Source organism: Oreochromis niloticus, linkage group LG16, assembly GCF_001858045.2.
Source record: "Oreochromis niloticus isolate F11D_XX linkage group LG16, O_niloticus_UMD_NMBU, whole genome shotgun sequence".
Lineage (NCBI taxonomy): Eukaryota > Metazoa > Chordata > Actinopteri > Cichliformes > Cichlidae > Oreochromis > Oreochromis niloticus.
Genome location: NC_031987.2, coordinates 17,797,006 through 17,857,961, shown reverse-complemented (window position 1 = coordinate 17,857,961; position 60,956 = coordinate 17,797,006). Strand labels below are relative to the sequence as shown.

Genomic DNA, 60,956 nt, shown 5'->3' with positions numbered 1-60,956 from the left:
CCATCCATTTACTAATTTCTCTCCTGCTTTGCAAATGTGGCTGCTGGTTATCCATTGCAGCAGAAGACAGGGATATATATATATATTTTTCCTTTTTATTTTTATTTTTGAAAACTGCCAAAATACCCGCTTGACACTCTGTGTATGGAGAGATTAAACATAAGCATGAATGTATGTTTACAAAGTTAGATCACTAAACTTCCTGGAATCCTGGAAATGTAAAAGTGTTTTCTATTTTCTCATCTGTAAAACCATCACACAAAAGCCTCTCGCTTCTTTTTACTTAGTTTAGTTTAGTTTCTCCATCTGGAGACACTGACTTTTGTACCCTGGCTCAGTGAGCGGTTTGAGAATGCCTTGTTTTTCATGAGCTCTGGATAACAGAATCCTGTCATCTACTGAGAGCTGACTATAAGTACGACTCAGTTTCTCCTCGGGGAAAACACATTAATTTGGATTTTGATTTGCATTTGTTTTGGTGCTGGTATTGACACAATTCCAGACCTAGATGTCTCATCTCAGCAGGCAGCTCTGATGAGCTCATCTGCATAAGTTGAAATACTCTTTGAGAGGGAGATTGCGTGGGTCACAGCAACTCATCCCATTGAAATACAGACAGAAACATCACATCATTTTATCTGTATCAGTCCCAGGGTTTCAGAACACGGGGGATGAAGACAGGTGAGCAGAATGTCAAGTGGAAAAGGGTTGAACCATTTGCTGCGACTCTTACTCCTCCAACTTTTGAACACTATATCACTTAAGGATGTAATACAGGTTAAACTTCCACTTCTGCAATAATTATGCAAAATTTGCTTTGAAGCAAGCCTTTTCTTAATTAACACTGTGCTACAGTACAGCTGTTTGACAAAAAGTGCTATGTTGTCGAGGGGAGCTGAATACAGATTAAGGACCAGCATGCAGTGTTGGATGAATATGACTTGTCTCTCAGAATGATTACAGTCACAGTGAAAGGGAATTACAGACAATGAAACTGATATGTGTAATACCTCCATTCTTCTACATTTTACATACACAAATGATCTATTCAAATGAAAATAGAATGAGCACTGTACCATTCAGTTGTGAAAAATTGACATGCTCACCCTGAGTACTTAAGCTTTTAATTCAATAATTCAATAACACAGCCGATTAAGAGCTTGTCTTCCACCTCCACTAAATTCTATGGGAGATGGTTCCACTTGGCTGAAAACTGTTGGTGGGGAAACAACAGTAAACAATACTGAGAGTGTAGTTTTCATTTTAACTCAGTCATGTCGTTGAACACAGCGTGCATGCCTTTAGGGGGAATTTTCAAAACGCTGCTTTTTAGGTTTATTTGCATTTTAAACCTAGAAAACAAACGTGCAAATAAACGGCTTAAACAGGGCACTATTAGGTAATGTAAACTACAAGCCAGAGCATTTATCTTAAAGAGATTTTAATTTGATAACATGGTTATATAGCCTAAAACATAGTGAGTGAATTCAAGTCATATTGAAAGAATCTTTTCTCTTTTCCAGTAAAAAAAAAAAAAAGGAAAGTGCTGCAATGGGACACGATCCAAAGATGACTCTAATTGGTTTTCTGAATAAAATTTGCTGTCATTTTTATAGGTTTAAATCTGGAATAAAAGAAAAACTTTAAAAGTCATTTTCATGCCTGGAGTTAGATAGGATGAGAAATGCAAGCCTCTCACATCTTTGTGAGAAATGCAGTACGACCCTACAGCCAGCAATCAGTTACAAGTGGGGAAAATACTCTCTCATCTCTGAAGCTCACTAATTTACACTTATCTAATTTATATCTTGTTTCATTATTTTGTACAAAAAAACAAAGTGTCAAAGACAGTTTGTTGTTTTCCTGGAGGATACGGACAGTTGCAAAGGCAATTCGATTTTAATCAAGAACAAGTTGAGGTGCGGAGCTGTGCAGCATCAGAAAATCAGAAAACACTATCAGATATAAAATCACCATTAAGAACTGCCTCTGAAAATACTGGGCACAGTTGTCAGGCTCATGTACTGTGCCCAGAACGATATGACCATGCCCGTGGTATTAGATGAGAGCGGCACATTTCGAGATTCTGAAATCATTTTGTACTAAATAACAAAATGGTGAGATGAGATTTCTACTTAACTATAGTTGCTTTCAAAAATCCAACTTAAAGAAAAGACCAAAATGATTAGCATCAAAATAAACATTATTTATTCATCATTTTATTTATTTCTAAATACATAAATAGCAAGTAATTATTAATAGTAGCTCCTTAGTGTAGCTGCTTAGAGAACAGGCACATGTCTCTTTGAGTTTTCAGAGTAAAAATCTGACAAATCAAATTTGGGGAGCTACCCACTGTGGCAAACCCGTGTGACAAGCAAGCAGCTGAAAGTAGCTTTATTAGTATTTACACAATATTATTGTTGGAGATGACAGCTGTTAGTGTACTGTATAATCTTTAATAATATCAGATCATTTATCAGTGTATTTATGTTTTATATTAATCAATGTCTACAAAATATTTAGTAACTACACTGCACAAAAGTTCCTTCCAACATATAGTTAGGTGAAAGTAGAAAAAATGATAATACAGAAATACTTATTTAAAGTAAACGTACATTAGAATTGTACTTCAGTGCACTAATAGAGTAAATGTACTTCGAGTCCTCTCAACACAGTAGTTCATTCCTGTTGTCTGGGCTTAGATGCAGTGGTACTGGAGATGTCATATCAACTATATTGATAGCTACTCTCCAAAGAATGAAATTGGTGGTGGCTCTGCCACCCCTTTACACACAGCCCCTGTCAGGTTAGCTGTTCGCTTTGTCTTCATTTTTTATGGCTAGCTAAACTTGCTGCTTACTGTAGTTTCATGTTTAGTGTAGAGGCACGGATCAGGGTATCATTTTTAGGTAAGTAAACATTTTTACCACAATCTGTCAAGTCACGGTTGTTAAAGTTGTTGAGTTACAAGGATGAGAATACAATTTTCTACTTCAGCTTATACATTGCTGTTGTCACTAAATTTAAAACCTCCACTGCATGTTTCTCTGTAATGATAAAATACAGACTATGCACTGTGTCTTTTCATGTACTTGTATTTTTTAAAAGAATATAGAGCTGTTTTAGTGATTAAAAGAAACAAAAACTCATGATGATTGTAAAATACTCGTGAAAACAGACTGAGAAAAAGCCAAACAGTTAACCAAATTGATTAATGGGTTGTTAAATTTCTACCAGGCACAGTGACATGGAAATAAATGTACCTGCCAACTTTCACTATTCAGTAATGATTTCCTTAATTTGGATTCAAGGTAGTGCTGTAATGATATGCATGTGTTGAAGCAACAGCAATTTCACAGTTTATTTTTTCTTTATAACAGTGGACAGACTTGACAGGGCAGCAAAGGAGGCATTTGCACAATACTGTCCTTTAAACATCGTTCTGCTCCCATGCTTAAAAGATCTATGCCACCACAGAATGCATTGAGTCCTCATTCAGACTCATGGGAATTAACACTCCTTTTGTTGACCCCGTCTGACAGAAAATTCCCGACTACACAACCGTTTCATTTTAAGTGGTTGTTAAGAAGGTGTTACTAACACATTCTCCTATGGGAGGAGTTCAAATACACGCCAATCTGTCAATCATGATTAATGTTTAACGCCAAGAAAGGATATAGCGAAGGGAAGCGATCCGGCAGGACTTCACACAGGTTTCACTATGTGCTACTGGGTCATGACATACTTTCCTCACTTTGAATTGGGCAAAAATAGTCCTCTACATGCCTTTTTAGTGACAAAGTGGGCCAATATCTGCATAAAGTGGAAAAGCTAATGCGTTCTGTCATATGCTCAAAAGTTCTCAGTCTAAAAAGCTTCACCCTTTAAGTGCTTTGTCTGCCATCATAAATAAGATGGAAAAGAGAGAAAGGAGGCACTAGACAGAACCAGGCAGAGTACAGAAACTTGCCCAGCCTTTTAGAATCAATAGACAGTTTATTAAATCAATACACAGTTTGGTGTAGCAAAACCTGGCTGTCTGACAAAAGTGGTAGATGTTCAAGAAGATTTAAGTGTCATGCAGACATAAGTGCACGATCCAGAGACTTTTCAGACCCAGCAAGCCTCACAATTTTCAGCTGTTTGACATTGGTGAAGCAACAGCGAGGGTGCGGATGTCACCTTTGCTGTTTTTATAAAACGCACTGTATGTTAAGCTTCTCAGTTGGTTAAAAAGGAGAAATCTCATTAGCATTTACTGGAAGTGGGCTCGAAAGTTAATGATGCAGCCAACTTGTCTGGAGGAGGTTTTAGCTGGAGTTAGTTGGGAGATTTCAAGTTTGCATGAGGATGCATACATTAGCACATTAACTACAAAAGAATTTTGATCCTTTCTTTGTATAGAAAACCACAATTTTTCTTTGCATTTCAATTTATTACTCAAAACAACTTTCAGATATCTTAATATGTGTCCTGCAATGCATATATATTTACTTGTTTTTGCATCTGTTGCACTGTATAAGCCATGCACCATTGAGATTTCTCAAAGGTGACACGAATAATATTGATCGTTACAGTTCTGCTATCTTTTGGCATTCATATGGATATTACTTTAACACACATCAACGACCTGATCACTGTTGCGGCAGCTGGACAATGTGCTCTACCTCTTCACTCAAACTCCACAGGAATGACTCACAGAACATGACAAAGACCGCTTCACATATGCCCCACCCACACAAGCCTGCAGGATGCAGAAAAATCAGTTGCCAACCTCCCAGTGCCAGACACCACAGGATAGCCCCAGAAGTCCTGTGACCGTGCCCCAATGGGGCCATGAGTTTGGTCTGTTTTGATGACACAAGGGGAACCGGCACAATCTTAGCCGATTTTTAATGTTGGGCTAATCTGTATATATAACTTCCCTTTAGAGCATTTTTATGACAAGTATTGTCAGAAAAATTCAACTCACAAGCCAAAGAAATGCTGTTACAGATGGTGTGAAAAGGATAAGCCAAAGCTACATTTTAAAGTTTACCATTTTGCAGCAATTTCACTAGTATTAAAGCCCTTATACACCCATTGTCCACCCACATAGGTGTTTTTTCACTTGTTTTAGCTGATTAAACCTCCCCAGAGGACTGTGTGGGTGTGTTCAGGCAAGTGCTCAACTGACATCTCCCTCACTCTCCTGTTGGTTTTATTTCACCTGTGGGGTCAGTCAGTTTAGACCTTTATGATTATTAGTACACAGACTGTGGGAACATCATGTAATTCCTAGCCAAGTTTTGCACAAAAAGAGATTGATTGGAATAACGTACTCATCGGAGCCTTACTAAACTTGCCATTTCGGACACGCAAACAAATTGCATATAAATGCAAATCAGTGATGAAAGCTCACTTAAATTGGCTTCCAGTCCAGGTAGTTTTATATCTCATGTAAAATATAACAAAATTACAGAATTGCTGGGACTTTTAGGGGGAAAAATATCAAAACTGAAAAAAAGAAATGATTTTAATTACAGTTTTGTTATTATCTTTTGGGGGGTTGCTTGTTTTAATAAGCACTTGAACTCGGATTATTCCTCATTCACCTTTTCTTTCACTGTCTTTAATATTCTGCAGTGTTGAAAGCAATTGGCCATTTTGACGTGTTTGTTGTTAGTCTGTTTCATTTTTTTTTTTAAATCTGCCGATTTGCTACAGCCTTAGGTATACTCTAATGCTTGAGGAAGAACGCTTGTATTAGTAGCCAGGGATGAAAAAACCCTATCATTACATTATACAGCACAGCCAATAAAACATTAAACATGTCTCGCTGTGACTAAATTGAAGTTTTCTGGGTCATCTGTTGGTTGGTAATGAGCAAAGTGACATATTAGCGATAGACTTTAGAGGTTCACTCATTGAAACAACTGGTACACTTGGAGTAGTACGGCCATGGAAATTGTCCTTCATACTCAAGCACCTTTTTATACTCTGATTAGCTGTACTTTGGTATATAGGTTAAGCAAATTTTATGCAGCTTTGACACCTCCTGTTGAGAAGCACTGTTATCATAAATAAGGCATTTAAGAGAATATCCTCATCCACCTATCATCGTGTTTCACCCAGAGAGAGATCAGTCCGCTGGCATAAAACTATGAAAGGCAGCTGCCAGCAACCCCCTCCCTCTCTGAATGAGCAAAAGTAGGTTAACCATAACACTGTGCAAGTCTGGTAAATATCACAGCAAGCCAAACCTCTCAACCTCATAATGACAGCGTTTGTCTACATGAACTCTTATAGGCCACTTATCGTAGTGCCATACGTTGACCTGTCAATCGGGTTGCTTAATTTTTTTCCTTAAGGAAAGAGATTTTCTATGCAAATCTGTGCAACCGCTAATACAGCTCAAACAGTGGTGTATCAGCAGAGGTAAACACATGTTAAGCATCGGTGTTATTACAGGGGATCGGATTATTGTGGTGTCTGTGATTATGTGTAATCTGTTTAGTCATGACACACGCACACTTTCATTTACATGTAAACGTATTGATGGATGTTGTAATGCTTTTCATTTCCACTGGCAGCTGTTTGATGATAGCGTCTTGCGAAAGGCATTCATCAACTACAGTACAACTGTGAGACCCGCAAACTGGACATGAATGTCCTGTGGGGCTGTCGTTCCACAAGGAGAGTGTATTTATAGATGTGAAACGGATTCATCATGAATGCCCAGCTAAGGTAAACTGCGGCCCAGAACAGTCTATAGTGTTTTAAGAAGTAATGCCAAATCTAATAATTTTGGCAGCTGCAGGAATGCATGACCTTACGCCGGGATAAAAATATGATTTGTTTAAAGGAGAGCATGACAAGGTGCCATGGCACTTGAGTGGATTAGTACAACCCCCTGGGAAATCATCCATTTTCAGCTCTTGCATGGGTTTGAATCTAATTGCATGCAATGCTATTATATATCTCTTCTCAATCCTGTTCAGGATCACTATACATTCTTAACAGCAAAATGATGAAGACAGATGAGATTTATGTAAAAGCTTGCAAGCCCTGAGACTCAATGGATAATAAAGCCTTTTTTCAGGAAAGGTTTCTCCTTATTTCATCTGATCTTTTTCTTATTAGTTTAACTATCAAATGAATGCATTGATTTCAAAGCACTGTAACATACAGAAAAGGCCACATGTTATCACTGTATATTAAATCATATTTCTTGTAACCTCTTTAGAGCATATCAAGGACAAAAAAATTACAAAAGTAAGCGTCAGAAGTTATGAAATGATTATTTATACATTTTAGACAAATGTGCATTTTAAAATGAATTTGTTCATTAGGCCTTCCCTTGCTGTAACTTCCTGTGTAGTGATGGCTAACAAATCCGAATTATCAGCACAGTAATTACAATCATGTGATTGTGGCTGTTGCAAAATTGTCACTGGGCAAAACAAACACCACTCGGGCTTTTATAGAAGCAGGGTCAGAGCAGTTTAGGTCAGTGATTTCCAACCGGAGATACAAGTACCCCGATGGGCAATTTTGCAGTTGCCAGGGAAATGAAAATATTAGCTTCACTAATTAAAAAAGAAAAGAAGAAAAAAACAGTGAAATTACATTTAAATTCAATAACTGCAGTTACTTATCCATGACTTAACAATTACGAGTTAAGTCATGAATCAGCAGTAGAAAAAGAAATCCAAAAGGAATGCTTATTTGAGTAAAAGAGATAAGTAATGGTCAAAAAGTGAATAATTTAAATCGCCAGCTTAAGGTATACTGACCCAGTAAAAGGTTCAGTATCTGAAGGTAATTTAGATATTTCATAGAGGTAAAATAGATTAAAGCAAACCACAAGGGAACTATCTGAAAACAGAAGGGCATAATCAGAGATCACTTGGAATTTGTACTAGGGAGCTGGCAGGTTAAAGACTGTTTAATGTCCAGCCTTACTGTGTTGGACATTTATGTTCACACACGGACTTCGATTGCTTAAGGGCATTAAGTGCAGCGCTACTGTGACAATGAGCCAAACAGACACACTTCTGTATTATTTTGTCTGGCTTTAGGCATTGTAACGGTGAGACAAAAAAAAGGGAAAAAAAACATCATGAGGTTAAACTGGAAATTACAGCACTGAGATGTGTAATTATGGTCCAGCACACTGTGACAGAAACAAGTTATTAGACTTGTCAATTTGTTGTTTTATACACTTTTTAGATTTGAAAGAAAGAAAGAAAGAAAGAAAGAAAGAAAGAAAGAACGAAAGAAAGAAAGAAAGAATGGTTCTTGTTCTTTTTTGATAGTAAAACACTGTAATAAGACAAAGTTTGAGGAGTACCTGAGAGTAAGTTGCTTTAGCAAAAACAAATAATACATTGCAAATAAAAAGTCTTGGGTCACTAACATCCCCAGGCATGAATTTGAGAAACCGCGGAGAAACTATGCATGCAGACTTTGTACTGAAAGACATGCTGCATAATATAGAAAAGCTGAGGACAAAAACAGAAAAAAGAAGAATGTGAGGGTCAATTTGGAAAGAATCGGTGACCTCTGTGTTCATTCTACAATGATGATAATGGGCCATAATTAAAGTCAAAAACCCCAGGGCATGCATTGTGTCATATCTGCACTGATTAGAGGTTAAGAAGGTCTCAAAGTTGACCTGAATCTTAAATTTGTCTCATTGGAGCACTTTATGGAAGCAATAAAACAGAACCAAAGCACAGGTTGTCAGACAGCCAGGATCAATCTTTGGAACATCTTTAAACAGCAACGATACTCGCTCACTTTGTCATTTCAGGCAATAACTGGCAGCCCATTTGAATAAGTAAATGTTTGGATCAGTGGGAGCGCTAGGATCAAAACTGTTTGTGTTGGAGTCAAAACACTGTTTGCAATATTGACCACAGAGCTGTGACTACAGTAAGATCCAGCTCTGAGGGTTCTGTGTTTCGTCCATCTGGTCGATCTTTTTTTTTTCTTCCTGAAAACTGTAAAAGAAACGTTTTTAAGTTTTACAAATAGTTCTTTGTGCAATAATTGTTTTGTCAGATGTCCAAAGTCAGATCACGCGAGGTCTGTTTACTGTTTACCTAAAGCTTAGACAAAGCCAAAATCAGAGGCAGCTCATAAAATGAGTTGGATTCCCATTTCAGATGTGCATGCTTTAACTGCCATCGGCTGTAGGCTCCCCATTAGACTGTGACGCAATACCTCCTGTCCAATCCACTTTAATTCTAAATCTCATTGTGCTCTGTCTGCAACAAGGACACTGCAGACAGAAAAAAAAAATCAAATTGCTCCAGATATTTTAACCTTGGTGATTAGGCGACCGACTCCTCAAGGTCACTAATGTTGCTCATAATAAAAAAGAGTGTTTTAATGAAATGAATCTATCAAAGCTTCACTAAGAAATGTGTGCAGTTCTTCAAACCGTGCACCCTTATCACCGAATCCTGGGCAGGATTTCATGCAATTTGTGAAAGCGAATGTGTTCTATTCACTATTCCCATTCCTGAAAACTCCATGTGTGGATGAAAATGGCAGCCAAAGTGGAGTTTCATTCTGGCTCAGATGAGGTGAGGGAGCATTTGCATTCCCCTTGATTCCTTACTTCTTCCACCTGTTAGTGAGTGGCATGAAACATAACCATCCAGCATGATGTTTAAATATCAAAATCCACCGGCTCTGTGAGCCTTTCTGCTGCTCTAAACAAACAGGTTTTTTCACTGATTAAAGCCAAATCAAATGGGATTAATATATTAGTAAATATGAATACATCTGTTTGAATTAGATTGAAATAGAAGGCCTCTTAGAAGGGTGGAAATTATTGCCATGGCAGAAGCAGCAAACCTGTTTCCAGGTTTTGATTGGTCGACATGCTACTGGAGAACTCTGCTGGATATGCACCAGAGGTACAATAAATGAGAAACTGAACACATTTCGAGCTGCCTTGAACAAACTGAATGTTTATATGGAGTTTCCTTTGGGGATTTAGTTCTTGCACCAGAGGGAGAAGTGATTGCGTGGGCTATCGTCATCTTTTTTTTTTTTTTTCCCAATCCATTATAAAGACTCTTCCGTCATATGTGATCCTTTTCCTCCGTCATCTTGAGAAAGGAGATTAGAGCTGGATCTGAATACCATAGTGCACTATGTTGCTTTTTTCTTCTTCTTTTTTTCTGTTTATAACCACCTCTCATTGACCTTGATGGAAACACTAGAGCAATTGTAACTTGGAGGGGGAAAAAAGATTGCTGAAATAGTCTAGCTAAAAGAAAAGTTGGCATGTAATGCAATGACAAAGGTCGGAAGTAGCATCTGAATAGAGGGTCGTGTTGGAGTAAGGACATGTGGGGACAAAAAAATCTCTTTCCTTTTCCCTTTTTAGGACAGTGCTTTTTTCAGGCTGAAGGAAATCAAAGGAAACACCATGAAGAACCTTGTATGGGAGCCTCACTACTGGCTTCAATACAGCATCTGACAGCCACTTTAAGAACTTTATCTTCAGGCAGTTTTGCATGGAGCGCAGAAGTCTCCCCCCTTTTCTAAGCGAGCCTTTGTTCTACTGGTCTCAACTCCACAATACATTTTCTCTTACAGTCTCTTTTATCGCCTTTCTGAAACCTGTAATATGATAAGTGCCTTTTTTTTCTGCCCAACACTCTATGCTAAATTTAGTCTTATACTTGCTACTAAGATTTGATCACCTCATCTTTTACCACTAGAATAAAACCATAATTATTTTGCTAGCTTTCAGCCACTTCTCCTTCCATCGATAGCACACTGATCACTTTAAGCTGTCGTCACCCTCCTGGGGCAGAAATTGAGAGGGAACTCGGCACAGTGCAGAGGCTAATTGCCCATTTCAGTGCAAAAAACCTCATATAATATTATTGCATCCTCTAACAAACTATGCAGTGCAGAATTATAGAGAATTTCAAGCTACAAAACTACTCCGCAAACTGGAGTGTGGTATATAAAAGAAAGGGAAACTATAAAACTCTAGCTTACAGCGAAAAAATTAGTTCACAAGATATGGATCATTTATTTTTTTCTAATAGTGTTTTATTAGCTTTTCATTGCATCCACAAAGAAGGGGGGAAATCACATATTTATGCAAGTGACAGACAGGAATGCAAAATAATGCACAAAACAAAACACACATTCAAGTCACCCTCACATCCACCAGCACAACCTTGCTTATCACGAGTTCGAAAGAGTAGCTGTAACACTCTGTAATTCCCACACAGTATACATGCATGATATGCATAATTTCCATCAGATATTCCTCTGTGTTGCTGTGTGATGAATTAGCCCACACTTCATGCTGAATGTTTGCATTTCCTACTCCATGTGGAAGAGAAGAAAAAACAAGGAAACAAAGCAGAATAAATTATCTGTGGTTTGAGAAAACTTCCAACTAAATTCCACTTTATGTATCTGTCATGCTTCATGTTGGAATTTTGGAGCTCTCTCACCCCCTACCACCCCAGTCAATTCAGCGGAGGATAACATCCAGAGGAAAGTGTTTTACATGAATGAGTTGCTGCTTCACAGACGGAGTAACTTATCATTTGAAAATTCATGCGAGTATAAAAATCATGACGAGTTATGCGGTTTGACACAGTATCAATCAGATTTTGTTTTGCAGGCAGTGTCTTGTGCTTTCAAAGCTATTCTCAGTGGTCAAAAAGATTAAAGGCCTGGTCTATGAGTGCAACTACTGGGCATCGTTTTGCCAAGAATAGACTTCAAGCCTTCAGCATACACCACTCTAACCCTGACAGGGCATGGACATTTACTTCTGAGTGGGGTTCTGCGGTGACAGGCGCCAGGTTGTTGGAGCCTTTTGTGATCTGTGGGTTGAAGGGCGTGGCTTTGTTCCAGGTTATCACGCGGATATTCGGTCACATTGGTATATATACAGTTTTTAGGCTGGGCCATCATCTTAGGCTTCATGTCGTGTTCCTCAAATGCTGCTGAGCCATTCTGGGCTAAGCGTGCAAATTTAGGCAGATGGCGCGTGTCAAAACAGCATTCACTTGAATGCCAAGACCCAAGGTTTTCCAGCAGAACAATGCATTGTAATGAGATAAGGTTTATTTATCTCAACTGGTGGGCGAGAGTGATTTAAATGTCGTAACTCAACCGCTACACAGTTAATCGAAAGTTTTTAAAAAAGCGACGAGCTTCATTGAGACCACATCTCCAATAAGTGACCTTGGTCTGTCCAAACGATCTTTGTTGACAAAGCTGATACGACATTTTGAGTGTCTTGGGTTATTCTGTGAATGAGAGTTCAATCATCACATCATTAATGGGTTTGGAGTGGGGCCAGTCATTCATGACACTCTGCTTTATAGCTTTGCCAGAAATCTCTGTGCTGAAATGAGAAGGTTGTAGATATTTTCTATGGAGCTATTTCCTGACCAGAGGGTGCCTTTGATTAATGGCTTTTTCGCTGCGAAGCCATTTAGGTAATCCAAAAGAATAATCTTTCCATGTCTTTGAAACCTGAAACTGAGCACAATGACCAAGGCTGGCTGTCTCCTCCTCACAAATTACTGCGCTAATTAGTACTTATGTGTGTCAACCAAGATGTTTTAAGTGAATTGTTTTGTCCTTTTGCTCCGGCTTTGCGTTTCCATTTATGATTATTTTAAAGTAACTCAAGAGGTCTTTCTGTGCTGCAGCAACAATAGCCACATGTATGAATAGGTCCTGGATAAATAATGGCTCTAGAGAGGCTATTTTGCATGATTATATTTATTCAGCTCCGGTGGTCCCTTATCCAACAAAAGCAATTTACAGCCATATTGATCATAGGCTCTGTTTTATTAGTCAACAAAATCAGTTTTTATTAGCCTTGGATTTCTTTTGCTTAGGAGAGCTCCGTGTTGACTGATCTTGATTTGTGTGTACTCAAGTTATTGTTTTCTGTTTTTATTTCTTTAGAACTTCATGCCTTCCATCACTCTCCAGACTGTTGTAAAGCTTAATAAAAAAAAAAAAAAAAAAAATCCCCTCCAAAATCCATCTCAGTAAGTAAATATAACTGCTTCCCTTCAAAGCCTGTTGAGTGCTTCTCTTGACTCACATTGACTGGGCATTGCCTAGGAGACTCAGCCTGCTCTCTACACCACAAGTGTTAACGCCAATTAAACCCCTGGCACCACCCTGTCATTCTCCACATTCTGTGACATATGAGTGATAACACAGACCCTTACCTACAGCTCTCATCTGACGCACATTAAATGGCACTAGACCCTTGCGTTTCCTGACATTTTGCAGAAATCGATTGCAATTTAATCAGTGTGAGCGTGCTGCTATCAGCCACGCTTACACCAGCTGTTTTTTTGTGTTACCTGGGTCGAGTTCTCCGTGCTGGGAGGAAAAGAAAACAAAAAAACCCCCAAGATTTACGGCAATTTCAAACTCCAACAATATGAAATTCTCATTAAATCAACCATAAAAAAAGATCAAGACAAGATCACAGCCTCAGAGTTGATAATAATAATCACAGATTTGATGTTCCTGTGAAAGCATATTTCCATTCAATTTGCACGCTATTAGATTTATTGTCTATTTTGAACACTCATTACTCCCCTTCTCCCTCCCCTTCTCTCTCTCTCTCTCTCCGCCTGTCTTGTTGTGTGTCTCTGTCTCTCCCTTTCTCTTCCCCTCTGGTGGTAAGTTCAATAATTATCCCATTATTCTTTGAAGTCTTTGTGAAATCCAAGGCCCCCAAACAATCCCTCAACATGTGAATACATGGTCCTTTTAAGTATTCGGGGTCCTACGAGGTAGCCGACAGCTGGAATACTCCCGCTTTCAAATTCCAACAGGTCAAAATAAACCCCCAAAGAACGTGGCTTTAAAGAAGGAAATATGTGGAACATGTCACTTCTCGGAGCTTAACTCATACACTTTTTCTCTGAGCTAAGGTGTGCACCGAGGCCGGATTTAAACTGCCAGAAATTATCTCTGAACTTAAAGCATTGTGTGCCAATTGAATCCTCATAACACCACCATTGCTTACTGAGGCGACCACGCAAACACTCACAGATGCCTCAAGGTAACTACAAGCAAACTCTATAGAGCTCAGTTCTCAGATGAACAGACTGAGCTTTCCAAGAGTGCTTAGTACCATTTTCTTAATGACTTAATTGGGTGATAATATGTTAAAAATGTTAATTTGTCTCTATTTTAGGAAAACCTTGAGTTCCATTGCCGGCTGCAGATCCTCGCACATGTGCAAGCTCGCACACACAGACGCGAGTTATTATCCACTCATCCTTTGAATTTGCAATTATGTATGCACAGAGTGTCACACAGAGAAATCAGGAAAAATGAATATACCGGCACATGTTCCTATTTCTACGTATATCCAGATGAAATATTGATTATTAATGGCAGCAAGAAACCTGGGCTATTAAGCAGAGTAACATTCCACAAACACACTTTCTCACTTTAATTGAGTAGAGACATTAATACGTCAGTGATGTACAAATGTCTGGGTCCTATCTGCCACTAGGTATTACTCTGGGTTACTGCCTAGGGCGATACAAATATGAGCTGAAAATGAAAGCAGCTCTATAACTGTTTGGATGGTGGATGGTCTGATAAACGTGATAGAAATACTCATGCAGTTCATGTCGTCTCAGCCAGTGCTCTTCCCTGTTTTATTGCTAAATCCGTATGGGAGCAAGAGAGGTGATGGTCAACTGAATGATCATCGTTGGTGCGGAACATGGGACATCACACCAAGGAACAGCAACGCATGTTGATACATGCATGCAAACGCACGCTCACAGTCTTAAATATACAGCAATGCACTATTAGACAGCATGCATGCAAACACATGCTGTGAGGTAATTATCATGTGTAAACAAATGAACGCCACACAATCTTTCCCATCACTAAATGAATGCAAAAATGAGTAAAAGACATGCGACCCCATAACTTATTTAATACAGTGCAGTACAAGTTGGATGCTATCATGACTGCAAATGATCACGCAAAAGATGTGAGCAGAAGCTGTCATTAAAGGCACAATGTGTGTTACCGTGGCAACATCATAGAGACCTCCATCTTTTTAATGCCATGGTTAGGAACAATCGACGCTGCACCCAATCCCCATGTGAATTAAAGGCACATAGCTAAATAAAGCTCAAGTACCCCGCTGCCACACTTTTACAATCCACTGTTTGTCTCTTCTCTTTAGGGAATTCTGTAACAACCTGTTTCTGTGGGGGGAAAGTAGGCAAAGTGTCAACACTCCACAATCAAAGTAGCTCCCTGTTAGCTGGGATTTAATTTTAAAATAATCACTGAACAAAAAGAAAAGAAAAAGAAAAAGCAAATGATGAAACTGGTAAATTTTGATTGTCACACTACTACTTGACGGTAATTGTTCGACACAATGATGTCTCTTTTCACTCCTTCACTGACTGATTTAACGCAATCACAAAGGTGACATCTTGTTTCCCTCATTTGCAGTTTCATTCAGTGTCCTTACTCTAGCTTGGTTAAATGTCTAACTCTTCACACTTTGCCATTTTGTACCACAGTGACCTCTCTGGCCAAAGTAATTACCTCAGCTCTTGAGTCGTCCAAGTCATAGATAAAGCCCAACAGTGATATTTCTGCATCAGATTAGCAGATTGGCTTTTGCAGGCTTCTGTGACTTACAGAACAGTTGTTCATTCTAGACTAACGTGGTGCTCTCTGCTTGTTTGTTTATTCATTAGCATTTGATCTGTCAGCTGAAGAAGAGTTGTCTTTGGTTTACAGCAGTCTTGTCAGCATGAGCAACCGAGATAAGGTGAATGTAGTATTTAATTAAGATGTGGGTAGGAAGCCTTCCTGGTATCTGCGTACATACAGACACCACACAGCAATTGACCTTAGTGAACATGTCAAGACTTTATCTTGCTCCCATCAGCTCCCAGCAGGAGTTGTGAAGACAGTGAATAGCTTTGCTGCAAGGCAGCTTTTTGATTTCCACAAACAGAGCATTTTTTAAGTGTTTGTTTTGGATGTTATTTTTCAGTCAAGTGAGGCAACATTATTTTATGCTTCTTGTCATAGTGTTTCCAAAATACCTAAATGCTAATTAGTGTGAGTCATGGGGTTTTTTCTGCACAGTCAAATTATCTTTCGCCATGCCTTACTTCAAAATATGTGTGGCAGACTGAAATGAAATGAAATGCATGAAGTTCTTTTTAAAAACTGAAAATCAAATTAAGAGTATTTCCACAAGCTTTGCTGCTAATATCTGTCAGACTTAAAGGGAAGAATCACTGTAAAAGCTAACTGCATTGTGCTCTTGTTGATCAGTCAGTAACTATCACTCCAAAAAGCAAATCAAAATATCAAGACATGCATTTAGACATTTAATGCCATGGCAATTTCTGAGCTCGCTCCATCTGCACTCAATTAATCTTGATATTGCCGTTGTCTTACATATTCATCAAAACTTGTTTTATCATTGGTGTCACACATATTTAATGCTTATAGCAAGGAACAACAAAGGAAGCGCGAAACAGTTCTTTCCTGAGCCAACAGTGACACCTTGAGGCTTTTCATAAAACTACAGCTGATTTTAGATTGATTGGTTTAGATGGATTAAGGATTATCTCTCATAGTATGATAACGTAAACATTCAAATGAAGAGCAATGTTTGGTGGGAGTAGGAGCATGGTTGCAAGCAAGAAGCAGGAATGAAAATATAACAAATCAAGAAAAATAAAATAGCTGGTTGGACACAATTAACACAAAAATCCTAAAATCTTAAAATTGTTCGTTTAAATTAAACAGTGTAATGAGAAATATTATAGCTTTTCTCTTCTGAACCAAGACATTAAAATTAATTATCTGTTTGATCTCAATTGTTCCCATTGAGCCTGACATTACTTCAGACAAGGACACAAGTGACAAATAAAAGGTCAAATCCAAGCTCTTGAACAACACTCAGGAGATTTCATGGTTTTGTTATGCTGTTTGGGGTATTTCAACTTGGATCCACTTAACCCCTCAAAGGTGGCACTTGGTAACATATTATCATGCACACAGTAAGTGAAACAGCATACTTCTTTACATTACAGTAATCTGCATTCCATACCATACTCATACATAATCATTACACAGCAGCACAGGATGAACCCCTCGGTACTGCTGTGTCTTTTCTGTAGCTGATGTTGCAAATGTTATGAAATGAACTATGAACCAGTATAAAAATAACAATACTCAGCCTCTTAACAGACACACGACATGCAGTGTTGCCTGTGAGGCTCCCAGTCATACGCTGGTTCCTTAAAACTTTATGACCCACTGCTTCAGACTGAAGGGTCACTGCAAATCAATACAAAGCTGAGTCCTTTATCCTGTGAAGAAATATTCCTACCCTGGTGTATGTGCTCTGTTCAAGGATGACAAGGTCCCCCACATGCATTGAGCAGAGTGGTGCTCTGAACAGTTTGATGAATATGAAAAAAAGGATGGAAATCATATGGTACTGACTTCACGCTCAGCGCATTTGTTAGACGATGCTTTTGGACATAGCTGAATATTTCCTTTTTTTAATGTTTTTTTGTATGTTTGTTTGTTCGTTTTTTTTCCTAGTCAACTATCAATTGTAGAGCTAGATTATGAGAATGCAATAACAGCAATGACGTTAGCGCATTTTAGAGAACAGGGAGGGTAATAAACAAGGCTGTGTCACTGCGTGATTCTGCTAACATATATGGATGTGTATGAATAGCAGTGTCATTAATCAGCAGGAAAGAGCCATGGTTTGTTGAGCTATTTATATGCTGTCTCTTATGAATTTAACTGCACTTCTCAAATTTGACCAAGAGGTGGGGCTATAGCAGCTAGAAAGGAAAAAATTATAATATTTTGGTCCTGATTTTGTTTCTAGTCATGATCAGCAGTATCTATGCTGAGATTCATGGAAGGTCACTGGAGCATTTCCAAGCTGCAGCTTCTTTTTTTCCCCCTATGATTTCATCAGTGGGGCCTTAAACTCATCGAGTTTAAGGCCCCACTGAGGGCTTAAATGGGTATCCTTATTTAGAATCAGTATTCAGCTACCAACAGACCACTGATGCAAAAAGGTTAGATGCAACTGCTGACATTCTGAAGTAGTAAATATTTTGACTTTAAAAAACATAGAGTGAGTCCAGAAAAAAAAATGGGATGAAATAAAAGAACGTGCTTCAACAGCTTCTGTAGAATATACGATAGATGAAAAACGAAAAGATAAAAAGAAAAACCATCATCGATATTTTTACAGTTTCAATTTTTTATAGACATCATATGATGGATGCATGCTAAAACAAAATAGTCAATAAAGTAAATCTAAGGATATAGTACATTAGAGCAGATATTGTGGATGATAATAAAAAGATCATTAGATCATTAGAGCAAACGCTGTAATTATGTAAATTGTTTAGAACAGTGGGGATGAAAAATATGGTGTAGTGTGCCTTTTATTAATGGAGCTGCCTGCCACATACGCAGCTGCCCTGGGCGCCTTGGGAACCATGTAGAAGGGGAGAGGTGTCATCCATGATGGCTGATAATGTGGCCAACATTCCCAGCCCACCCCCAGCCCACCCCCCGCCTCCTCAAGAGAGATCAGAGATACCCTCGGAGGCATGTACACAGACTGCCTGTTGTTAAGAGTGCTTGTAGCCAGAGATGTTTTTTCATGCCCCTACAAACACGCTCACGTTTTCTGCTCCAATCTGTCTTTAGTCTGTCTTCCTCCTCTACTAATTATTACTCCCATTCTCTCCGTCATTTAGTTGATCATTTAGTTCATTATCTACTTGGTGATGCAGCGTGTCAGGCTGTTTGCGACATCATCACCTCGAAGTCTGAATTTTCTCGTGAAGTGTTTAAGGTGGCCTCTCAAAGTTCCATTTGTCCAGCTCTTTCCCAGCAAGCCCTCAAACCTGAACAGCCGTATAGGTAATTTGTCCCTATCCTCATTGACTAAATTGCTTGTGGAGTTGCAAGTGCTTAACCTGTCAGGTCTCCTGTAAGTATATTGCTTTACTCCATAAATAACTAACAAGCCCTTTTAGTTGCATTCTATATCCCTGCTGTTTTGTAGCACATCATGCCTGGGAAAGGCATACTACACTATAATTACTTCACAGGTTCTCAAGAATATCATTGTTGTTAACCTTTTTCTCCCTAATTTCATTTTAATTTACAAGTGGAATACCCTATTGCTATCCAACTTACATTTATTGGCTGCTTCTTTAGGTAAGTAAGTAATATTTATTTATAAGGAACCTTTCACAGACAGGCGGACACAAAGTGTTGTACACAAAATAAAGTAAAATAAATAAATATAATTAGTCATAAAAGCTATACAAAAACAAGTTAATATAAAGAATAAATTAAAGTCAGTAAACATATTTTAAAAAAGCCTAGCTAAGCAAAAAAGTTTTTAACTTTTTTTTTAACAGAGTCAGCAAAGTCAGCTGAACATAACAGAAGTGGAACACTATTCCAGAGTCTTAGTGCAACAGAATAAAAAGCTCTGTCTCCCCAGTTTTCAGTCTCGTACATGGGACAATCTGCAGACTCTGAGCCTGTTATTGAAGTGTACTGGCAGAAACGTCTTTGGTAGAACAGTCTGGAGCCTGGATACTTGAGAATTTCAAAAGGAACTCTAAAATCTGTAATTCACCTTCTTAATACTTCTTGGACCTCAATTTGCCCTTAGAACTGCTTTAATTCTTTGTGTCAAGGTGCTGGAAATATTCCTCATTTTGTCCAAGTTGACACGATAGCATGAATCAGTTGCTGCAGATTTTTCAGCTGCACATCCATGATCCCAATCTCCTGTTTCAGCACATCTCAAAGGTGCTCTTTTGGACTGAGATCATTGTCGTGTTCAAGAAACGAGTCTGATAAGATTTGAGCTTTTGTGTTCTTAGCTGACAAGAGTGGACTGCTGCTGTAGCCCATCTGTTACACTGTTGTGATGCTCTTCTTCATAACTTACCGTTGCCGTCCTATCAGCTCAAAGCAGTCCACTCATTCTCTTATTGCCAACTTTTAAAAAACCCAACAAGGACTTTTTGATCAGAGAACTGCTGCTCACTTGACATTTTTCATTTTGCGTACCTTTCTGTGTAAACTCTCAAAATGGAAAATCTCAGTACAGTAGATCAGCAGTTTCTGAAATGCTCAAACCGGCCCATCTGGATCCAAAAATCACACTAATTTCAAAGTCACTTAAATCACCTTCTTTCCCTATTCTGATGCTCGGTTTGAACTTCTTTGCCTTGATCACGTGTACTTGCCTAAATGCATTGCGTTGTTCTCATCATTGTCTGACTATAATTCTGCGTTTTTAACAAGCATGCAAACAGGAGTAACTAAAGAGGTGACCCGTGAGCATAAAAACTACTACTTTTTGTTTTCTCTAAAATGAATAAGTTCACAGTAATTAACAGAACTGGAATAACTCATTGAAATTAAACTGTGAACTATGGGATATACACTGTAGATCAAAAGCTTTAGTATATTTTCTCTTCAGGAAAACTCAGATCAAGACTATTACAGTACAAAAACATCTTTGCATAATCCGCTGACATAATAATCCTGAAAAAAAAAACAGTCAGTGTTGTTTAGCTGTTTGCAATGTAACGTCCCTTCTGTTGTAACAAAGGCCTGTCAGAGCCCTGACAGAAACGCTTCTGCCAGACAAAGGCAGAACATTTCACTGGGATACCGAATGTTCTTGTATGCTCCAGCTGGACACAGATGACGAAGTATGGCGCTCCATCTGTAAGGAACATACATCAGAAGCACTACCCATCATGCTCTGTGGCACGGCTCCAACTCTGTTTGTGTATTTCTGACCTTGGAGCACATACACATTGTTAGTCATCATCCTTTTCTTCCAGTTATTTGTAATGCTGATTCTCTCTGTATGTGTGTGTGTGTGCCTGTGTGTGTGCGTGTGTGTGTGGAGGGGGAGAGGGTGAAGGGGAGAACACTGTTTTTTGCTCCCAGTTGGTGAAGATTATGTTCAGTGTCATGGAAGACTTGGAGAGATATTAAATGAGCCTCATATCATGTGATGTGTGTGCCTCGTGCTCCCTCTACACATTGTGACCATGGACAGAAATTAATTATCATAGTGCAAGGAGTGTAAACATATGCGTGAACATAAACAAAATGCAAATACACAAAGTCACATTTGATTTGATTTGATTTGATTGGTAATTTATTTCAAACATGTAAACAATATACAGGTACATTTAGAAAGTATATTGAATATATGGCTTTTTTAGTGTAATATGATGTAAGTCAGCTGCACAATACGTCAATTAACATAAATGCTAATTAATTCAGAAATAGTGGTATAATGATGGGGTTTAGCTAATGCTGAGGGCCTAGCCTCGGATAAGGAGAAAACCTCTGAAGGCAGAGGAAACAGACGCACAAATGAATTGCACGAACACTGAATGCAGCCTTCATACTCTTTAATATGAGCCACAGGCACTGTCCCTGATGTGCCTGCTCTCCTCCCATGTGAGCAAGAGCCAAGTGGGGAGGATGATGGATATAGCTCCATGAGGATACAGCAGTATGCAATGATAGTTGACATGTTTCCACATGAATGGCACCGCATCAGGTTGAGAAGGCCATGACAGGTCTTTTTCTTTATCCTGTGCACTATCTCTAAACTAACATGAAGTTTTGCACGCACCATGTGCCACCAGTTCAGATGCTACATCTGATAAATTAAAATGAGAGAAATGAATAATTCACTCTTAATTATAGCTGTGTGAGAACTCATTCCAGAACTGTTTGGTTTTCATTAAAGCTAGGTGAAAACACAGTCAGTGAGGACAATGACTCATGCTCTGTGTGACTCATAGTTTGCCATTCAGCTTTCACCAAACAGAGTAAGTATCACACCAAATTTAAGAATAATGATATTTTTTAATTTTCAAGCTCTCTACTGGCGGTTGTGGGATGATAGATACATATCCCAAAAGTGTCAAACTCCCAGGGTGTTCATGCAGTGATGCAGCCAATGGCATGGTTATTATTAAGGCTGCTCTGCACAGATCACATAAGCACTTCATTGGTGTTTCAAAGAGCTGAAATGGGATTACTGTGATAGTTCATTCATGCTGTAACCTGAATTTTGCCAAAATATTTTAAAGCATAAAAATCTAACAGCCCCGTACCTCTCACTGACAGAAGTGATATGGACAGAAAGCTGATCAGTCGAGCACTTTGCAAGGCACCCTGTGTCTTCATCAACGCGTCTCCGGGTGTGATGTCCAAATATAGCAGCTGGGACGTCAGAGGGAAAACTAACACAGTGTTTTTGGAAAGCCACCTGCCATTATGGGATTGACAGATTATGAAAAGCTGATGTAACTTGGCATCCCGGTGAGGGTTTTGTTTTGAGGATGAATAACAAAAAACGGTTTGATCAACCGCTTGAACACGGGGGCACGCCTAGCGCGGTAACATCGTTTGTTTTATATATTTAGATTTTTTTTCTTCTTTTTTTTCTTTGGAACATCTTTTAGGTCAACATCTTTTGGGGGCTGTATCTCGGTATAATGCTCCAGTGAGCTGATTCCTTGTGCATGAAATGACTTGACATCCTCCCGACCACCGAGTGCGACTCAGTGCGCGTGTGCCTGAGCGTCCACGGAGGGAGAGAGAGAATAAGCAACTTTGTGACCAAGCATAGCTGTGTCTACAGGAACAGCGTGGGGAGAAAAAAAGCATTTGACAGTTATGGTTGTTCAGCGTTTCTTTCATCCCGCATTAGTGACGACGAACGTGCTCGCGTACAATAGCGCCCGTTTCCTATTTCGTTTTGACGGATTAAAAATAAAAGACGCGCCGAAATACCCAGCGAGCCTACATCTTCATCAATGTGCGCGAGGTATGTATTTCCTACCAAGAGTTACACAAAAATTATGAAGGCTATCTTATCTCAGGCAAGGCGCTGTCATACAGAATGTCTGCTAATCTTCTGTAATTTGCAAAGCTTTGCATTTAAATCGGCAGCCTATTTAACAGCACTTCAGGTCTTAACAAGCAAGTATGATATGGGTTCCCCCCTCGCAGTGGATTTAGACTATTGTTTGTGCTTATGTCTTCCTTTGACCTTGCTTTTTTGTTGTTTGACATAGCTTGAAGGAGTTCCTTTCTTTCCTTCTTTTTTTTCCTCTTTTCTTTTTCTTTTTTTTCTTTAGCCGTTTTAAATCAGCAGGCACAAAGACAGAAGTTACCTCTGGGTAACAGCAATCAAAGCTTTGACTCAATCCGACTAGAGCTCTCTTGTTTAGAAGTTGCTTTCATCGCAGCCCGCCTGTTTTACATCATCATGTCTTTTATTTCTAGATGACATTGAGGATACCTTAGCAGGACTGTGAGCTTGGCCGTCATTTGCAGGAAAATGCATCTTTGGATTCCATATGTTTTGCTGAGTGCAACGTCAGTGTGCACTGTTGAGATGTTGAGCCATTATGGAGAAATATGTCAAGGACTATGTGCCTGTGAGGAGAGAGAAGGGGTGCTTACGGTGAGCTGTGAAAACAGAGGAATTGAAAGTCTCTTAGACATAAGCCCAGTGTACTTCTCCCAGTATCATCTGCTGCTTACTGGAAATCTTTTGAAAAAGCTATCCACCAATGATTTCGCTGAGTACAAAGGACTTACAATATTACATCTGGGAAATAATGAAATATCTGATCTTGAAGCAGGAGCTTTTAATGGACTGCAGGAATTAAAACGATTACATCTCAACAATAACAAAATTGATGCCTTGAAGGAAGAGTTTTTCTTTGGCCTTGATAGTCTGGAATATCTACAACTTGATTATAATTATATCACTCATATTGTGCCAAATGCCTTCAGCAGACTTCGACATTTGGAGGTCCTGATTCTAAATGACAATTTAATATCTGCCCTGCCCGTAAACATTTTCAAGCATGTACCATTGACCCACTTAGACTTAAGGGGAAATCAGCTCAAAGTACTTCCCTACACAGGTCTGTTGGAGCACATGAACAGTGTTGTGGAGTTGCAGCTGGAGGAGAATCCGTGGAACTGTTCCTGTGAGTTGATTGCTCTTAAAACCTGGCTCGAGAGCATATCATACACAGCTTTAGTTGGGGATGTTGTTTGTGAGTTCCCTTTTCGGCTTCACGGGAGAGACCTTGATGAAGTTTCAAAACAAGAGTTGTGCCCGAGGAGAGCCATTGCTGAATATGAGATGCCACCCCTGCCGCATTTGAGCACCGATGCATACTATAGAACCACGCCAGCTCTTACAGCCTCCTTCACTTCATCTGGGTTCGCACGGTCCTCATCAAGACCCACTAAGGGACCTCGACAGTCAGCCAAATTAAAATCAAGACCCACAGCTCGCATTTTATCCAATAAACCACAAAATTATGGCCAAATTATTTCATATCAGACCAAATCCCCCGTGCCTTTAGATTGCCCAACAGCCTGCACTTGCAATCTTCAAATTTCAGACCTTGGCCTGAATGTGAACTGTCAGGAGCGAAAGATCGAGCAGATCTCCGACTTAAATCCCAAACCTTACAATCCCAAAAAGATGTATCTCACTGGGAATTACATCACTGTGGTTCGCAGATCAGACTTTATTGATGCAACTGGATTAGACTTGCTTCATCTTGGTAACAATCGAATAGCCCAAGTATATGACAGAGCTTTTGCTGATTTGACAAATCTTAGAAGACTATACCTTAATGGCAATTTAATAGATCATCTTCCAGCTGATATATTTTACGGATTAGATAGCCTGCAGTTCTTGTATTTAGAATATAATGTAATTAAAGAGGTTGCGTCTGACACCTTTCAGCATGTACCTAAGCTTCAGCTTTTATTTCTAAACAATAACCTACTAAAAACTTTACCAGAGGGAACCTTTACTGGTCTGACGTTAGCCAGACTAAATCTTCGCAACAACCATCTTCGATATCTGCCAGTCAGGGGTGTGCTAGATCAGCTTACAGCACTGGTACAAGTTGATTTGTTTGAAAATCCCTGGGATTGCTCATGTAGCATACTGGAGTTGAAGATGTGGCTGGAGCAGCTCAGCACGGGCACAGTTGTAAACAATGTCATCTGTGGATCGCCTAAGAAACTAGCTGGAGAAGACATGAGATACATTAAGACGACTAATTTCTGCCCTAATAACTCTGACATACTTGCCTCCATGATCCCACCGTCTGAAGAATCTTTTCCTGGAAGCACTATCACCATAGAAACATCCTTGGACTCTGACACTCAGTACAGCACCATTCCTTTATCTGTGATGATTCTTGCCCTTCTCCTCATGTTCATTATGTCTGTGTTTGTGGCTGCAGGGCTGTTTGTGGCGATGAAAAAGAGACGTCAAAAGAGTCAAAATGAGCAGAATAACTCAATGAATGCTTGCATTAGCTCTCTCAACATGGAATATGGCCTTTACAAAAAAGGATCCATCCCCAAAGTCAGGACATCCAGCGGACATGTGTACGAGTACATCCCACCTCCTGCAGAATCTACATGCAGAACCACTGCTCACACCCCAACGGACAATAAATCAGCGGACGGATTTAGAGACTTTGATGAGTTGAGTGGCGCTTTTCTGGGTAACTCAGATGAAGAGGCAGCCAGTAATGTAATAAGCTCAGAATACAGTGCCACCACTCCAGAGCCTCTTAACAAGCCCTCCACCCCTCACCAAAATGATCCGTGCTACTACAGGGATATACTTGAGCCTGACAAGCACGCACGCTACAGCAATACGTTGCCATGCAGACATACAGCACATTCATCAAATCAGTATGCCACAGACTTTGATGCAAGGCATCAGTACGTTCCCCCTGAAAGAATACAACAGACAATACTGTATTGTACATCGCCAAGTACTGTTTATGTGGAGCCGAACAGGAGTGAGTACTGGGAACTGAAAGCAAAGCTTCACATTGACCCAGATTACCTGGAGGTTCTTGAAAAACGAACTACATTCACACAGTTTTAAGAGACTTGGCGGCCCACAGATGGTCAGAGTGGACGGATTTCTGTGATGCATCTATTTTAATCAGGAGTCGTAACATGTCATAAAAAAAATAGGCATAATTATTTTCTCAACTTTAGTACAGTGCATTGGGAGCTACGGCGTGCACTTCTCGGAGTCATGCCTAACAGAAGTGAGCAAGAAAAGACAACACGCTTCATTTTAAATTATCACTTAACACTTTATCCCTGTTTTGTTTAACAGTTTGGTTTAATTTTAAAAATATAAACAAGAAAGCACAGATTCAGGGCTCTTATGACTCATCTCTATCCTGGAGCTGTATCATTGACAACAATGTGAGACTGAGCTTTAACTCCCAAATTAGCTGCATTTTATGAGTGCTAATGAACCGTGCAGACGACATGTACTTGTCCCAAAATAAACCAGGTTTTTTGTCACAGATACATGTATTGCTGCCAGTTCTGTCTTTTCAAATTTATTCAAAATGAAACACGTGCATAGGACTAAAACAAATTTGTCCTGCAAATAGATTTATAGCCATGAAGTTGACCTTTTAGGTAGACAAAAGTCACTTAAGCACTGAGCCAGACCCATTTAGCTATGCAGTCCTCCAGGATTCACAGCTCTGAGGTGATAATATTTAATGCATTAGATCATGGAATAAATTCTAAAGTAATGTTTCAACCACAGATTATGAGACTCATAAATCACAGCTCACTTGTTGGGAGGTTTTAAAGAGAATAATCACAATAATTCATATCCTACAAATATATTGAACTGGCCCAGTACAATGAAATCCCTCAAAGACTACCTATCCCCAGCCTGACAGCACTTAGTGATTATGATTATGAAAGCATGTTGGCCTGGAGTTAAATTTGATGCATTGTAATTGTGCTCAAAAATGTTGTAACTAAAACATTATAATCATAACTGTATTCAGGTGTATTGTAAAGGAAAGAAAATGAGCTTTAACTGCCGTTGTTTGTCATGTGTTACAAATGTGTGCAAACAGTGTGTCTGGCATTTTACATAAACACACGCTTACACCCTCATCTGTTACGTGTACCACTACCAAAGCAGTCCACAAAAGAATAATATATATATATATATATATATATATGCAAATTTTGACATCCACAAGTTTACATCAAAACACAGTCCTGTGAAATATTGAACTTATAATAACTCTTTACTGTAAGTGTCAGAATGTGTCTACTGTAGTATCCCAGTTACAACAGATTTGAGTGAATTTACAATACAATGAGATATATCTGCAAAGTATTCTGTCTGAAACTCAGTTCAGATTTTTCAATGTTTTGGCCTTAGGCTCATACACTATAAACATTTGAGTAACTGCAAATTCTTATGCAAACAAATATGGTTATCGAGCTTTTTGTCAGTTATTTGGTTTATTATGTTTTATTTTATATAAAAAAAGAATGCACTATGACTTTTACAGGTCAAAAATGATGTCACTTTCTGAAATGCACAATGTAGTAGTGTGCATATAGCCATAGAAATAGATTTAATAATTTCATACATAAAGATTACATCTGTCAAAAACTCTTGCACTATGCATAGATATGGATTATCCTTAGACAATCTCTGCAAACCTGCCCACCGCTCACCCCTCCGTCACCAAAAGCATCCATAAACACAAAATTTAATAATACTATCACATCCCATAACTCCTCATTTGGAATTCAGCACACATGAATATTCAGAGGTACTTTTGTACCACATTTTGGATAATTCATTTATTCGCAAAAGTAATATATTTTTAATTACATGTGTTTTTAGGGGAATACTGAGTGGATTTGCTTGGCATTGTTTGTCTCATTTGTTCGGTTCGGGGTCGCAAGAAATTAGACAGTTTTACTGCAATTAGCAGTCTCCGCTTGTCTCTTTCTTAGGGAGGGATTGATGGTTAGTGTAACAACTGTGTAAAAATCTGCAAGCGCTTTAGCATTATGAGATTGAAAAGCACAACAAATGAATGCAGCGATTGAATGGATAAAATGCATAAAATTTTTAATGCTCTAAAGGAAGCTAAACACATCATGTAGTCATAACGCCGCCTAACCAGTTTCTAGGTCAATAGCGAATGCCTAGAAATGTGACTTTCCCTGCGAACATGCAGCAAATTCACATCATATGCAGTGTTATGCACCGAACCTGTCATTTTAATTCAGCTAATTACAGGACATGGACCTTGTCTGCATGTCACCAAATATTACACTGCAGTATTAGTCATGCTGTTTACCATGCTGTTTACAGTCTGGGTTTGTTGCCTTTCACGTGTTCAGTCATTTTGTGATTCTTTTGTCACTTGACCTGTCTCTGTGCTTTAGAAATTCAGCAGAACAAAAGAACTGAAGTCTGCACAGAAAATAAAAAAGCATGTACCTACACAGCAGGTTTGTTTTTAAAGATTACATTGCTGTGAGTCAGTGTTGAAAACAATGTAAAACTGCAGACATGCACAGACTGATCCACAAAAAATGTTTGTGTTGTGAACAGTGACTGGCATTTAATTGATTGTTTCAGTTCTCAAACTTCTTTTTTACACGTGTCAGTTTGTACATCCCAGACTAATGGAACAAAAGAGTGGATAATCCAGTATTAAAAGGAAAATGTATTCTGTGGGAGATTCCATGCTTAATTTTATTTATATATTCTTTTGTTTGTTTATTTTTTTACAGAATCTTGCAAAAAAGAAACTGCGTAATCGAACAACAGGATTTGCTGTATATAACAGAAATTTGTAATCTGTTTTCTCTTGGTCAGATTTTTGTAATCATTGACCAAATGCAGATTTTTTGTCACATGTAAGACTACAAATATTGATCATTCAAAACTGTGTTAAATTGAAACGTGACTGTCCTGTGTATATGTGCAAATGTTCAATTTGCAAAGAAGACAAGGTGAAGTCAGTGTCTTATTCGATTTTGTTTGTTTTTCATATGAAACAGTGATTTCCTGTGTAAACCTTTGATTTGTAAATAGAACACTTCATCAGCCTTTTCATGCAAACTTGCATCTTTTTTTGAAAAGCAAAAACCTGGTCTCTTCTTGCAAAAACACAGTACAACTAGGAATATGTGGGGTAAATATATCTACAATGTGCTGTTTCTTTAGTTGTTAGCTAATGAATAAAACATATGCATTCATTTGATACACTCGTGTTTGTTTTCCCTTCACCCTTTAAACCATGTTCTTTGCAGCAAATGTCATAGTGCACGTGGAGGAGAGAAAGTGTTGCGCAAAAGCTATTGGCAGTTTTTTTTTCCTTTTTTTCTCTTTTTGCTAAAATTGTTATATCTCATTCAAATGTCTCGATCAAGAGGCTGTCATAGTTTCATTCGGACAAATTGGAAATAACGAGAAGGCTATGTTATATAATCAACACCAAGATGGAATATTTATTACTTCAGGATGCCTTAGGATTACTCAGTCACACTCAAAGCTATTTCAACTAACTGCTTAAATGATCAATTATGCCATCTATAAATGCTTATCAGATGCCCCAAAGGATTATGACAGCTGCACAAATAGCAGTGCCAGAATAAGCCTTTGGTGCTATTGCAAAACTAGAGTTTCTTGTACATGTTTGACAACAAAATGTTTGACACTGAGCTTCTCGCAGCTACAAAAAAATGTATTTGTTGTGTTGCCGCCGTTGTGTTTAATGCTAAAAAAAGAAATTCTTACAGTAACTGCAATATGAACACATCTGCATCCCTATACTAGCAGAGAAACTATACACTTTGCAGAAATAGCTTTCTGGAAGCCCAGTATCCATGGAAACATCCAATTACCTGACACAGAAAAACAATCTAGAGCAAGAGGTACAATGTCAGCACAGAGTTGAACACATTTGTAACTCAAAGAGTTGAGATTTAAGTGAATTGTGTCTTGCGCACATCTCTAAATTGCACACCTTGTGCATATAGACAAAAGGTGATTTGTGGGATACATGTGCTGCTGCATTATATTCAACCATAACTGACAGACAAAAATGTGACTGAAAACTGTCAGTTCTAATAAGACGAGTAACAACAGATCAGCGTTTGACTGACGCCATTTGTCAGACTGATGGTGCTATGTTTCTTAGCTGCTTGAAGACTCCAGTTTTTGTGAGGCAGGGGGAAATTAGGGCAGATCTACATTATGTAAGCTTGAAGAGATGTGTCAGGCACTGTGAAGGCAGCATATGACTGTAAGCATTCACCAAAGGAAAAACCTTTGCTATCTTCCATCGGGGAAGCAAACTTGATAGGAAACTGATTCAGAGCTCCTTGAATTTTTCTTTCATGGTGAAGTTTTGAATCTCTCACCTTTTGTGTGGTTTCCAGTTGTTGCTCTCATTCTGTGTTTCTGTCCCAGAAGATTTTTCAGTCTTATTTGCAGCAATGCTCCTTTTCTCTCTAACACACACTTTGTATGTGTGTGCGTGGATTGGAATGCGTGTGTCTGGGCGCATAAATTATTGACTCAGAGTGTATTCATGCTTGCCTCAAGGACTTTAGCCTACCAACGTGGCAATACCTTTTTCCTCTCTTTTCATCTTTCAGCATTTTTGTCTAGAAAAAAGAAAGCTTCACACAACTCACCACCAAACTAAAGGTCTTTAGTAATAATTGATGTATTCCTTCTCAAACATAAACTGCCATTTATCTATGTCCAATGTGCTGTTTAATAATGTATGCCAGGGTAATGTCCGTTTTAGACTGATTTCTAAAGAAATGGCATGCTGTTGGTGGGATAAGGTGATATTTACAAGCCCAGATTTTGCTTGGTATTGCCAGTATATTTGCAACAACTGGAAATAGTGTGTCTGAGACAGGCTAATATTTATGAGGGTTTATCCAGGCTTACGACTGCCAACCTGAGAAAAGTGACAAAATCCTCCCTCATCCTCCCATTAATAGTATTCACACTAAACATAAGAATGATATTTTACATCAAGAAAAGAGAAAAGCTTTGGCAATGGGCGAGCTAAAATCCGGTCCTGTGAAAACAGTGAATTTATGTTTTTAGGAGGTTTTCATAGCTTTTGAATTCTAACAATGCCAGACTTGCTGGCTGTATGCATAATATAATTCTCTGAGATTTCCTGCCAAAACGAAACAAATTAAAATTAATGCACTTTTTAAATGTAGGTTCCTCTGACTATCGTGTTTTCCTCTTTCAGTCACAAGCATACTGCATACTTCTGCTGCCCTGCAGAGTGGCTCATCTCACATTAACCTCTGTCTGTGCCCCGATATTCAACCACTTCTTTTTTTCCAGCCCCTTTTCCTCTTGGCTCTTCATTGCATCAAGGGCATGTCCTTCTCTATATCTTGGCCTGAAGTGCTGCTGTAATTGCTATAAGAGAATGGCATGCTTGTTGACCTGTAATTTATAGCAACAACACACAGGCCATTGAGAACATCCCACGTTTGTGAATTATGTAATGAAGTATGTCACTATACTGAAACATCTTCTTTTTGTTTGTTGGTTTCATGATACATTTATTTCCAAATGCAGCACACCAGCATGAGCCACTACAAGAGCGTCTCCCACTGATTTGAAAAAGATGTGACCTGAAAGGGCCCTGTTTGTGTATCCTCCTTCAGTTGAGGAGAAGGAGAGACATAAACCTCACAGTGAAAAAGCATCCGTGTCTGAACAATGGTAGTGCTCTTAAGATCAGACACTTGCTTCTACAGAAGCCATTCAAACAAAACTGTAGGGCAAGATTATACATTTTTATTTACAGTCTGGCCTGCTTTAAATGGGAAACACGTATTATGTAATCATATTTATGATTATTTCAAACAGTCTCTTCTAGATGTGTCACACTTCCAAAACTTAAAACGTCAAGATAAATCTGACTTGGCTGTGAAACTGCTCAATGGAGCTCTATGATGCGTGAGTGGACTATTATAGATTGCCCATGTACTGTGGCACTCTGAATTTAAATGCAGATGTACTTCTTCACTGCTGCATATTTCCCTCTTCTCCTTCCTGACCATGCCATCGAGTCAAATAGACAGCTGGGGGAAGTAGCTCACCCTTGCCTTTAAATGTCTGATTGTTTAGTTTGTTTTGACGAGTAACAGCGAATCAGATCAAACATTTTTAACGTTGAAAAGACTAAGGCCTCTCACATACTGTCTGCCTTTTGCATATTTTTCCTTGGACAGAAAAACATCACATTAAAAAGTGCACTTAATAACTGTGTGTAATATTACTCCAGTTGTGCATTCTTTCTAATAGGCTAACATTCAGTCCATAATTAAACCCTTAATGCAAACCTTCAAGTGGAACATTTTGTACCAGATTTATAAAGTGATAACAGCTAAACCTTAGAAAATTAGTGTCACAAGGCTGTGCTCAGATTTTAATCTCTTTAAATGATGAATTCCCACTGAGATGCTTCTCTTTTGCAACAGAACTGTTAAGTCATCACTGGATTTTTCTTTTTTATTATGCATAATGTCAAGGTTTTGTGGACGATTCAAAAGAGACTTGATCTGCAGTATGAAGGCTGGGTACATTACCAGCTGGTACAAAGGCCTCTTATCTCACCATTATGCTTAGAGGTACAGCACAAGTAGCCTGGGTAATGAACTGACTTTTGTGGTTTATCTTCCATTTATTTGGTGTTATCTTTGACATGGTTTGATGTTGTTTCATTATAACCAAGCCACAAACCCAAAGCAATATAAGCAAGGGCAATATAAGAGCTAATCTTCATTCAAATTGCAATATTTTTGCAGTGGAAAAGGGTCAGGTACAATGACCTGCTGTTCCTGTTGAGTAACACTGCAGCTGACTAGACACTACAAGTGATACACTACAAGTCACAACTAAAAGTGTTGGGACGCTAAGATTTAAATGAAAACAATACAATAATTTGTAAATCTCAGACACCCATATTTTGTTCAGAGTGAAAAACAGAAAATATGTCAGATGTTTACTGTAATACATTGTGCTATTAAATGGAAAATATTAACTCAGCTTGAATTTGGCAGCAACACACCACAAAAACATTAAGAAAGGGGGGGGGGGGGGGGGGGGGGACTGGAAAAGAACTAAAGAAGCAACAGCTGGAGGAACATTTTACAGTTAATTAGTTAACTTAATTATAACAGGTCAGTTACATGATTAGGTATAAAAATAGCATCTTTACTTCTGTCACTGCATGAAAAACAGGAATGATTCTGCATGGGAATCACCACATGGGCTCACGAACACTTCCAGAAATCATTGTCAGTGAGCACGGTTCACCATGCCATCCACAAATGCAGGTTAAAGCTCTATCATGCAATGAAAAAAAACGTATGTGATCCAGAAAAGCAACTACCTTCTCTGGGACAAAGCTCGTTTAAGGTTTATTGAAGCCAAGTGGAAACTGTTCAGTGATCAGACAAATTGAATTTTGAAATTCTTTTTGGAAAACATGAACGTAATGTCCTCTGGACTAAAGAGGAGACAGCCCATCAGGCTTGTTACCAGCATTCAGTTCAAAAGCCTGCATCTCTGATGGTATGGTGGGATGTGGAACTGGCAGCTGGGAGATCTGAAAAATCACCATTAATGCTGAAAGGTATAAACAGGTTTTATAGTATATACAGTATATATATATATATACAGTATATATATATAAATATATATATATTCCATATACAGGTTTTAGAGCAGCCATGCTCCCTTCCAGGTTACCTCTTTTTCACAGAAACCCCTGCATATTGCAGCAAGACAAAAGCACATGCTGCAACTATTACAATAACATGGCTTTGTGGTTGAAGAGTCTGGGTGCTGGCCTGCCTGCAGTCCAGACCTTTTACCAGTTGAAAATATTTGGTACATCACGAAATGCAAAATATGCAATGAAGACCCAGGATTGTTGAACAGCACACCATTCCTCTCCCAGAACTCCATCATCCGGTCTCTGCACTTCGCAGACTTCTACCGAGTGTTGTTAAAAGAAGTGGGGATGCTACAGAGTGGTGAACATGGCCCTGTCTCAAATCTCTGGAGACCTGCTGCTGCCATCAAATTCAAAATGAGCTTTTTTGTTGTTTTTTTCTTCAGTGTGAACATTTCTATGTTCTGATGTAAAGGAATTATTGCTTTGATATTTGGAAATCACTGCAATCTGTTTTTATCTACTTTTTGCACAGCATCCAAATTTCAATTGTGGTTGTACATATAATGTACACATAATCCCAATTTCTGAGTCATGTTTGTTCAATATTGGATTTCAGATTTTTTATTTATATTAATAGCAAGGAAGAAAAGAAAAAGCATGGCACGCAGCAGCAATTAGCAGCCTCTTATCTCAGCAGTGTGCTTAAAGAGCACAAGTAGCTGTAGATTTGGGTTCAAGGGTATTAAAATGGTTTGCGTAGAGCATCTTTGCTTTATTTGGTGCAAATCGCATGGATGAGGGGGCTTCCTGAATCTTTTACAGAGTCTTGTCTTGTTTAATTATAACCAAGCTGTAAAGTGAAATCAGGCAATATAAGGAGGGGCCATATAAGCGCTAATAATTACTGAAACTGCAATATTTTGCTCTGGCACAGGGTCAAATAATGCTACACCCACTGATCTTGCTCAAGGACACTGCAGTTGACTAGACACTATGGGTGACAGGAGAACCTACTGTGGCCTTCATCTCCACATGTTCTTTTGGCATCTGGTTCAGTAATTTCACAGCACGAGGCATGGCTTAAAAAAACTGCAACATAACCCCTGGCATGTCAGACACAGGCTAGTGTCCACTTAAATCACTGTTCTCTTCAAGTTGTTTCATAGAAAAAAAATGTAAACACCTTCTAGATATTATTCTGCTTTCGTCTCTTTTTTTATCCATGTGTTGCAGTTTCTGAGCTATTTGTACTTAACCTGACTTGGTACAAAATGTAAGAGTAATTCAAGCGCCAATGTTAAATTAGGTGTCACTGTTATTTTAATCATCATCATATTTTTGCAAAAAACATTTCTCAGTGCATTTCGGTCACTGAGAAAGGCCTATTTATGTGAGTGCCGCGAACACCGGAATAAAGTTGGTGGCTGAGATGCTTTTATATTTAAACTTGAAGATAATTTTTTAAACAGTGTATAGTTCAAGGCATACTACTCAAAACTCTCGTGACAGGCTTATGGTGTACTGTAGTTCCTAAAAGCACTTTTCTGTGTTTCTGTCTCTCTTCCCTCTGAGTATCCTGTGGGATTTACAACAAGCTACAATGGATCCAGACAGATGGCAAGGTGGGGGTGTTGGGTAACCATCTACTGAACCCCAGGGAGTACTGCCGTATACAAGCTGTCAAACAAATGTCTTCACTCAGAATTTTATTTGTTGTACTATAATGAGATCCTGAATTTGATGTTAATTTTGCACAATTGCGCAGACATCCAAAAGAAAGCGAATGCAGTGTTATTGCCTTATTGTGTGCTCTTGTTAAGAACTTTGTGAATATACTCCCTTATTAATTATTTTCTTGTTGTGCCAGCAGCATTTTTATATCCTCTATGAATGCATCAGGGCAACAAGGCCATCAGGAATTTCCATAAAGTAAAGAAGCAAATAGGTCATGAATAACATTAATATTCAAAAAGAAGCACTTCAAAGAGTGGTAACCCAGTGCCTCAGCATTAACTACATTTGACCATTCATATCTTCCCTCATTAACAACCCTGAGAAGCTTTATTTGCTGAAGGCTGTGTACTGTAGGCTGGTGGCAAGTGCATCAAAACAGTTCTTTCAAGTTTCTCCTTTGTGTTAAGTATCGTGCAGCTACACAGCTCTTAACAAGTCAAAAGACTGAGAAGGCCTTCTGAAAGCATGTGTCAGCTCTGCTAATACTGATGAAGCTCATAACAATTTATGTAAGACACAACTTCAGTCGTTCACTGTTGACTGGATAATTGACAGGCTATTGTTGGTTGACTGCCAAGATTTCCCAAGAGATGTGTCAAATTTGTCCAGTCAACCACTAAAAGACTTCACATATTTTGACAAGGATTGTTTCTTTTTTTACAAAAGAGTATGCTTTTAGAATACTTAGAAAGATGTCATAAGAACACAAAAACTAAACAAACAGCAGCCCGGAAGTGTGTCATGCTCTTTTGTGAATAACTTTTTTAACAGCATGTGCTTTCAACCTTAACTTTATATTCTCACATTCAAAACTCCATCACCGTAGTAAATCTTACAGGCCCTCATTTGTTAAATGTTTATTATATATATTTGCTTTCTTTTTTCAGTAATGTGAGTGTGTCTATCTGTACCATTGCTCTCATATTATCACTTCCACTCCAGCCTAGAGTGAAAATGTGCATATTAATGTTAGTGTTATAGATCCTTCAGTCTACCGCTTCTCTAATATTTTTCACACATCCATGGTCCTCAGATGATGGATCCTAATGAACTGTGTGGTTTTTGTGTGTGTGTGAAGTTTTTGCCCCCTATAGTATCGGTTTTAAATTGACATTTGTGGCTTTAATTGATTGACTCTAACAGCCTCAACAGACAGCCAATAACTTTCATACAACACCTTTGTAACAATTATATCTAACATTTCCTCTATTGGTTGATCATTGATGTATTTTGTGTTGTGTTGCGCAATCATTTACACTTTACCTGTTAAACATTGACATGTTGGCATTGTCACTGTGTGCATTTTTCAGTAGCATTTGCCATAAAACACAGCCACATAAAGATTATCATAGTTACAGACTCCAAGTCTTGTTCTAACATGTATGTGCTTGCAGAGTGGAGAATTCTACTGAAAAATGTTTCTTATCTGTAGTGCTTTTGAACAGCATTAACCCCGACACCTCGTCTATTTCTCCAAGCAGAGCTTGATTATAAGGAGCACCTGTAGCCGATAAATCTGTCTTGGCTTTTTGGTCTTATTCTGGTTGCTGATGGCAGTGATGGTTGCAGGTATGTGGAAAATGGATTTAAAGTGTTTAGAGTACATTTAGAAGCTCTCTTGCTGTTACAGTCTAATCCTGATGTTCGTGAACCAGATTTTTCATTCCCTTTGTGACTGTCTTCAGCTGCTAAATGCCTGCCTGTGGTTAGCAGGATCACAGCATTAAGTTTGGGACTATAGTCAGGTGGACCCAGGAAAACAATTGTTTTTCTGCTCTTTATAGACTTCCCCTGCTGCTGTCTTGTTTAGACCTTGTTTATTGTATTTCACCTTTATTGTGTTTTAACTTGATTGTTGTATTTGTATTGGCCAAAATACAACCACACAAGTGTTTTGTATTTTAAACTGAGTTTCCCTGTCTTGTTTTGTTTGGTTGGTTTTATTGGAGCTCTCAATTTGTCTTTATCTAGTTTTTCCTATTATTACGATAGAGGGCTATGTTGTTGGAATGCTGGCCACCTTTAGTGAGGTCCCCTTCCCACTGGGCACTCTGTGCAAATTGTCTTCTCAAGTGGCCCTAACACTAAATACAACTAGTTGTATTTAGATAGATAGATAGATAGATAGATAGATAGATAGATAGATAGATAGATAGATAGATAGATAGATAGATAGATAGATAGATAGATAGATAGATAGATAGATAGATACTTTATTCATCCCACAAGGGAAATAATTGCGTTGCAGCAGTTAAAAAATACAAACAGTAAAGTCTACAGTAAATAAACAACAGAGTAAAAGCTCCACAGGTGCATAGCAAGGACCCTACACTATCAGATTTTACATCATACAACAATGATAACAAAATAAAATAAAATATAAGTTAAAGAAGCGTCAAAGTAACACTGATGCTGGGCTATTGTTTTCATTATTATTATCATTATTATTATTATTATTATTATTTTAATATTGTGACCTCTTTTTAAACCATTATCACAATAAAGTAATGTTTTAATCATCTAATGCAGATTTTGTTTGAGTTTTCATTTGATTTTTGTCACAGCTTCGGTCTTTTTGATTGTCTGATTTGTCCAAAAACTAATAAAATGAACATGCCACGCCTCTGCCTTGCTAGTAAGGAGTCTTCGTGCATTGTATGAACAGTTGGTATGATAATTAGGGTTCTTTTCCTGGGGTGCAGTTCCCCAGGCGGTATTGCTGGTCTTTCATTTTTTTGTTACTGTTACTTATTACTGTAACAAGTAACAATAGCGAAACAATTGAAAGACCAATAATACCATAGCCTCTTGTGAGGCTACACGACACTGAAATGATTGTTCACATGAAACAACAAAAGAAAAAGCAAGCAAAAAATAACTGGGCTATTACAAAAAAACAAAAAAAAAAACTAATGACACATAGCTGAGGTTAGCACTAAAATGGGTAAAAGCACATTAAGAGAGAACACTGACAATCCCTGCTGAATCCTGAACACAGCTGCATCTGCAACTGCAGCATCAGCGAACAGTAACTGAGGTGACTGCAAGCCTGACACTACACATCTAAAAAAAACATAAAAATCAGGACAATGTTAAGAATAATTCAAAAGGATGTGAACTGTAGTAAAAAAAAACATTTTTGATTACTTTAATTAAAAGGCCTTAGGATTAGATGTCTCCCAAGGCAAGTTTGTGGACTCTAGATAGACCCTTTGAAAATATGGTAGATTTGTATTGCTGCACACACAAAGTAGTAGGCAGGAAAATTGATATTTGCATACACTTTGGAACATCAAATCCACCTGCTGCAGCTGAGACCATTTTGTTTGGTCAGAAGACACGCTGTTCTATGTCGATACCACATTCAGCTTCTCTGAATGGCAAACAAATTAAAATGCAATCATTTTAAACAGCTGTGGTAATTATTAAAGCAAAACCTTGGCAATGTGAGACAACAAATCAATCCCTACACTAGTTTACAATATGAAACCCATAAGAGCTCGGGTAAATTATTTAAAGGCACTATTTTAGATTTCACAATGTCTGTTAATAATTCATCACATATCCTGCATACTTGAAAACACCTGAGTTTGTGTGGGGCTTTACATGCATATTCAAAATTCCAGATTTGACACAGAAATGCAGCTAAAAACAGAAGACAAATGTCTTTCTTGTCACTGGATGTGATGAGCATCTGGTGCGGTGAACGAATCGAGGCCTCAGATGAGCAGATTACTGAACTAAATTTCCTCCTCCTCTTCTCTTGAGTGTTTGCAGTGCTGATAGCGATTGCAATCTTGATGGGTTCTTGTTCCCACAGTGAGATTTCTCCCACTGGTTTTAACACTGTTAAACTCCCCACCTAGCCACTGGCTACCAGATCAAAGCAACATTCATTCAGAGGAAAACAGTCAAGCGTGGAAAGTAGCTGCTGTAGAAACACACACCACTTCTTTTACAGCACGCACTGCATTTTATAATTAGAACAGAGGATATTAACTACATTAATCAAGGTAATCCCGTGCTCATATGGCACCTGCTGGGATGATTGCAGATGGCAGCAGCGGGTTTCGTACACCTTGCTGTTTAAAGGGTAATTATGGATCTGTATCACTGAAATACTGGGTACTATAACTTAAATTCAGGTACTGCAGAGGAAAAGGAAGAACATGGAAAAGAAAGAAGTAGCAGTTTCTCTGGATCAAATATTTCAAAACTGGAAATATATAATACAGTATAGGTACCTATAGGGTACAACGGAGGAAACAAAATTGAATTGTATGGCTCTAGGTGTGAATGTGAGTGTGACTGGTTGTGTGTCTCTCTGTGTTAGCCATGCAGCAGACTATCGACCTGTCCAGGGTGTAGCCTGCCTGAGTATGGGAAGATGGATGGACATTTCACTTCTTCATTATTCTTAAATACAACGCTATGGAGGGCTTCTAGTGCTGTTCACAGAGTTAAAAAAAAAACAAAAACACCATATTAAACTAACATAATCATTTTAAAGGAACTAGTAATTTGTGGTTTGATTCAGAACAGGAGGGTAATATTAAGTTGGACTTTCCCCTTGTTTTGCACCTAAATTTAACCATATTGGAGCTTCAATTTTGTGTGTCACCCTGAAGCTGCTGGTTTAAAAGACAAATTAGAAAGCTCTGAATGTATTTAGTTATTTATTATTTTTTTATATATAATATAGTTCAATCTTTAAATATAACTTGTTTTTTAATAATTAAAAAAAAAGCTTTATGTTATATGAATGAACAGTTTGCATGCATGTGTTTCTGCCCCTCTCAAAAAAACTGAACTTTTCTGTTCGTGGTGGATGGCAACATCAAATATTGACATTGTGCATTTACCACACTCAGAATAAGAGCATCCTTGGAAATCTGAGATCTCCTGTATAATTAAGTTGTCCAGATTAAAGCAGGAATGGATCCTAATCAGCAGCAGGATATGTTGATAAGCATTAAAGACAGAAACTTGAAAATGTCTGATCAAAAGGTCCAGCAGCGCATCAATCCCTAAGAATGAGGTCAGTAATTCTGGATTTGCATGCAGTCAAATCTATTTAAAAAATTGGCTTTAGAGTCAATTGTATAAAGACGCATTGGCTTGGTGAACGTGCAGAGAGTAAGGGAACAAAAAGAAAAGTCACTGCCCCCCCCCCCCCCCCCCCCCTCCCTCCCTCCATTCTGACAGAAAAATGTCTGTGCAACACAAGACAGCTTTGGAATGGAACTTGACATTTATAGCTAACCTAAAATTATTTTTTCAATCTCTTTTTTGAATGTAAATCTTCCTTTTTTATGTTTTGTTGTTGTGTCGTGACACCTGTCCTCCCCCTTTTGCTATATCCTCTTATTTACTGCTCACTTTGGCCTTTTGCTGACTGACCACAGTAACATTCTGGCACCCACTGTTGCACCGCAGGAAAAAAAATTGTCCTTCTTGCACACCACTTCATTCAAAATGCCCATTAGTCATTGCTTGCCATCAGGCGATAAGGTGGGTATAATTCAGGAAGGAAGCAACTTGTTTTTGATTTAACTGAAGCTACCCTTTAAAGGAGTTGCACCGACAATACAATACACTCTCACACTTTACATCCTCTATTTCTCACAACGTCAAGGTCATGAAACGGAAAGGCTCTTCAATAATGTGCAGCAGAGCACAATGTTTTGCAATTGTCAAAGCAATGTGAATGCGCTACAATGTACAACTCATCACTTATTTATGAATAGAAGTTGGAACACTGGAAAGATTTTAAATTTCACTAGCCCTTTCATCAACTGTCTACGGCAGCATACTTCTTGATGATATAATGCAAGCAAGGACAGAATTCATTAACCAGCAGCGGTGGGTGTAGCGTTTTCAAATGTGTGTTTATTAGTGTGCTGCTCTGTCTCTGTAATTACCCCCCTTGCACATCTCAATACCTGATCCCTCAGTGTTAGAGATAATATAATTAATCATTACGCAATTGTTAACGCATCACTTTAAATTTGTCTATTAGGGTTACTGGGGTATAATTACATGCTAAAATATGAATTTCCATTAAGCAGAAGATGGTTTCCTTATGCTTAAAAGCATGCGGACAAGTTTAATTTCCTCTCAAAGGTTGCATGTTCATTAATCCGTGGTGGACCACTAAAGAATAATATACCTCTACATTGCATGAGACAGATTACCGTGATGCTGTTGTGATGTTGCAATTCTATCCTCATGCAAACACAAGTTGAAGTCCAAGCAGCTGATCCATTGAAGCTGAGAACAGAGAAAAGGGTTTTATATCACAGACATGTAGGATTAAACTTTCAGGGTTCTATGTTTGCCTCAGTTCATGATGTTGCAACATTTCATCATCACTATGTGGCATTTCCCCTTCTATTTATGACAGCATTAATATTTACAGTCACAGTGGTTATCGCTAGTTGTACATCCCCCTCTCTGCCTCTGTTTCCTCTGTAATCCCTTTCCTTTTGTCTCTTGTTTTGTTTCCCTGCATTGCTTTTTCTCTCTCTATGTGAGTCATAGCCATGGCACACCCTTCAGCTTTCCCCATTACTGTTAGTGGGGGAAGTGTGCCCTGAGGTCTTTCTGCCAAAAAATTTTTTTAATGTTTTTTTTAAATAATATTTAAAACTTTTCACTTTTTAAATTATTTTCTCTGCCAGTTTTTAGAATGGTATCTTTTACACAGCAAATTTGCAGCATTCTTAACTAACTTATAAAACTATGCTAAAAATTCTAATATACTAATCTACTACACTACTGACAGGACATTTTTAGGCAGCTCCCAATGCCATTCATATAGTGCATTGCATTTATATATATATTAATAAAACAGGCATGGTTAATAAATTGATCTTAGCATCAGGGGTTTTATGCCATAAATAATTTTTAAGAACATAAATAATTGCATATGCTGCTAGCAAACACATTCAATCCATTACATCTCTGCAAACGTTAATTCAACTGAATACATATTGCAATGTTTCTTTCAAAAGCAATAGAATTACTTGGATGGCTCATTGTAGTTTCTAAGAATAATTCAGAAGAATAATTGCAGATTCAATTTAATGGGCTGGTTTGACGGTGGACCCTTTAGTTAGCAAACCTGAGGCAAAGGCTTCATCATGTGTCCCAGAAATTCCCAAAGCAAGTTAAAGAACTATTTGCAGCAAAGCAGATAAGAGGAGAAACATGCACGGAATTATTTCCGCTTCTTAACCACACAGAGGCACTGCACCAAAACATCAAGCAAATAAAGTTTACATTTTTCAGTACACACAGTGGAAAAACTAAACTGCCACACACCTGGACCAAAAGCAGAGTGGCAAGAAAGCTGCCTTTACAAGCACTTTGCAACAGTGGGAAGGAAAAACTGCCTTTTAACAGAAAGAACTCAGGCTCAGAGAGGTGCAGCCTTCTGCTGTGACTGCTTAGGAACAAAGACAAATAATACTAAAATGCATTATCATTGCAACTGTTACTACAATCATTTTTAAGTGTGCTGAGATGAACTTTAGGAATACTAAAAAAAAGAGTCTAACCTTCCAAGTGCTCTTGGCAGAAAACACTGACAGAAAACTTCTCCCATGTATCTTGATTCTCATTAACTCATCACCGGCAGTATATCTAACTCAGCATTTCAGTCACTCTCTGCCAGATGCTTCTTCCTGGCTAAGTGATAGAAACTGCAGGTCTTTCTGCTTGTCTTGATTCATTTTGTTCTGTTCTTTTTTTTTCTTTTTACATTTGAACAATTCTGTTAGATTACTCCACCACCTCACCTGCCAGTCCAGCCAAGCTTCTCCACATAGTGACAGCTTCTGTCCTCTTCCCAAGTCTCAGTTCTTCTGCTCCTCCACACCCTCCTTCATCTGCCCGTATATTCTGTCTTCTTTGTCATGGTGACTCCTGCCACCACCATCAGCCCTGTGAGCTCTGCCAGTCCCGTTTCATCTTCAACTCAGCCACCTTAAATATACTGCGTCCAGAAATTGTCACTGACTTCAACACACATGACATAAATGGAGCTCAATTTTGTCAAAAAGATAAATGGCACACAAGCTTTTGGGTGTCAGCATTCATTATATTTTGGGGACAAAGTGCCTTCAGTATTTCAGCATTTATTTAAAACTGTAAATTGTAAAATGTACACCTCTTCAGTCAAAGTGCCCAAAGTGCGTCAAAGTGTCCAAATGGGACACCAGAAATGTCACATTTAGAAGCAGTAATGGTGATAAATGCACTTGCTAGTTAAACTGATGGTATGTGAATAGTATATGATTCCTTCACATCCTTTATCTGAATCCTTTACATGGCAACTTTGAACCAACTCACAACAACAGAGTAAACTTGGAAACAACAAGATTTTTAAAATTAGAGCATTGCTGCAAAGTTCAAGAGTTTCAACTTGAAATGTGTATAATACCACAGTGATGAGTAGTATTTGGAAGGACATTTTGCACATAAATAATTAATTGGTAATTCCATTTGCTTTTGAACATCTCTCAAGGACTTTGATACTTAAAACCTGCAAGTGATCTTTATCCTTGTGTATAAGCTGTTGGTGCACTGAGCTTTTGCTTAATGCACCCAAAGTAAAGGTGTGATTGATTCGTGCCAAAATTGCAACTCCTGTTCTGTTTGTTGCAACCGTTTCTCATCTCACCTTCACCGATCCTGCACGATAAGCAGCCTGAATCCTGATATGTGTCAGGCTGAAGTTTCAGTGCTGTGACTCAGCTGTTGTTGAAAGTTTTTAGGCCCTGTTAATTGAAAGAGAATAACTGAACCCATATAACCATGTAAAAAATACATCAATCCTTTAATTCAACCTGAAGCTTATAAGCTCTTGGATTTGTAGATATTGCTTAAGGCTTTATGATTTCATTGTTCAAAAGCAACAAATGAAAATGTCTTTTTCCATGTTACCTTGTGGCAGTTAAAGAACTCACAAAATCTGGTGTTCCAAACACATATTTTTTTAATTGACTCAATTGGCTTTAACGCTTTTTTTGTTCATTATTCACACGGCAGTTATCTATGTTTTATATTAACAATAAAAATAAAAGGCTACATGTAATATAAAAGATGTCACACCAATAGATAATTATAACCAAAGTCTCCAGTTCCCCTCAGGTCAATGGAAATTTTTTGGATTTCTCAGCTCACTGACTGCTCTCCTCACCCTTGTTTCCTGCAGCAACAGTCATCTGTGCACTACCTGCTTCGTGCCAAAAGGCAGACAGGCATACTTGGTAACAAGCTGCTGAATATATGATGACTTAGGAGCATGTGTGGTTCCAAGACCATTTTTATTTCTAGAGGAACTTGAACAAACCATGAGCTGCATGCTGTTTTGATAAAAAAGACACCGGCTTTTGTCACATCGTTCGAAAAATATAGGCTATGTCCATCATTTTGTTGTAATCATTTGTGTGTGGGTAGCCAATTTTACACCCATAAAGTGGCAATCTTCATCAGTGTTTACATAAATATCATTAAAATGGGGATTTGAAATCGCTTTATTAACAACAACAAAAAAAAGTTTCAGGGCCGTTGCAGTGCAGCAAACCAAAACTGACCTTGAAATTCTTTGTGATGTGCCAGCCAGAATTTGCATGATTACGAAGTTTTATAATGCCATGACCCCTTTGCAAATGCCATGGTGCAACTGTATTACAGTGACTCTGCTGTACAGTTCCACTGACTTTGTGAGCTTGCATCAATCCTGCTTTGAGCTGTAATGATCTGTGTGACCAAGTGATGAGTGTAGCGGGGCAGCGTTGTGCTTATGCAACTCTGTTTGCGCAAGTGTCATCTTGAACTTATCTCTCACAGGGAGGAAGACAAATAATATTAATTAGCATTGAAACAAAGAACCATTTTCCCCCAGTACCTTACGCTTTTACAAGCTTGCTAAAAATAATCCCTGCTGTATGATCAAGGAGATTTTAATTGCAACAGCATATGCTTTAATTACAGGAGTTTTTCATTTGCAAATGTTTATTCCCGATGAACTTTTGAACTGAATAACCAAGCTGCATATTATCATTGTTTTGCTTCTCTTGCTCAACTGTTTCCTTGTAAAGGCCCTTCTAGTCATGATGGATCTTTTCGTGGGCTACTTGCAATCTTTTTCTTTGGAAAGGAACAACTAACTGCTACCACCATACATGAGAAACTGACCTAATAGAAATTGTAGCATCCCAGAGCTTTGTCATGTCAAATGCTGAAACAGAATAGTATCACCTCTTGTCTGGTGATTATTTTTCTCTGTCCATGTGAAACTAAAGCAGAGATGGGAAATATACATTTTACCAGAGGGCCATACTGACATAGCTAAAGTAAAATAAGGGCCACACATTGTGTAACAGAGCATTACATGGGATATAGCTACAATGACGATATAAAACAATGTTAAACAACATAAAAAAAACATCCATCTATATCAGCAGTTAAATTAGGCTACATCTTGTCAGTTCTCTGACTGTTACACAGGTGGATGAGAAAAAACAGTGGAGTGGATTTGAGTATAGCCTCATTCATTAGGCTCAGGATTTCTTATCATAATCAGGCTTCTTATAGATTTTTTGGAGGGTTATTTTGCTTCAGTTTTAGAATATTCCTGGGGCAGATTTAAGATGGTCCGTGGGCCAGTGCTGGCTAGTGCAATTGCATGGATTAAAGCTTGTAAAGCCCATGAAAAACATTCTCTTTATTTTCTTAAGGATAAAAAATAAATAAAGAAAAAAATAAAGAGAAAATAAAGAAAATTACACCACACATCAAACAAAATTCACCGTGTTCTTCAGGCGAAAACATTTATCTCCTAATAAATGTGGAGCCAAGCAGCAAACCCTCACCTCGTTTACTTTTTTTAAGGTCTATCAATAGCAGCTGAGACGAGTGAGGAATGCAAACACTCCCTATCAGCCGTGTTCCTGAAGCAGTTGGTTAAGCGCAGTCTATGTGTTTGGAATCTTAAAGGCAAGGAGCCACACGTGCTATTGAATGCCACTGAAGAGGTCAGAAAGGAAGTGACAGTGAGAGAGAGTGATACAGAAACACTTAAGACACAGGCAGTATTTAGTGCTTTCAAAACTCTGATGGGGATCATTTGACATAACGCCGCAGGGGAAATCATTTGCATATATCTGGTTAATCCACACCTATTCCCCTCACTTGACAATGTCAAGGAGCCAATTCAAGACTCGAGTCTATGAAATAGATTTCTCCCTTGGCTAGTAACTGTACAGGTAATTCATCAATTTTTAAAGAATATGTGACACTGGGATTTGTCTGTTTATACTGAAAGGTAAATTAAGGAATTATAGCAGACAGAGAGTACTATGCCTATGTTGAGATAAGTTAAGAAATGTTGATGGAGCTTAGGCTACTTTCAGACTGCAATGGATTAGGTTGAGAAAAGGAAAAGAATTGAAATGCAAATAAGACGGGATTACTGAGAGAGCATTCACTCTACCAGAGCCTCCTCGATTAACTGCTGAAATACTGGTCGCATTTGAAAAGTGTCTAATCCTAATGATTATTCTCTCTTTACTTACTTTTGTTTATAGCAGGGTAATGACTCAATAAATATCTTGTTATTGGTGAGATATGAAGAACAAAATAGGAGAATTTCTATCACCTTGCTTTGACTGTTACTCAGAATTCATTGTGCATAATCATCCAATCTAAGCTGATAATAATTTAACTTTTTCCACACAATCTATTAAACTGTGTCTCTGTGACAGAGAGCTGCTATTTCTGAAACATGTTTGCACTGGTTAGGGTTACCCTGAAAACATTATTTTCGTTATCTCCTTACATGGATAAAGGATTTATTTGACTATCCAATGAGTTACGTTTGAATCCAAAGAAAATGGTGCTAAATGAGAAACTGAATCATATCAACTTCAAAAGCATGCTTCCTGCAACCCCAGAACTGTGAAATTTGTAGCTGCGGGCATGGCACTGACTTGAAAGTCCCAAAATGTGAATTCTCTTTATAGTTTTTTCAGATCTGTGAAGAAAAGGGAAGGTATTTATTGACTCCTTTCTACCTTATGACAGAACAGAAACTCCCTTTGAATGTGCTTCTTTTGTCTTTGATGGGTGTGTAGATTAGTTATATTGTTATACGCACTATGTGCTGTTGATCGAATGTAAATACATTTTCCTTGTGTGCTATTTTAACTTAAAAATTGTGTTTCCAGTGATCTTATGACATACACACATTGTATTTTGATTATTTATTTAATGTGATTGTCTTGCAAATATTCAAATGCTCAAAAATATCAAGCTGCCATGGAAATATTGCATCATTGCTACTCTGTCAGACTGTGATGTTTCCTAAGGGAAGAATGCTCTCTGCTGGCAGGTTTCAGGCATAGCACAATGCTCTCCCTCCATTCATTCACTTCTAATTCCCCCTGCAGGAGGCAGTGGCATAAGAGTGGCCTGCTGCTTCCTCCAGCTCCTCCTGGGACATCATCAAGCGCTCCCACATATGCAGACAGATGTAGAGTTGATTGAATTTGTCTTTTATAGTGCTCATTTCCTCCCCTGTCACCCCATACCACTTTTCTCTCCCCAGCAAGTGACTTAAAGGATGTGACAGAATGAGAGAAAGAGGAATTAGGGCACCTGCTTGTGGCCTGAGCTTCACTTCAGGTTTATTCTGTTTTCCCCCTTAATTCCTGAAGCGGAAAAATTCAGATAATCACACACTTCAATTTTAAATCTGCTCAGTGCTTCTGGGAATTATTACTGTTAAAATATTTCAACCAGCTGTGTTTTTTTTTTTTTTTTTACTTTCTTTTTGGCACTATGTCCAACAAAGAGTCCTTGAAGAGGCTTTTTGTTTAGGGCAGCTGGCAAGATTAAAGCACCAACAACATCTTCAGGGACCCACAAAGAAAAGGAGAGATAGAAAGGGAAGGAACAAACATTTTAAGAACAGCACACCTTTTTTACAGCACACAATTTTTAACCCTGAAAAGTGATGCATACAGTGTTTTTCCATGAGTGGCATTTAGGAAATTGCATTGAAATGCCATGCTGTCAGTAGCAAACACACTCTTGAGTTACAGGAATTTAAAAACTCTGCAATAAAAAAATCTGTTCCGCAAGCAACTCTATACTACCGCTACACCACTTGGTGTTTACAGCTACAAGGCAAGCAAGCAAACAGGTGTCACAGAAAATAGTTCTAACAATTTCTTTCATCCTTAAAAAAATACACATAATAACAAACATGACCTGCGGAGCAAAGCCATTTTAGGATAGCTCGGAGGAGTCAAAAGTAGCTGAATTTGAGAACATGGGTTCTATTAGGAATAATTTCCCAGGTTTAGTGGCTGTGTGACTAGTTTATGACTTGTAGACTCGAACTTATTTATTAGGTAACGCTGATTGAAAATTCTGAGCAGCACCAGATTTACATTAATTCTTCATATTAATGGGCAAATGCTATAATGCTTAAGAATGGTGTATCCTACTACTCTAAACTGTCGCTTTTAAGCCTATCAGGAAGGTGGTTGCACAAATCTTGGCTTAGTTGATTTCATAGTTATTAAGCAATTGCTGAGCAGCTAAAGGCTATACATTTTGACTTACTCAGCTTTTACATAACTGTACTTAATGTTTTATCCATAAAGGTTAATTTCATTCAAGGTCTTCACTCACTTTCAAAAAAATAAAAAGTGCATTTTATCGACAGTTTAGATCCATCATCATTTAATGATACCAGTTTGTCTTGTTAATCTTTTGAACTTTGTTTAAATTTTACTTTAAAATTTTTTTTAAAAAAGTTGAACTACAACATTATAGAAAATTATATCCAACACGAGGCGTTCTTTAAAAAAACTCAACAAAGATGCAAAAGTTAATTACATCGCCCACATGATGAATGAATCATTGTTGAATTTCCTACTGTCATGTTTTTGTTTCCACTTAAATTGTAAATGTTTTTAGCACTTGTTTTTTGTATGTATTTCTCCTGTTGTGTACTTATTCTTGTTGGCTTTAAATGGGACCTAAAATTCCGTTTGACCTCATGTGAACAGATGTGTTGAAATGACAATAAAAACCCTTGAATCCTTGAACACTTTTTTAATTCACTGTCACAATGGTCTTGAATAAACAAGCTGCTTGCATGAGCAGAACAGTTTTGCTGTGGAAATGAAAGAAGACCCAGATCCATGTTTGAATTTGAAAAAACACGTTAGACACAAAATGTAAAATGCTGTTATTTTTGGTTTTCATTTGCTAAAAGGTTGTGGCATGCCATTTTAATCCTCTCTTTATTAAGTTATATAACAGGTTTTGGCTTTCCAGGTGCCGTAATACAGATTCCTAAACAAACATCGCCTTTAATTCCATATTCACAGTGACATATGTAATGTGCAAACTGGGCAGGTTCACACTTGAGACAGAAGAACTGACCTCTGAAAAGATTATCATCATTGATTTGAATGAGGAAAAGCTTAACATTTAAGTAAACACACAAGAACATATAAATGTCAAATGTATTTTATACTACAGCCTGGCATTGAAAAGCTGATGTTTTAGTTTTCATATCAACAGTTTTTATAGTCTTGAAATGTAAATTTAAAAATATACTTTTACAAAAATCTCAACGAAAAACATTTTTGCAATACAAAACATCTTTTATTCTGCAATGTGCAAATATTTTCAACACTGTAAAGATTTTCCAGAAGCCGGATGGTTATACAGTTTGCAACGGACTCCAAATTTTCTCCACTTTACTGTGGCTGAGAATCATTATAGATTGTCGTAGAGTTTGCAGTGCAGATATGCCAGCTTCTCGGCTCTGCTTTTCCTCAGCAATGGAAACCACTCTTGATAACTAAGCTCTACAACCCTATAGCCTGCTATCTTTAACTGCCTTCTCTTCATGGCATGAAGTCCCAGGAGCTGCTGTGACTGGGAGCAGAAGTGGTTCCTGTTCGAGACCTGTACGGCAATTTTGACTATCTCATTGGAGTCCTTGCGAGAAGACCCAAGGTGACTGGGTTTGGTCAGAGTTTCTATAATGTCAGTGGTCAAGTCTAACACTGTGTCAAAGAGTCTCCCACTTTCATCAGGCTGTAATCTTTGAAGAGATGCAGTCTTCACTTTAGGTGATTGAGCCAAAGGCGCTTTTGTGTTGTTGTTTTTATTTATCAACTGTGCTAAAAGTTCATCAGTTATTGTAACTCCTACATTTAATTTCCCCCATCCCTGATTAGAAGGAGATGTGGATGAGCTTTGTTCTAGAGATGCTTGGTTCACAGGTACAGGCTGCCCAGTGGAGTTGAGGTGTACTTCCAGGTCAATGGAGCGAGTATGGGGAAGGATCATTCTTTTACATACAAACTCCTCACCACCAAGCAGATCTTTCAGAGCAGATTCTGCCTCCTGAACCTCGGGTTTCTGGCACACATCTGACTGAGCAAACTTCCACAGCATTTCTGTAACCTCATCCCGAAGTTCACTGCTCAGTCGAGGGCCAGTCCACTGAGGCAACTCCAAAGCTACAACTCCATCTAAAGTGAACAAATCCTTCTTCAGCTCAAGCTGTGTGCATTTCAGTGCTAAGTTGACAAAATCAGGGCTCAAGGCTAATGCAATTAGGTCCTCTGGGAACTGTGAGACAAAGGCCAAGCCTAAAAGACCAGTGAGCAGATGCTCTGGGTATCGTTGAAATTCAGCTTTCCTTTGCCTCAGGGATTCTGTAAGACTTGGATAGAAGCTTGGACTCCGTAATGGGAGAAACCCTAATGTGCCATAAGCCCACAAGAGTTTGCATGAGTCTTTACTTCTGCAGTGTGGCACTAACAAGGGTACTCTGTCAGCGACAGCAGTAAGGATATTGTCATTACTGTAATGAAGAGCAGAACAGGTCAGTGCCACATGCATTAGCCCCTTGACACCCATTCTGTGGGCACGCTGAGGAACTTCCTCTGCCATGGCCTCCAGCCATGCCCTGTGATATAAATAACTGAAACGCAGGTACTTCAACACATTCACCATGGCAAAGTCGCTCATCTCCTTCACAAAAGAGAGTGCCTTATCAACAATGCGAGTCACTGCACTCTCAGATATTGAAGTTTGGGATTTAAAGAGTCCTAAGCATATAACACCAACCTCCTCAGGTCGCAATTGTGGCAAATGATTCATGAGAAGCTGCTCCAGAGGACGGATCACGTCTTTTGGACACTGCCTACCCTCTCCCAATATATACAACAGTTGGACCACCTCGGGCACGCCCAATTGTCCCAGATGCAGACGAACGGAGTCATAGAGGTGCAGTAGGAACTGAGGTGCCTGCTTCCCTATACAGCGCCACAAATCAGCAGCTAAAATCAACTGATGCAAAGTCATCTGACTGGACCGGCGACTCAGCTCAGTCTCGTACAGTTCGAGTATAGTGTGGGCAGAGGGCATGCCCAGCCACACAAACGACTGCAGCACCTCTAGCAGCTGAAGTTGAGTAAAGTGGCGAAGGTGTTCCACGGAATATCGAAGGAGCATGATGAAGCGCTGGTCACTCCTCACTAACGGCATCTTGTCTGGGTGCAATCGGCTGAGCTCCATAAGAAACTGAGACACATCAGATGCTTTCATGCTGCCCTTTAAAACAGCCACTTTTTGGAGCAGCTGCATTGCCTCTTCCCATTTGAGTGGGTGAGGTCTCTGGTTAAGGTCTAGGCTCATTGAGGCATACTCTGGTCTGCATTTGTGGAAGGCACGCGTGTCTATTTTAACATCTGGTAGTACAGGTTTTCTCTGGTAAGAGGACGCTGAGGGGATCTCTGGTTCAGAGCTTTTATTGAAGGCCAAGTCCAGAAGAGTGTTTTTTGAGCTGGAGAGATGTCGTGAGCAACTCACACTGTAGCGATTGCTCCGTTGCCAGAAAGAAGGTGCGAGAGTGGGTAGACACTGCTCATCTTCATCGTTGTCTGTTTGGCTATGGGAGGCAGAGTTCAATGCACAGTGATGATATGAAGAAGGGCTGTAATGGAGCCTGTATCCTTCTAAACATACTTCATTGTGATGCGACAAGCTTCTCTTTTCCTCCAGATCATCAGCCTCATCCTCTGGTTTAATATGCACATGCTGAGCGCGGGCAAAGCCTTTTCTCAGGCCTGGGAGGTGGCGTAGCCTGGGCATCCAGCGACACACCACACAGGCAGCCATGGGTGTACCACACTAGAAAACATAGCAAAATACAGCAAAACAAAAGTCATGTGCCAAGTCAAGTAATGTGCCAAAGCAAAAGCATATCTTACAAATGAATAATTTATAAATTGTTTGTATTAAAAGCACAGTTAAAAAGATAGAGATGCATACAGATGAGCTTCCTGGTTAATTTTTAAATGTTGAAACTTTAGACACAAACATCATAAAGCTGCTTGTCAATCGTGAACATACACTACTTTTTTGTTATGGTGGCTATTTTAATGCACTTTTGTAGCTCTTTCCGAGACTGCCTACAATACATGATATTTCTCTCTTAAAATTACAGTTTAAACCAAACGATAAACCTAAATTATTTAAAGATTTACATGTTAAAGTAGTCTGTCCATCTGTAAACCAACAGAGGTCAGACACGTTTTACAATGAGACAGCAGGAAACACAATGTTAATTTAAACTACACTAAACTAAAATTGCACAAATCTGTATGTATTTTAACCAGATCATTGAACTGACCTTTTACGATCCAAAAGCAACACGTGCAACGGTGAGAAACCTCATGAAACCATGGCAAGAACACACAGCATTAGTCTGTTAGAACGACTCCTCTGACAGACCTACGGCAACCCCACCGGAACTCGTGAATTCGATTTTCAAAATAAAATAAACTTTATATTATCAGCTACATTGTTATATGTATACATACTCTAAAACAAATTAATACATCAATTTGAAATATATACCACTGTATTAGCACGCCGTAATTTTAATTTTATCCTTAGTTTTAATAACAATTGCCTGTAAAAGTACCGTGTCTGACTGTATGATATTATTATGGCAGGTTGATCTAACTTCCGTGGAGAGCAGCGTGTGACCTATGGCAGCTGGGTAGGTTCAAAAATACTCATTCAACGAGCCGCAATAAGAACACATCAACAATAACACAAGTTGTGCTAACTGAAACTAATTAATAATAATTATTACATTTGATCAAAACAAAAAAAGACCCTACCCGACCTAAGATGTTCCCATACCATAAAAACCATTCTTATTTAAATCTTATTTTACATCAGTACCCAGTAGTACATAAATAAATGTGATTCTGGAACTAAAAAACCAATATAGATATACAACAATTTTTGTGACAATTATTTCTACATTTTATGTTGATTCAATGGCTACAGTACTGTGCAAAAGTCTTGAGCTACCTTGTTTTTTAATTCGTTGCTAGGAAATGGGAAAGAGCTTAAAAGTCAGTATTTGGTAGGACCAACTTTATGCTTCAACACAACTTGGACTATTTTTTTTCTTATTTGTTAATTACATAACTTTCATGTACTGTTCATCTGCTTTAACATTGCCTGCCACTTCTTCTTTTGTGTTCCAAGCTCTTTGGGAGTCAACTTGTTAGTGCAAAAATACTATTTTATATTTTATGTTTTTATATGGCAGATATTATTTATAGATGTTTTCATATTTTTAATTCAACAAAAAAATGGGAACACATTATGTGTTTTTTGACAGGCTTCTAGTAAAGAAGAGGCAGAAAAACAATTTAAAAGTTCTTTGCTAAGTTGTCTGTTTTTTGTAGATACAAAACTGCTTCAACTTTAGAGTTTGGTAACTTTTTTTTATGTTGGAATGATTCAGGATGGAACTGAAAATGAATAAAAACATCCAATGTTCAAAGAAAATCTTTAGCATATCTTCAGAAAACATGGCATTTAATTCATTGGAAGCAAAATATTAAGAAAAAGGGGGTAACTCTTTTTCGTATTTGTTGTGTGAGAAACTGAGCTATCAAACTAGGTTATACTGTAAAACATGTTTTATTTTTAAAAACTATCAGGTTTTTTTTCTTTTCTTTTTCCCTTTCTGTTTATTTAGGTATGACCTACGTGAATTATTCTTGTCCTGTTTAGATGTTACATATTTTATTCAAGTGTGTTCATTCTAGTATTTCTACACATAATAATTTATTAATTCCAAAATGTACTGCCCAAGTCTAAAACAAGTTGTATATCAGAAGATATGTAAGGGCCCAGACACTTGCTGCCATTTTAAGTCTTGTTAAGTCTTTAAGTTTTTTCACTCTGTAGATCCTGTCTTGCTCCTCCTTACTGTTGTTTCAAATTTTTATTCTTTTATTAATAAATTTGTTAATTTCTTTTAAAAAAGCAAACAATTCAAGTTCAGTTAACTGAACTTGAATTGTTTGCTTTTTACAGATAATGATAATGACCAATCTAATCAATTTGATTTTTTAAAAAAACATAAAAGTTGGTTGACTACAATATCTGGATTTGATGTTTTTCTTTCTCTTAAATGCAACACAACTTGTTTTTGTGAAAGATTCATTCCTAACACTAAAACTGTCTAAGATTCAGTTTAATTATAAAATTGTGGTGAGTAAATTCTAAGTGTTTTAGTTTTATCACACTTAGGCAAGCTCGCTGTCACATTTTTACCACATGAGATTCTACATATTCTCTTCAAACACCTCGATTTTAAACAACAATTGTTGCTGTTGTTAGTTTTTGAAGATTTCCACTGTATGTTGTATACATTCTCTGCCTACAAAAAAACACTGTTAGCAAAATAAAAGATTGATTTGTAATGTTGCCATCCCCATGTTTTTGTTTGCTTGTTTGTTTTTTAAATCCTCAAAGTGAATTTTAGGAAATGTTAAATATGTCACAGAAATAACAGTTGAAGTGAGACTTACACCTCTTTGAAATAGTTATTGTATCTATTTTATTTGTTGTTTTATTTTTCATTAAAGTTCAACATCATAATCGTTCATATGTTTTCATTGCAATGCTTTCTGTCACTGAAATTTACATTTGCATTTCTCTTCTGTTTGAGCAGAAAAGGCAACTTCAAAATCTGTGCCTCCATTGTGTGACTTCACACATGAATGAATCCAGGGGTTAGAGGTGAACTACACTGACCTATGGCTATATGCACGACAGTTCTCTCATTTCTGCTGGGAACACTTCTTATGTCCTTTGAGAAGGTATAGGCCCAGCAAAAGACACTGAGCCATGTAGGTGGCCTTTGGATTCCCTTTGTAAAACTCTTTGCTGACATTAATGAATATTTTTATGTTACTAAATGTTACAGTTCAATTGTATAAAGAAGCATGGTGGTATAGTCTCTCATTAAAACTAAAGATAAAAATCTATTATAATATTTTTTTATTTATCTAATATTGTAAAGAATGTCAAATAAAAACAAAACGAAAAAAACTAAAACATAGAAAGTCGAAAAATGTTATCATGATTATTATTCGTTTCATTTGTAAGGTTCTGTTTTGGTTACACTGCTTCAAATTCTGGTCAGCTACAAATCTGAAAAGCCATCCCAGAAAATTCCCCAAATAATTCTTTTTTATGTAGTAAACAGATTTAGCACACAGACGTATACTATCATCCAGTTTAAACAAATAGAACAAATTTATTTTTCGTTAGATCGAATTATTTTAAGAATGTATTAAATCTCATAAAACATTTTTTATTCCACGTGTAAACATCACCAAAATCAGATTAGAGAGCCTTACGGCGTCCCGTCCAGTGATTATAATGGGAGGCAATTTGATATATTTTTTTCCCCTATTAAAACGGCTTATCTATGTGACCACCTTTGTATGTATAGCTACAATATATGAATTAAGTGGGGAAACTTCAGAGTCCCACTTGGAGAGGAAGTAGAGGATTTATGCTAATGAAGGAGTTGAGGCTCCGCTACGCTGGCTGGGAACCGCCCTTCATTCACCACATGGTTAAAAGGAGAGTCTACTCGCGCCACTTTCGCAATCTTACTACGATTCCCAAAATCCTAGCAAATCATAATAGTAGCACATGGTTGTGCACTTTTTTGGAGGGGTTACACGTCTTAGCCGATGTTTAATCTGTGAAGTCTGTGTTCTTTTTTTTAAATTTTGCAGATGTCCAAGAAACTGGGTAAACGGTAAGTCTGAACAAGTGAGTGAAGATGGTGGATTTTTTAGTGTCTTATAAGGCGCGTGTTGTTGGCAAGAAACCTGTTGTTAGCCTTTTTGGGGAGATGCGGTAAACGTCGGGAAAGTGAAATGCGCTGGGTTGACTTCGGCACGGGTGTGCGCTTTAACGTATATGCGAGGAGGGGAGAAGAAAGCGTTTTAATAGTCAAGTTTCCGCATTTTTAAAAACAAATGTAGTAGAAGCGCATGGCAACCTCTTCTCCATGGCAGGAGAATGAGGGAGATTTGAAAAGCATGTGTTGCCGCTGCTGTTGCACCTCTTGTCGGTACCTCGGGGAAGTGGTCCACACTCGTAAAAAGAAATAAAATAAAATAACCGCTACAAATTTTGGCAAAAGCCCCAAGTTGTAGACTCACGTGCCCTCGCTGTCAGCCGTCTGTTTGTATAATTTTTAAGTTTTCAGTCATTTCGGGTTGCGGTGGTGTACATTTAAAAGTGCCTCCAGAACAAAGCAGCAGCAGCACATGGGGTTGTAGCAGGCCGCGCGCCTTTGCTATCTCGCGAGCTGCCGAGTTAGCGGCTAACGCTAACATGCCAACAAAAAAGATGTGTATTTAAAATAATAACATAATTGTCACTAGTTATGTGGGCTCTCTTATGTTTATTCAAACGCCGCTGTCGGCGTTTACAAGCACCTGGGAGCACGTGTACTGATCTCTAATTAGCATGTGTGAGTTAGCCATACTGAAACAACTAAGTTGGCTAAGACAAGGGGCAATACAATGCTTAGAAGTGGACGGGGAGTGGAAGCGAATATCTAAACGTTACCAGCATACTTCGTGAGCTTACTAGGGTATTGGATTACGTGTTGTCTTTAAGGAATACGGATAGGTGAACAAACTTTAATTGGATAATAATCTAAACAACTAAACGCACTGTAGCAAGCTGCACGCGTTAGCCTGTTTGGCTAGCGCATGCTTAGAGCGGACTGTTTTGATGGAGCCCTCGCGTAACTACTAGCTTGTGTGCTGGATTCTGCGTTAAGTTTGGAGCAGTTGCGGTTTCACGCGTGGTCCACAGACTAGTCATTATATGCGAACGCCTCACGTGCGGCCAGTTTTAGCTGCGTGTGTGCACGGACACTGTAACATTGTCGATGTAGTCCCATGTGCTGTGTTCTTGCAGTGGCTATTACATTTTTTTTTTTTTTTTTTTTTTAAACTGTGGACTCCTGGGCGCCATGTTAGCGGGTGGGGGAGGGGTACAGAAATGTGGCTGGAGTACAAGTGTTGGTATCCATGAACAGTCCCGTTTCAGACTCCTGATTTATCATTTAGCTATAAGGTGTTCGAGCTTATTGGCGTCTCTATGACACTATCATCTTGATTGCCATGTGAGGAGCCTGGCTGCTTCAGATTAATTGGAACAGAGTTTTGGGTTGGGGAGGGGGGGGGGCTAAATGAACGCATGGTGTACAGCCACTCTTGAATAACAGTTTTTGCAGAATGTCCTGAAAGTTATGTTAATGCAACGACCGAAATTGAGTGGGTTCTGCATACAGAGGGGAAAAAAATCTTTCCAGGGAACCTCAAAATATGTGCAGAGATGGCAAATAATTGTCTAGGATTTACAAGGACAATTTAAGTGCTCAAATGTGCATATATCTGTGTAAATTGATTTCTCCAGCACATTAAAACACTTAATGCGTAAAAGGGTTTATAATATCTTGAGCACTAAAAATCGTCATGAAGTTTAGCCTTACAAGGATCATTCTAGTTGGGAGGGAAATGGTCTTTGATGAGTGAGGTCATACACCACACTAATCACGGTCCTCTTTGCCCGGTCAACTTTGTCAAGACTCTGCAGATGTATGAGATCGTTACTGTATACAGAGTTTGATCTTTTGAATTTTTATTGAGGAAAAATTACCTACTTCAAAACTTGTCAAACTGCAGCTAACCTCTAACATTTGGTAAACCACAAACTGATAAATGTTAGGCTTGAGTTGGGTATAAACCTTCTTGTGCATTGTCTATGTGTATATATTTTATTGTTATTCCTACTGTTAATGCTACATCTTATTTATCCCTACAGAACCCCATTCACATCTGTCTCCTGGGCAGTCGTCACTGGATTTAAAGGCACAGTAATGCGGTCTGTGAGGAGAACGTCATACGAGCAGTTTACAGTCACTATAGTGCCAAAGTGCTTACAGTGCAGGTAGTTTTGTTCAATTCTACTGCAGTGAAGGCACTTTCAGCACTCTTCTGATAATATTAACTGAAGGAAGCTGACTTGTTCACAAACACAGCCTGTATGTTGCAAGTCCTAAGTAGACTGAATCCACATACACTTGTTAATAGACATCTGGCAAGACCTTGTCGTCTTGCTGTGAGGCTCAGCCCCCTGATGTTCTGGAGCAAAGCAGCTGTGTAAGAAGCAAACATGCTAAATGGTTGTTAGATGTTGTACATCCTGTCACTGTGAAAAATGACATTTCAGCAGTGCACAGAATTGGAGCAGCTGCTGATTTTTGTTTTACTTTGCTTTATGTATGAGGAGTCTGAAAAAATTGTGACCTGGCAAAATGTGACTACTACTAGTACTTATGCTAAGGTGCATCTAGTGCAGATAGTGAAGTAGACTAGCACCTACTGCCCTAAGTGCTCCTTCTGGCATAAGGGGCTGGGACTCTCATCTGCCATGTATCTCTGTATGCATACATGTGAGAGTGAGAGTTTGGGGTTTTTTTTTTTTTTTTAAGTGTATTTGCATGGACGCTCTTAATCTTAATTGTGGCTGTCCTCCGTTAGTTTTGCATAGTTGCGCTGCAAGAAGAAATAAGTTGTGCAAATCTATGCAAAACTGATGGTGGCCTGCATTTCCATCCAAATCCTCTTTGCGCATCGTCTATGAAAGAACAGTCACAGTCTGGTTTCCAGTGCACCTCTGTCAATAATGTAAAGACAGGTTTCAGTAGTATTAAAGTGCTTATAGTGCAGGTAGTCTTCTTACTGTTTAAATTCTACTGCAATGTGAGCACTTCAAGTACTCCTAGACTACGTCGTCTTGGGAAAACTGCAGGGGTAGCTTATGCACGTGGGTCTCTGGTTAGTTTTGCTGGTTTGCTTTCAGCTTTTAAATGTACTGCTGTGCAAATCCATGCAAAACTGATCATAGAACTGAAAATAATCTATCAGAAGTGATCCCTTTCTGTGCAGGTTGGGAGAGGTGGCAATGCTCTGTGCTTGTGTGGTATTGCACTTGTCCCGGCCTGTTGAGGACACTGGGAATTGTTCTGCAAGTTCTCCCAGGATACTTTTTTAAAATCTGAATTTGATTATCATCTGTCTTTTTGATGTCCTAACAAGCTTTTTAAACGTAGGTCACTTCAGAGTTGAGGAAATTTCTTGCTTAGAGCTACTTGTCATATATCTAAGGAAATATTTACTCTATGCAGTGTAAATACAATACTTTGTGAATAAATACTTAAATGACTCCTTTGTTCAAGTTTTTCTTCAAATATGTAATTCATTTGTTAGTTGGTTTGAAAATTTACTTTCAAAATGAGTTTTTGCTTCATGGCACATCTTAACTACAGGGTGTACCAATTTCAAAGTGATTTAATACCACGGGGGTTCTCCGGTAATGATCGCAACACACTGTCAGAAAAGGGGGTTTCATGTAGTTGCCAGTTGGTTGTATAACAAAGGCGCAGCTGCATTAACACCAGACATACTTGCAAAAGCACGGAACAAGTTTGACTATATGTACACTTGCCATGCATACGGAGGGGTACACACTGAGTAGGTTTAGATGTCTGTTTGGTTTTTTTTTTTTTTTTAAGTTTACTGCAAGCTTCTATGCCCATAACTTAAAGGCCTATATATGGTTATGAATTTGGATGTAAAATTGCATTGCCTTATACATTTCCCGAAACTTGAGCTTAATTTTTGTCCTTTGCCCACTGATTTGTGGTCTTTATGCAATCTGTTTTACGTCAAGTGAAACAATCAAGTTAGCCCTTTAATGACATGTTTGTCATGCTTGAGTTTTTGAGATTTAAGTTAACAAAGAAAAAAAAATTCTAACAGTCTTGAGTAATTGTGCAAACATGCCATGCAGCAAAAGCATATTTATAATTGCCAGAAGCTTCAACAATCACTCCAGTTTAATAAAAAGAAATACAATTTGGGCAATTATTTCAGGGTTTTAAGGGTTGATACAAATCCAGAGTAGTTACATCTACCTTATTAGAATAGCTTTTTATTGTCACTGTTACAAGAACAGTGAAAGGCAGTTTGGCATCTCTCCATGTGTGTGGAGTACACAATAGCGTAAGTA

At 38.4% G+C, this 60,956-nt stretch overlaps 2 protein-coding genes and 1 long non-coding RNA gene across 4 annotated transcripts; 2 read left to right on the top strand and 1 right to left on the bottom strand.

The window, feature by feature from the left end:
• Positions 1–22,273: 22,273 nt before the first annotated feature.
• slitrk5b (SLIT and NTRK-like family, member 5b) lies at positions 22,274–29,231 on the top strand. 2 transcript variants are annotated; one of them, XM_005460050.4, is made up of 2 exons: positions 22,274–22,942; positions 25,401–29,231. In XM_005460050.4, exons 1-2 carry the CDS (start codon positions 22,792–22,794, stop codon positions 26,057–26,059), a joined length of 810 nt encoding a protein of 269 aa, XP_005460107.1. In that variant the 5' UTR covers positions 22,274–22,791; the 3' UTR covers positions 26,060–29,231. The 2 variants fall into 2 exon arrangements, with proteins under 2 accessions (XP_005460107.1, XP_005460106.1); XM_005460049.4 differs by having other exon boundaries at positions 22,277–22,942; positions 23,404–29,231.
• Positions 29,232–49,547: 20,316 nt separating this feature from the next.
• fastkd5 (FAST kinase domains 5) lies at positions 49,548–53,432 on the bottom strand. Its single transcript, XM_005460051.4, has 2 exons — positions 53,167–53,432; positions 49,548–52,664 (listed from the first exon to the last, which is right to left on the bottom strand). Exon 2 carries the CDS (start codon positions 52,650–52,652, stop codon positions 50,235–50,237), a length of 2,418 nt encoding a protein of 805 aa, XP_005460108.1. The 5' UTR covers positions 52,653–52,664; positions 53,167–53,432; the 3' UTR covers positions 49,548–50,234.
• Positions 53,433–56,384: 2,952 nt separating this feature from the next.
• On the top strand, positions 56,385–60,110 carry LOC112844065 (uncharacterized). Its single transcript, XR_003216634.1, has 2 exons — positions 56,385–56,619; positions 58,707–60,110. It is a non-coding gene; the product is annotated as an uncharacterized LOC112844065 (long non-coding RNA).
• The last annotated feature ends 846 nt before the right edge of the window (positions 60,111–60,956 follow it).

Coding starts and splice junctions, on each gene's coding strand:
- slitrk5b (XM_005460049.4), top strand. CDS start 23,459: ATGCATCTTTGGATTCCATATGTTTTGCTGAGTGCAACGTCAGTGTGC.
- fastkd5 (XM_005460051.4), bottom strand. CDS start 52,652: ATGGCTGCCTGTGTGGTGTGTCGCTGGATGCCCAGGCTACGCCACCTC.